This window comes from Lacerta agilis, chromosome 1 (assembly GCF_009819535.1).
Source record: "Lacerta agilis isolate rLacAgi1 chromosome 1, rLacAgi1.pri, whole genome shotgun sequence".
Lineage (NCBI taxonomy): Eukaryota > Metazoa > Chordata > Lepidosauria > Squamata > Lacertidae > Lacerta > Lacerta agilis.
In genome coordinates this window covers 95,776,086-95,848,174 of record NC_046312.1, presented here as the reverse complement: position 1 = coordinate 95,848,174, position 72,089 = coordinate 95,776,086, and the positions used below count along the sequence as shown (strand labels likewise).

The 72,089-nt window shown below is 42.0% G+C and overlaps 1 protein-coding gene across 1 annotated transcript; it reads left to right on the top strand.

Annotated features, from left to right (window-relative positions):
• Positions 1-45,493: 45,493 nt before the first annotated feature.
• Positions 45,494-71,435, top strand: NXPH2 (neurexophilin 2). Its single transcript, XM_033164154.1, has 2 exons — positions 45,494-45,783; positions 70,689-71,435. Exons 1-2 carry the CDS (start codon positions 45,724-45,726, stop codon positions 71,430-71,432), a joined length of 804 nt encoding a protein of 267 aa, XP_033020045.1. The 5' UTR covers positions 45,494-45,723; the 3' UTR covers positions 71,433-71,435.
• Positions 71,436-72,089: the final 654 nt, after the last annotated feature.

Sequence of the window (72,089 nt, the reverse complement as noted above, 5' to 3'; positions counted from 1 at the left end):
GTATTTTACAATTGGAATAAATGTAGTCTGCTGTTCTTTTTTTCTTTTTACCAGAAACAGTAGACTATTCCATTACAGTACACTTCATCTGCACTATCCTTTCATTAACAGGTAAATAGCATCTGATTTATAAGTGCTTCCCCCAATATAGATACCGGTAGATGATAGATAGATGATAGATAGATAGATAGATAGATAGATAGATAGATGATAGATAGATAGATAGATAGATAGATAGGCAGATAAATAGATAGATATATTAAGCTCAAGCTCGTCCACCCAGACTTTTTGATTCCCCCCTTTAATTACACTTATAATGTGATATATATATATATATAGTCCAAGTTTCCTTAAGTAACCAGCACATGAGCAGGGACCTAGAACTATGCACATAACTGTACAAAAATACTTAGCCATCATGAAATTATGCTGCAGAAATATAGTCCCACGTGGGACTTCAGTCCTTGAAATGCAATGTGGACATACATTTTGCAAATAATTTGGCTTTAAGAAAAAGCACGAGCAGCCTGGATGCTCAATATGGGCAAAGCTCAATTGGAATAGAACAGTCAAATTCTGTGTATAAATCCATTTAAAACAAAGTCGCCCTCTGCCCTAAATCCTAATATTTAAATAGCTCCTCCTGAACATTTGGGTGGTTTTACAGTTCTTTCTACTGGGCCCCTGCATGACTATTTATGCTGATAACTACTAACAGAAGTTAAGCGTTTGGTTTGTGAGATCATGAAAGTCTGAAATCAAATGAATATGACTCAAGGGATTACTATATCCTACAGTGTATAGCGAGGCAAGACTTTAATCTTCAAGTTGTTCTAGCTAAGGCTCCCGAGTCCATAAGCAGCTATGCTTCTGATACTTCCCCACACCAAGGCCTCTCCACGCAGCTGAGGGATGCAGCCAACCCTAAGCAGACCTAAAGTTCATTGCAAGCGCAGGAACTTTTTCTTAAGCAGCCATTTACCTTCTGCCAAGGTTGTTGCAACTTTGCATTGGCAAGACGTAAGTTATGCCACCGCATCTGCTTCTGGATCACACGCACAACTCCAGGATCCTTTACCCTTTGGGGATTTGGGGCTCTTTCAATGTTATTTTGGTGATAACTGGCCACGTACAGTTGGTTACAGCAATTTAGAGGTCAGGGTTTCCAAATACTAACCTTGAGACTCTGTGTCCACCATGGGATCTCTGAATTTGCAGTTCACTACCCCACTACCCCACTACTACTACGCGGGTGGCGCTGTGGGTTAAACCACAGAACCTAGGGCTTGCTGATCAGAAGGTTGGCGGTTTGAATCCCCACGATGGGGTGAGCTCCTATTGCTCAGTCCCAGCTCCTGCCCACCTAGCAGTTCGAAAGCACGTCAAAGTGCAAGTAGATAAATAGGTACCGCTCCAGTGGGAAGGTAAACGGCATTTCCGTGCGCTGCTCTGGTTCACCAGAAGCAGCTTTGTCATGCTGGCCACATGACCCGGGAGCTGCATGCCGGCTCCCTCAGCCAGTAACGCGAGATAAATGCCGCAACACCAGAGTCGGGCACAACTGGACCTAATGGTCAGGAGTCCCTTTACCTTTACCTTACCCCACACACTAACCTTGTAGCTGTGTTCCTATACGTGTGCACATACTATGCTGTCATAGTTTATGCATAATAATAATAATAATAATAATAATAATAATAATTGTACCCCGCCCATCTGGCTGAGTTTCCCCAGCCACTCTGGGTAGAAAGAAGAAGTGAGTACCATTTATCTGCTGCAAGCCAACTGCTTGTTCTGGACATGCAGGCTCCAACACACAGCTGGAACTCCCTCACCTGCATAATAAACCCCACTGTCATGAAGAGGGGCTGTGCAAAAGGGTATTCTTTGGAGCAGAATGTCCAGATGGACTATGCTGTAAAATGTTTCAGTTCACTTGGGTGCTATCTCTTGAATTTACATTTTTAAGATGCCTTGTATAGATCTATGAAAATAGAAGTAGAAAGCCTAGTTCTCTTGAAAATGTACATAACAAAGTATGTTGTATACTGATGTTGCTTAATGTGCTAATTTTCAGATCCAAGCATCTCTGTTTATTCCATGTACGGCTGCTATGTAAGGCAGTTAATGTCATTCTAAAGCACACCAGGGCCGGTTAAATCAGAATGCCCAGGAATAAAATATTACTGCGGTATCCTAGGCATTACTCAGTCTTACATTTTGCAACTTGTGTGGCAACAAGGAATGTCATGCAAGCCAAGGGCACAGAATTCCATGCAAGAGGTGGGTAGGTCTTGCCATTCCTCCTCAGCAGTCTGCTTGGTTTCTGTGCTGGGGTGGAGGAAAAGGAACCTATTCATCAGCTCTGTCCTTCCTCTTCCAACCTGTTAATAGTCCAATACCCTGCATTCCCATGCTGGCTTTGAAGTAAGAGAGTTGTGTGTCTCCATCACCAGCATGGAAACATAGTGTAATAGCCTCTTGTCAGAGTTGTAAAAAATAAATAAATATTGGTTACTAAACTTTACAAAGGCTGATGCTACTGATAGGAGGAAAATCATTAACATATTTTTAACAAAAGCTTTTAAGCATACTACCTAACTACTACTAATGGTTCAAAATGCCCATTTGTACTCTTATAAGAACAGCCACGTGTTTTTTATTATTATTATTATTACTGCCCTTTGGGCTGAACAGTAGTAACAATGCCTGTGTAAAAGAGAAAAGTTTGTTTATAAAAGCCTGAAAATTTCTTCTAAAATAAAGTGTATTTTTGTAAGACAGATTTAACATTAAAATAATTCTAAACATACATTTTCCTCTGTATTTTTATTTTGCTGTTGAAAAATATCTCTTAGATAAGACACCCAAGTAATGGGCGATGGATGGTTGCTTATGCTAAACATCGGGGAGTGGCTAGTGATGTAGCAGCTGTTTCTCACCTTCTACTCCTGATATTCAATAAAAGAAGGGGGGAGGACCATATCTGCTAGCTTGGCCCCCAATTTGCATGCACACCCAAAGAGTCGAACAAGTAGATATGTTTTTGGCAGAGAAAAGGAACCACTTTCAGCCCAAGGGCTGGATTTGAAATTGGGCTAGGCTTCCGATGGCTAGTTTAGGTCTAGAAGCAAAAAATAGGTGAGGCAGAAAAGTTACCATATTTTTGCATACATTTTACATTTAAATCCCCCTTAAAAAGGTAAAGGTAAAGGGACCCCTGACAGTTAAGTTCAGCCACGAACGATTCTGGGGTTGCGGCACTCATCTTGCTTTACTGGCCGAGGGAGCCAACGTTTGTCTGCAGACAGCTTCCAGGTCATTTGGCCAGCATGACTAAGCCGCTTCTGGCGAAACCAGAGCAGTGCACAGAAACGCTGTTTACCTTCCCACCGGAGCAGTACCTATTTATCTACTTGCACTTTGACGTGCTTTCGAACTGCTAGGTTGACAGGAGCAGGGACTGAACAACAGGAGCTCATCCCGTTAGGGATTCAAACTGCCAAATTTCAATACATTACACACACACACACACACACACAAGTTATGTAAAATTTTAAGCATAACCCAAGAAAAGCCATGGAAAGTAGTGGATCAACATGACTGACGGGAGACATCAAATGACATCACATGAATGACAAGTAGGGTAGAGTTCGCTAGAAATGGCATTGTGGGCCAAATCATGCCTTGAGCCTAGAGGTTCCCTAGCTCTGGTGTAGAGTTGAGAATGTCTAAACTCTGTGATGGCATTTTCCACACAGCACTGATGTTCAATGAAGTAGCCTTCTTCCATACTGGTAAATTTATACGGTAACATCTTCACTCAGCTTAGAGTGGCTAGTTTAAACAAATGAGAGATGTGATGTACCGGTAATTTTTTGGTGCCTTGTTTTGTTTTCATTTTTATTCTTATTTTTATTATGGCTAGGGGCCTCAAAAGTTGGAAGTGGCCCAGGCATCTCTGGATGTTTGAGTTGCAACTGATAGTAGAGGTCCTAAGTCTTGTTGTGGCATTGCTTTTTTGCATTTAAATGGAAGCACTGGGATGGGGGTGACCACTGCAGGGGGTTGGACTAGATGACCCTTTGGATTCCTTCCAACTTGACATGTCTATGTTTCTATTACCAAAATTGCTGCTGTACTTGTGAACAACACAAACATTCAACAAACACTATCCCTTCCAGCAAGAAACCATAGAACCAACAGATGTATGACGTGTGTGTGTGTGTGTGTGTGTGTGTGTGTGTGTGTGTGTGTGTGTGTTTGTGACTTTTCCCAACAATAGCCTTATGGTATTAAAGAAATACTGTATGTCCCAACGCAACAACAACAACAACAACAACAACAACAACAACAACAACAAATAGGTTTGTTGCTGATACAATTGCACATTGCTATGCTCATACATACCTGTTGAATTTGATGCATTCATCTGATGTGAATAAGACTACAGCCGTCAAACAGAAACACAAGCACAAAGCACAACTAGGGCCCATCAAGCACACATTATTTGCCAGTTCCATTGAAACGAGCAGGGCTTTCTGAAAGGTCTGAGAAATTATTTCACTGGCTAAAAATATTGCACAACAGACCTACGCTACATACTGTAAATCTTTCTGAATTAGTTCAGAAAATGTCCTGGGCAAGCACAGCCATTCAGAACATTTATTTCTAGGTTGAGAGACATCCATTTCCTTTACATGAAAACAAAAACAAAGCACTTTGATACATAATTAACATTTGCAAAGTTGAGTTTGCAGGAAAAGACAATTTTGAAAAGCTGATAGCTGGTATCCAAAGATTCTGCACCCCAAGCAAAACACACTTCACAGGTGCAACCTGTCCTTCTTCACACAAACTGCAGCTCTCTGCAACACCTGAAAAACTAATCTGAAAGGTGCCCTTACCCAGTAAAGCAAGGGTGGACAACCTGTGGTCTTCCCAGCATATCCCAGCTCCCATCAGCCCTGGCCAAGCATAGCCAATGATCAGGGACAATGAGAGCTGTAGTCCAGCAATATCTGGAAAGGCTACAGGTTCTCCACACCTGTACTAGGACTTGTTTTGATAGGGCATGAGAGGTGCAGGTGGGAAATGGAACTGGTTACCTCTCCTGTACTACTAGAAGGACCTTCTGCTCTCACAGCAGAATCCAAGCCACTGTTGCCTGTTAATGCATATTCTCTGTTTACAAACCAGGCGACATATCCTTCAAGGCACCCAGCGCCATCCTCCATCCAAACGTATGCAGTAGTTATTGAACCTGTCGACCAAAGAGCAACCATGCCAAAAGAAGAACTTCGCCTGAGGGAAAGGCCAGGCAGCTGTCAGGTTTAGATGGGATCAGGCAGCTGGGACTCCTCCACCTGAAAGAGGGCTTTGTACTTTGAAGCTGAGCCTTCCTAGGAAAGAAACAATATGTTCAGAATGAAGAACAGCAAACTCAAATGGGCTTTCGGCCAATTTTTTTTTTTAAACCCCCAAAGGGTTTCAATAAGCTATGCATTATGAAATACGTTCCAGTCAGACAGGTGTGCATGTGGCATCACGTATTGCCGATGAACATGAATACATCAGGGCAAATGTAAAAGTACATTTGTGAAAAATTTGAAAGCAAAGTAAATCTAGAAGAAGAAGAAGAAATATGGCTACGTTGGCTAGAAGTGACACTAAATATACATGTGTCATTTAAAATAGCCAGGTTTTAAGTTTCCCTGCGCCTAATAATTTAATTGAAACAAAATAATAATAATAATAATAATAATAATAATAATAATAATATCCTTTCAGTAGCACCTTAGAGACCAACTAAGTTTGTTCTTGGTATGAGCTTTCGTGTGCATGCACACTTCTTCAGATACCAATAAATACAGTGTGCATGCACACGAAAGCTCATACCAAGAACAAACTTAGTTGGTCTCTAAGGTGCTACTGGAAGGATTTTTATTATTTATTATTTTTTTTGACTATGGCAGACCAACACGGCTACCTACCTGTAATTTAATTGAAGTAACTCATATCAAATAGCACAGCATTCTGTGTTTCTTCCCCAGTTGGTATCAGCCAGTTACATGTGGCAGTGAAATGGTGATCATCATGGTGTCAGGAGACATGAAAACACATTATATCAGACATTAATGTTACCGTATTCTTGACTTTTCTAGGAGACCCAAAAATCTATCTGGATATATCCTTAATCTTCTCTTCTTCAAGCCACATTGCCGTGTTTCTCTTAGAGGAGAAATTAGTACAATTAGATCTGTGGAAGATAATCCACAAGTGGTGAGACAGTCCGTGGGCAGGTAGGGTCTCAGCCTAAGTACCAGATGGAGCTGGTAGACAGCTGCCCTGGACGCAGAATTAACCTGCGCCTCCATGGACAACTGTGAGTCCAAAATGACTCCCAGGCTGCGCGCCTGGTCCTTCAGGGGCACAGCTACCCCATTCAGGACCATGTTCTTCCAGCAGGGATTTAGCAGGTACCTTCAATATTGATTTAAATGTTTGCTGAAAACTTTCCTTTGCATATAAGCTTATGCAGACAAGTGAGATTAAACACTTTCTGTAATAGTAAGTTGGCAATCTGTTTAAATAAGAGTAACCTGTGCTTTTCATTGTGCATATATAATGGTTGTTAAACTGCTTTGATATTTTTGATGAAATTGCAGTATACACAGGGTGTGTGTGTGTGTGTGTGTGTGTGTGTGGATAGATGGGTGCGTTTCTCTCTCTCTCTCTCATATATACACACACACACACCAGCTTATATTAGTTTTAAATATGGTACAAACCAAAAAAATAAGCACTTTAACTCTGGTTGATATAAATGGAGGAAAATAAAACTCAACACCCCCACTGAACTCAGTCATATTTAGAGTTATAGAACTAGCATTCATTTATTTCCAGGTGCAACTACTGTATTTCTACCTCCCTCCATAACATATGGATTTACAATAAAATGAATAGCAGGAGATAGTTGGACCATTTCCTTGCCAGAATATAGTGTCAGCCTTCAGCCTTCAGGCATTTGAGCTAAAATCTGTAGGTACCTAACAATTAACTCCAATTAGCATCTGCAGGATCCTTTAATTCCTCTACTCCTGCATAGACAGAGCTTTCCAAAATGTGTGTTGTGAAGTTAGTGTGTTGGCTGCAGTGTTGTAGATGTGTCACGCAAAAGCTATCTATGCTCCTCCCAGGGCTGGAAAGGAGTTAGTTTAACCTCTGTTTTGCTAGTAAAACTGAATTGATGAGAAATTATGCATGTCTAAGAAGTGTGTCTGTTAGAGATTTCAAAGTGCCTATGTGCAGAAAGTCAGCTAATCACCTATAGCAATTAACAGTTGGCTGCAAGCCAAGATCTGCTCTCTCTCCAGACCCTTAGCAACGACCTGTGATTGGTCAAGGAGTTCCTAAAGAATGAGCTCTGTGTGAGAGCTGGTGGTGTGGTGTTTGTAGTTTGGTTACTGAAGGTTGAGAGAGAGAGAGAGAGAGACAGAGAGGAAAGGTTTTACTTTTGTTTCTTTTATTTCCAAAGTCTGTACATAGTAACTTATGGATACTAGTTGCTTCAATAAATACTGTATATAGTTATCCAAGTGAGTTGCTGAGTTCCTGCGTTGTGCTGTCCAGTCAATGCTCTACAGCCAGAAGCTTCCAGAAAACCTGCGTTCACTCTGCTGTGTCCAGGACTACGTTATTTCCTGACACTAAATCTTAAGAGTGTCACCAACATGAAAAGTTTTGAAAACTCTTTTAGGAAATATAGATGTCTAACTCATTAATTTGAATACTATTCTGACATTTAAAAATGCGAATGGAAGTGAATATTAAATTTATTCACACTGAAAACTGAAATGCTGCTTTGTTACTTATGCATTACATGGAGGTCCTCTGGTTCCATACTCGGGGTCCTGATAATCTATTTTCTTTGGTTCTATGCTTCTTAATATTGGGATTATATGTTTGGTCTTTCTGAAAGGTCAGGCTCTATTGGATTATAGCACCAAAGTGGATATTGCTCAGAGATCTACACAGGTGTGACCCAGCAAAGGTCAGTAGTAGTCCAATACTTTGTTCAAGTCTAGAGAGTTATAAATAGAGGGTGAAAATATAGTTCTATATAAACAGGTGATGTGTGCTAGCCTTCTAAGGTCATTACAAACAGTCCAGAGAAGACTTGTGCCTGATTCAACCAAAAGCTGATCAATATATGAGTAAAAGGAATCGAAAATTTCTGGATATTTGAACTTTACAAAAGTCCTGAATGATAATTTCCATTGGGAGCTCATATATTTAGTTCCTCTAAAAATTGCATTGTGCTGTGATTCAATAAATGTGTGGCTAAAGTTTTAATCAATTGTTGTCAAGCTTTCAACTGGGTAGCCTTACCTGAAAAAAATAAATCATGCTATTAAAAAAAATAAAACGCAGCACTTCAAATTATCATAGACGTATTCTAAAATTAAATTTTGTGTCATGTCTTATAGATAACGCTTTGAGTGAGATTATAAATTCAGGTTGCCAGGACAACATTTACGAAGGAAGGTTGCTCTTGGCCTGTAAAGATGCCTGAAGCAGGTTTATACCATCCCTTATTTGTAGCTGTTTGAGAAGGAAACTGCCTAAGCATTGTTCTAAGATGATTAGCATCTGTATGAAGCAGACCTTCTGCTACTCATATACTTGCAACCATGCCTATTTTATCTTTTAGGGTTTTTTCCAAAGGGCTTTAACTGATGCAGGCAGTTGAAATCCCAGGTGTATAGAGATCCAAAGGAGGACAATAGCCTATCTCTCTTTATCTTTACTACTTTATAGCCCCCGCAGACTTTCAAAGCAGCTTACAAAAGATTCCCACGTAAGTAAGTAAGTAAGTAAGTAACAGATTCAAATCTTTTTCCACTCGGGGATTTTCAAACAGAGAAATTCCATCTTTGGGTATACTGCCTCCCTCTTCTATTGTGGCAGGATTAGCTGGGTAGCATGTTGTGTTCTTCCCTGGTTTTGCCCTTTGGTGGCAGCATACTAAGCAGCAGAGCCTGCTGATAACCTCTGAGGGAAAGGTATGGGGCAAAGCAGCTGGAATTAGCTCAACTCAAAATGGAGGCAAGTTTTCCCTTGCTGATGGAGTTGGTGGACAACAGTTCCCATTGCTGTTCCCTGAAGCAAGGGAGTGGAGATGAGCAGCTGGGTCTTGCTCAGCCAATGATGGAGAAACAGAAGCAGAAATAATAAGACTTCAAAGCAGTGCTATTTTTCCAGAAAAAGAGGGTTTTTTGGGGGGGGGGGAGCCCTGCAGCAAAGTGATTCACCTGCATCATGTATGAACAGAGGATGAATAGGTTATATGACTCTGCTGTATTGGTGCCTTCCATCATCCATATCAACAGTCTCCAGCCTGAGATGACAGCAGAGACCAGTAATGTTAGCAACTCTTAGAATAAAGGTTGTGCCTGCTCCTCATATATCACGGAACCACTTGGAATTATAGGGGGCGTAGCTTAGATTTCACTTTTCTTTCCTGAAATAGTCCATTTTCTCTGAAAGAGAATGTGCTGTTCTATCAGGCAGAGCATACTTGAAAGAAAAATGATGATGAAAAACCCCCCATCCTTACTCAGATTGTGAATTTAAAGATGAGCCTACATTCCGCTGCCACCCCCAAGGTCCTGAGATGCATTATGGTCAGAAGAAAGTATGTCTTCAAATTTATTCTTGTGGGACAAATGAACCGAGATACAGCTCCCTTTTCCTCCTCTTGCTGCAGTTGACAAGAAATTGCTTAAGACCCTTTAAGATGAATAGGGAGAAAGAATGAGACATTCAAGAAAAGCTATATAGAGCTGGATGAAAGACTGGCAGGGGACAGGAGGGGAGGAATGTTACTGGGCAGAATGATGAACCTTTGGACAGTGAAATCTATCTCCTCATTTTGTAGTCCACTTTCTGATCAAGATTTTGCAGGCATGATGATCCTAAAAGTTTGTAAAGCATGCTCTGCTCCATCAGAAACTGTACTGTTCACCTGTCCAGTTGTGTTCATGCAATTCTGGGGCACCCTGGAGGCAAATATTAACTGCAACAGATCAACACAGGTTGTAGGATCTGAGTTGCTGTCTTAATATTGAATTCCCTGGCCAGCTCTCTACTTGCAGCAGCAAAGAGCGTGGGAGGAAATCAAACAGACGGAAACCGCTGCTTTCCATGCTTATCCAAAGCAGGAATGTATCCCAAGGGAAACAACACAAGAAAGCAAAAAGGCTTTATAAAAGATGCCCTTAGAAGGCCAAGTAAATCTAGTTGGGGGGGGGGGAGAAGATAATAAGCAATGAATTCTGAAACCCACTAGAATAGCCTTTATCGAACCAATCGTTCAGTGCATCTGAGAAGCTAAGACTTAACAGTCCAAATTTGTGGCTGACAGTATAACCTGGGAGCTTCAAGCCCACTTCTCTGAAGTTTGTATATCACTTTTATAATCAACTATATGGCTGTTCAGTAGATGCCAAATTATACTGACTGCTCATGAATTGGAATACAGAGCAAAACACTTCAGCATAAAACAAGCTTTCTTGAAAATAACAAGATAATTGCTACAGTTTAACCATAAGGAATGGGTTAATATTAGCGCTGTAAAGTTTAATCAATAGTTTAATCTGTTACGGAAATTACCGGGTCGAGAAGGCTCAGCTCCCGGTCCTACGGAGGAAGCCCGTGGTTCGCTGCGGAGGCAATGGAGACCAGCCGGAGATTGGAGCAAAAGCAAAGGAGTTTATTGCGCAACAAGGTTCAGGAGGATCCGAACCCCGAACAAAGGGTGTCCCGGACTTTTAAAACTTCCCGCCATTGCCCAGAATACACAGCGAAATACATCACAGAAACGTCAGAGATGGGGAGGGGAGAGAGGAGGTTACAGTAAAATTTACATAGGGGAAAAACAAGTTTTGCATATCAGGAAGGATGGCAGGAACCGGTGAATGGATCTAGGGTGGGTGTAATACACATTGAAGGTTTCCTCTGCGTCAGGACAATAGAACGCTCCTAGGAGGATGTCTGCTGCCATGGTAACTGATGGACGGGTGCTTGACTGGATTATCGGGAGGGGTGCATTTCCTCCTGCAGCTGGATGAGGACGTGACTCGCCGCCTAAGGGATTATGAAAGCTGCTGAGTTGAGAGTCCAAAAATAGTGCAATATCGAAATAATATACTTCCGATGATCGGAGGATGTCGGGAACCGAGGGGTTAGAAAGGTTATTTTATAAGGAGCAGATAGACACTTGAACCAGGCAAATCGGACACTGCGTTCAGGAGTTGTGGATTTTTACAATAATAAACATTTCGAGCTGTCAAAAACGGGCCACCCAGCGTCTAAATTGTCCATTTGATACATTGTTGCAAGTTATAATTAATAGTTTCCCCAACTGGTTACATTTTGGTTTCGATTCCATTGTTCTCCCAGCAGGGAGCCTGTCAAAACCCACTTAGCGTGCACTGAAGCGTGAAGGTGATGATTGAATCATAGTAGCTGAGCTGGACGTTCCATTTTGCAGGCTGAGCTGAATGCATGCTCCTGATTGGTGGGTTTCCCGTTCATTGAGAAAATGGAGGGTGAGCGGAGCGCTGTTTGACAGAAGCGCTTTTCCAGGGGCTTTTCGGAACGCAGAATGGGATTTTTGGGGAACCCTTTATCTCGAGGGTTTTATGTGGTGCTTGTGTGACTTATATGTGTGTGTGGGGTACCCGCTCATCGTCGGGGGGGGCAAAGAGAAGAAAGAGGCTTCCAGGTCCCGCATTTGGCAGCGCGGGAGTCCCGCGAGGAGGCTGCGCGGTGGGGAAGGTGGCGGCTGGAATTTTCCTTATCAGTCCCGCATTTGGAGATAAGATTTGTATCTGGTTCGCAGAACCACAAATCCTTTTCTCCACACCTACACCTTCGAGACTTGGTACTCACCTTCCCCACGCGCCTCGGCTGGTCGTACTCAGGGAGAGCGGGCCGGTCATGGTTGGATGCCAACATCGGGTGCAGGCACGGTGGGCTGTCAAAAGCCAGCTGATCGGAGAGTATGATGAGCTGTCACACGGCTGTCAAAGTGGCAGGTAGTCACACTGGCGAGCTGTCAAAGGTGGCCAACGAGGAGACAGGGTGTGCTGTCAAATAGCTGTCAAACGGCAAGCAGGTAGACCAAGGCAAGCTGTCAAAGTGGTAAGTCCGAAAATGTGGAGAACTGTCAAACAGCTGTCAAACGGCAAGCAGTCAGAATAAGGCAAACTGTCAAAGCGGTGAGTCCGAAAATGTGGAGAACTGTCAAAAAGCTGTCAAACGGCAAGCAGTCAGAATAGGGCAAGCTGTCAAAGCGGTAAGTCCGAAAATGTGGAGAACTGTCAAACAGCTGTCAAAAGCTGTCAATAGCGGCAAGTCCGAAAATGGTCGGTGGGAACGATGTACGGGGACTCGGGAATGGTGAAGCAGGAACTGGGGTGCGATGGACAGGAACTGGGGTGCGATGCTGGGGTGCGATGCTGGGGTGCGACGAACAGGAACTGGGGTGCGATGCTGGGGTGCGGTGATCAGGAACTGGGGTACGATGCTGGGGTGCGATGCTGGGGTACGAGGAACAGGAACTGGGGTGCGATGCTGGGGTGCGGTGCTGGGGTACGAGGAACAGGAACTGGGGTGCGATGCTGGGGTGCGGTGCTGGGGTACGAGGAACAGGAACTGGGGTGCGATGCTGGGGTGCGGTGCTGGGGTACGAGGAACAGGAACTGGGGTGCGATGCTGGGGTACGGTGGGCTGTACCCCCGGGTATACGAGGGGTGGGAATTGAGCGCAGTCCAAAGGGGAAGGGCTTCAAGGTCCTGTTGGGGCTCTCCTTATGTTCTCAAGTCGGAAGGAGGGGCTTGAACGAATTGCGGGTCAGTTTGAGCTGGCAGAGGGGCACGGAAAGGATTTGGAGGATGTGACTCTGCGGTTGGTTGGGCCACCGAGACCTGGGTGCCTTGGGGTGGCCAATTCCCTTGGGGGTAAGGTGGCACCATTTGCTGGTTCTCATAACCCTGGGCCCAAGGAGGGTGCGAAGGAAAGGTGGAGTATGGTGAGTTTCCTCCGGGGAATGGGTAAGAGTTGGCTTCAACCCATGGGCTCCCCGGGTATAAATATGGGCAGTTTCGTCTTAGGTGCCCTGGTTGAAAACACAGGTGACAAAGGCCAGTGGATGGGCCCCAGGGTCGTGGCATGGATGGGCTTGCATTCACTTCTCCCCCTTTTCCTCGCCCCCTGCCTCCTCCCCTGGCCGGGAACCCTGGAGCTGGGAAGCAAGGGGTTTCCATACTGAGGGCAAGCACTGCCTCTTCCTCTGCCCTGGTGTCCGTCCTTTTCTTTTCGTCTCGATTGTTAAAGACGGATTTTGCAATTGATAATATCTCACTAAAGGTTTTCCCGTTGTAACCCACTAGGAGATTCAAAGTTTTCCTTATGTCTGGCGTTGCTTGGTCCTTAAAGAAACCCTTTACTATTATCTCGTGGTGAGGATTTTCAGGGTCTATTCCACCCCACGTTTTTATGGCCGCCACCAACCGAGAATAATAGTCCGAAGGGTGTTCATTCGGTCCCTGTATTACAGTCTGAACCTTAGTCCAGTTTATTGAGCGCTGCCCTGAAGCCTTGATGCCATCTAGGATGGCCCTTTTAAACAAGTTCAGGCACCAGATGCCATTAGGGGTATTGTAGTCCCAGGCAGGGTTGGGTTCAATACGGAGATCTCTAGGTGTCAGGGCCCCCACCCCTTGAGGTCTTCCTTCCTGGTAGTTTTCCTGATTTAGGGCTTCTTCCGCCTTACTGAGGATGTCAGCCTTTTCAGCCTCATTGAATAGGGCATTTAAGAGTACGTGGACATCAGTCCAAGAGGGATGATGTGAGGAGAAGATAGTAGATATTTGCCTATGGCATTTGTCAGGATCGTCTCTTAGAGAGGGCATCGTGTTAGCCCAGTTAATCAGATCGGCCGTACGGAAGGGTTGATGGGCATAGATCATACGTGGGGCCCCATCCGGGTCTGTCGGTGGTATGGGGAAAGCCCTCAGTGGCATCTGGAAGGAGGCTGCTTGGTGATTATTTCCCTTTTTTCCTTTGGTACTTTCCTTGACAGACTGCCGGAGAGCGGATGGGGGAAAGGTGCCATGGTCGCTGACAGGAGTTGGAGTAGAGTCAGGACCCACAAGCACATCGGGCACCGCTAAAATCCCTCCCTGGCCGGCGGGATGAATCAGTAATTGGCCACCCTGAGCCACTACTTGGCTATTGGGACTAGCATCATGTTCAGGTCCCTGTGTCATGGCCCGATCCTCATAGGGGGGTGGCGCAGGACCTTCCTTTGGTCTCTTAGGATCCTTTCTAGGAGGTTTAATCACGGGCATCTGGAGCGTTGGGGACGGGTTTAGAGTCATAAGGACTTGGGATACAGCCTCGAAAGTCTCCAGATAATCAAGCTGACGAGGCTTTTCCTCCAATAAGAGCTTCTTTAAGGTTTTTAGTTGATCCTGATGGAAGGATCCCTCCGGTGGCCAGCGGAGTTCTGATGGCACTCTTTCAGTAAAAGACGGCCAGGAATTCCTACAAAGATCTTGCAGCTTCTGTCTAGACAAAATCTCATGGTCCGGAATTATCTTCCAATGCTTCATGACAATCGCGAGGGGAGAGTCGGGTTCCGGCTGGGTAAAAGAAGGCTTTCGAGAAGCCTTCTTCCCAGTGGAAGTACGACCATGCTTCGAAGCCTTGGCACCCATCGTTCCTTGGGGTTTAAGAGGAACCTGGGGTTTTTGGGAAAGGAGGGACGGGAAAGGTATCTTTGTAAGTCGGGGTTTCTCACTAAGGGAGTGGGACAGGGGGGTTTCTTAACATAAGCAAAGTACAGTACACAACGTTCCAATAATCTAGCCTGGTCCCTTGCGTTCACTAGTTCGGCTAGCGGGGCGGCTGACCAGGGGGATCTACTCTAAACTACCTATTCCTTTCCTTTTTCCTGGAGCTCCCTTTTCCTCTTCCTTTCTCTTCCATTTCTTCTCATCTATTCCTATTTCTCAACCCCCATTTCCACCCATTACAGGGTACCCCCACCTGGCAACCTCCTGCCTATCGTTAACAGCTAAGGAAGGGAACCCTACTGGACGCCTGCCACTGCAGTGCCAGATCGGGCAGCCCTTTAAATAGAGTTAAACGGTCCGGAAAAACCTCCCTTGCGTTCGGAAGCGGGCTCACGCACGACCAGCGTGTTTTACATGGCCCGACCGGGGCGGCTGAGGTTTAGGATAGTGCAGAGAAGTCCTTTGCCCCTTGGCAGCTGGCAAAGTAGAAAAAGAGCCCAGTCCCTTGCGTTCGTTAGACCAGCTAACGGGGCGGCTGACTGGGTATTGGAGAAAAAGAGATAGAGCTCAGGACTCCCCTTTCGAGTTGAGCAGCAGTCCACGGGACAGACTGAGAGACAGGCAAGAAATGATAGGCAAGAGAGCAGTAGATTGCGGTTGCCAGGCTTACCTCCCCCCTCCCCCCAATCACCAGTGCACTGGATTTATACTTACGCGTCTTCCACCGCGATCCGCTGGATCGTTGGAGACGAAGCCGGCTGAACTTTGCCTTTGCTCCCCGGTTGGCTCCCCTTGAGACCTGCAATTACCGCCCGGAGGATGGCCAGGGATCCGATGGGTCTCCACGGGAGAAGAGGGTCCCGATGCCGGCTGAAGACTCGATGGGGTCCCCGGCCACCACGGGAGAACGCAGGTCCCGGGTTTCGGCACCAAGACTGTTACGGAAATTACCGGGTCGAGAAGGCTCAGCTCCCGGTCCTACGGAGGAAGCCCGTGGTTCGCTGCGGAGGCAATGGAGACCAGCCGGAGATTGGAGCAAAAGCAAAGGAGTTTATTGCGCAACAAGGTTCAGGAGGATCCGAACCCCGAACAAAGGGTGTCCCGGACTTTTAAAACTTCCCGCCATTGCCCAGAATACACAGCGAAATACATCACAGAAACGTCAGAGATGGGGAGGGGAGAGAGGAGGTTACAGTAAAATTTACATAGGGGAAAAAACAAGTTTTGCATATCAGGAAGGATGGCAGGAACCGGTGAATGGATCTAGGGTGGGTGTAATACACATTGAAGGTTTCCTCTGCGTCAGGACAATAGAACGCTCCTAGGAGGATGTTTGCTGCCATGGTAACTGATGGACGGGTGCTTGACTGGATTATCGGGAGGGGTGCATTTCCTCCTGCAGCTGGATGAGGACGTGACTCGCCGCCTAAGGGATTATGAAAGCTGCTGAGTTGAGAGTCCAAAAATAGTGCAATATCGAAATAATATACTTCCAATGATCGGAGGATGTCGGGAACCGAGGGGTTAGAAAGGTTATTTTATAAGGAGCAGATAGACACTTGAACCAGGCAAATCGGACACTGCGTTCAGGAGTTGTGGATTTTTACAATAATAAACATTTCGAGCTGTCAAAAACGGGCCACCCAGCGTCTAAATTGTCCATTTGATACATTGTTGCAAGTTATAATTAATAGTTTCCCCAACTGGTTACATTTTGGTTTCGATTCCATTGTTCTCCCAGCAGGGAGCCTGTCAAAACCCACTTAGCGTGCACTGAAGCGTGAAGGTGATGATTGAATCATAGTAGCTGAGCTGGACGTTCCATTTTGCAGGCTGAGCTGAATGCATGCTCCTGATTGGTGGGTTTCCCGTTCATTGAGAAAATGGAGGGTGAGCGGAGCGCTGTTTGACAGAAGCGCTTTTCCAGGGGCTTTTCGGAACGCAGAATGGGATTTTTGGGGAACCCTTTATCTCGAGGGTTTTATGTGGTGCTTGTGTGACTTATATGTGTGTGTGGGGTACCCGCTCATCGTCGGGGGGGGCAAAGAGAAGAAAGAGGCTTCCAGGTCCCGCATTTGGCAGCGCGGGAGTCCCGCGAGGAGGCTGCGCGGTGGGGAAGGTGGCGGCTGGAATTTTCCTTATCAAATCATAGCTTTAGTTGATTACTCAGGGTTAATGTGAATTGGTGAGGGCAAATTTGAATTGATGGTGCTGTGAGTTAAATGCTTAAAAAAAATCGAGGCTACTTTGGTTTTGCCGTGTAATAAAAATGAAAATATTACAGGGAATGAAAAGGAAAATATTAAATATAGATTTTTGTCTGACAGTGAGTGGTAGGTTTTGTTTATTAAATTGTATGTTATCTTACACTTTCTTCAAGATTTCAGAAAGATGCCTATATGGAGGTTTTGTTTATATTCATATTTAATGAATTGATCAGGGGATAGCCATTGTTCATCGTACTCAAGTAGACTTGCTGAAATCAGTTGACTTAAGTAACTTACATTCATTAATTTCAATGGGCATGACTTAGCTGGACTCTTTCTGCACTGAAATGGATTATGAAATGATGGCTTTCAAATTTTGGAGGGAAACATGACAAAAAAAAAATCACTGTCTAGGGCTGAGCTCTGGTTGTTCTGATGGCCCAGCTTTCACTGCTCCTACCCTGTGGTTTTCCTCTACACAAATGAGTTAGTAATGACTATGTGACTTTTATAATGTTGTACAGTCTGAGTTACCTCAGAAAACTGCAAAGCCTTTCACATTGGACAGATTCCTTTAAGTTATTTGAATACAGAAGAACCTGTTTAAATGTTTAGGTAACCTCATTCTGTCCATTACCAACCCCACACAAAATAGCCTCTGTGGAAGCAAACTGTGGAAAATAGCATTCACAGTAGCATTTGAGAAACTTATTGTAAGATAAATGTAGATTTAAAAAGTTGATTGGGCAAGCAACAATCAATTCAACATGACAAAAATATCCATCAGAGTTGCAGCAGTTTGTATGAGTTAATACTTTGGTACCAGACCCGTGACACTTTTAAATCTCATAAAGTATGGAAAATGCAAATGTATGCAGGTAGGGTTTTAAAAGGCAAATCTTTAGGTAGCTGCACAAGTTCCTTTGATCTTTGCAGGGCTTTTAAATTGTAAATGAGAGGCATCAACTTGAATGGCACTTATGTTTTCAAATATTTGCAGGTAATTCTAATTCATTCTGCAGAAAGCAGGACTTTGCATTAGCAAGTGATTTGCGGTTCAGGAAACTGTCTTTTAATTTGTTTGCATAATCAGATAAATCATGACATTTTTAAAAACTCAGATTACTATTATTAGAATATTTGAGTTAATGATTCACTCTAAGAGGTGGATATTCCAGGGTACTTTGATCTCTGAACTCCGGCAAGTGATTATAGAGGCTTTCAGGGGGAAACTGAGCCCATTACAAGAATAAGATCCTTCATATTACATAAATGTTGCATTAGGTTTTTAAGAGAAGCAGAAGAATGTAATGGGTTCTATAAACAGGGGGTTGATTATACCACTTTGACATTGTGAGCGTAACAATCCAAATTAGAACCATATGTTTGCCAAGCTGCTGTCATGATTAGGTGTTGGAGAGCTCATCTTGCTTTCTCAAACAATGCTTCCCCAAATAAGACCTGCAACAAAATGTTGTAGTGTTAGCAGCCCCTGTTCAGAATTACAGCCATTATTATTATTATTATTATTATTATTATTATTATTATTATTATTAATTTGTATCCCACCCATCTGGCTGAGTTTCCCCAGCCACTCCATTCTATTCCTCTTACCCAGTTTTCTTTTCCTGACCAGGAATTGGGGATCTGGCAGACACCCCCTACTTTGTGGGTAGGAAGAGATGGTTATTGCCAGTGGAAATTGTCATCAGAATTTCTCAGTTTTCCTGCCAGAGAACATACTCTGTGCTTGTGGTATTCTGGAACTTGATTGAAGGACATGCCTGGCTCGCTTGGGCAAAATGGGAGAGCAAAAGAACAGAGTTTCACTCTGCCCCAGGAATCTTGGTCATTGTGGTTTATTTTGGCTGTAGCCAGTTTGGTACTAGGTTGATTACAGTACAGTAGCAAATTTGACCTGTGATGGTTGCCTCTGTGGCCTTAGGGTTGTGGGCCTGTGAAAGAAAAACAGGAGAGACAGATCACATACGATACTACTGTCATCCCCAGGATCACCCTGAAGAGGGTTCTAGCTGCTACACATATAACCAGAGCTGTGTGGAATGTAACTAAAGGCAATCATTAGGTATAATTATTGGGAAATATATGGATCAAGCCTTCAAACTACTTGAGTTTGACCTGTTCTACATGATGCTGTCCGTCTTCATGCAAAAAAGTAACACTTTCTACATTATTCCTTGCAAAACATAATTCGATATTAGTCTCAGTTTATTTATTTATCACATTTCCAACCAGTGTGGTGTAGTGGTTAAGAGCGGTAGACTCATAATCTGGTGAACTGGGTTCACGTCTCTGCTCCTCCACATGCAGCTGCTGGGTGACCTTGGGCTAGTCACACTTGTTTGAAGTCTCTCAGCCCCACTCACCTTACAGAGTGTTTGTTGTGGGGGAGGAAGGAAAAGGAGAATGTTAGCCGCTTTGAGACTCCTTCGGGTAGTGATAAAGCAGGATATCAAATCCAAACTCGCTTTCTTCTTCTTCTTCTTCTTCTTCTTCTTCTTCTTCTTCTTCTTCTTCTTTTCCTCCAAGGAGCTCAAGGGGGCATCATTATCCTAAAAGTTCCCCACATTTCATGCTCATAACAGCCCTGCCCTGCATGGGGGGGGGGAGAGAGAGAGAGAGAGAGAGAGGGAGAGGATGTCCCAATTTGAGCTTGGTGTTCTTTTTGGTCCTCATTCTACACACTAACCATTACCCGGTGCTCACTCTCTTAAATGCATGATGAGAAGAAGGAAAAGAGAAAATGGAAACTACCCCAAAATTGGGGAAAGGGCCTATCTGAGAGAATATAGGCCTCCTGTTTTTGACATTTTAAAGCAATCAGTTAGCAGCGCAGTGAAATCACACAAGGAATACACAGTTTTCTGCTTAGGAAGCCCTAAGAAACATTGAAAATGTTTTGCAAAAACCTCCAGTACACTGGAGTCCTGAAATGTATTTTACTTCAAGTGAAGTACGTTGTCTGAAAAAATATAATGTAAGTTCAGAATGTATTCTTAATAGCAAAGGGGGGGGGATAGAGTTCTGTTTTAGCCGAAGTGTTTTGCACACATGATGATTGGATGATGGGATGCACAGCAGCCCCTGTTCTAGTCTTCAGAGTCTGCTTCCAGCTACTTTGAGTGACAGAGTTATCAGCAACATTTTTCTTGCCTGCTTGGTGCACTCAAATAGTGCCCCAGAGATTTCAAGTGTAATTTCTTCCTTCATTCCTTTCTTCTCTAAGCATTGCTTATGGAACACTTTCCCCATTAACTGCGTACCTTTCGTTTCAGGTTTGTAAAACAGTTCTGCCTTCTAATGCCTTGCAAGGGGGAATACTGTTGAATGATTTTCAGTAGACTAAAAAAAAAAAAAAACCTCTACAAAACAAAACTCACAAAAAACCTACCAATTCTAGTATAACCATTTATGGCATTCTCTCCAGAGAAAGAGGATACAGTGATATCACTGCATTCAGTGGCGGAGTAAGGCTCCGCGGTACCCGGGGCGGCAAAGGAAATGCCCCGGGGGCGGGGCGTCATGACATCACATTGTGACGTCATGACGCTCTGCCCCCAGGGCGTTTCCGAGAGTGCCGGCGCCGCTTCTGCAGCCCTCTTTTAAGCCAAAGAGCTCGCTTTTAAGCTCTCCGGCTCAAAAGGAGGCTGTGGAAGCGGCGATCCGATGACAGAGTGCGCCTGCGACGCCCCTGACTGCATTGGTTGTATAGGCAGATACTGAGCCACACCATACTTGACATTTTTAAGGCTTGCCCGTATCATGCTTCAAACATCATGTGCAAATGGCATTACCACAAGCAAGTTGTTGTTGTTCAGTCGTTCAGTCTTGTCCGACTCTTCGTGACCCCATGGACCAGAGCACGCCAGGCACCCCTATCCTCCACTGCCTCTCGCAGTTTGGCCAAACTCATGCCAGTCACTTCGAGAACACTGTCCAACCATCTCATCCCCTGTCGTCCCCTTCTCCTTGTGCCCTCCATCTTTCTCAACATCAGGGTCTTTTCTAGGGAGTCTTCTCTTCTCATGAGGTGTCCAAAGTATTGGAGCCTCAACTTCAGGATCTGCCCTTCCAGTGAGCACTCAGGGCTGATTTCTTTAAGGATGGATAAGTTTGATCTTTTTGCAGTCCATGGGACTCTCAAGAGTCTCCTCCAGCACCATAATTCAAAAGCATCAATTCTTCGGCGATCAGCCTTCTTTATGGTCCAGCTCTCACTTCCATACATCACTACTGGGAAAACCATAGCTTTAACTATACAGACATTTGTCAGCAAGGTGATGTCTCTGCTTTTTAAGATGCTGTCTAGGTTTGTCATTGCTTTCCTCCCAAGAAGCAGGCGTCTTTTAATTTCGTGACTGCTGTCACCATCTGCAGTGATCATGGAGCCCAAGAAAGTAAAATATCTCACTGCCTCCATTTCTTCCCCTTCTATTTGCCAGGAGGTGATGGGACCAGTGGCCATGATCTTAGTTTTTTTTATGTTGAGCTTCAGACCATATTTTGCACTCTCCTCTTTCACCCTCATTAAAAGGTTCTTTAATTCCTCCTCACTTTCTCCCCACAAGCAGGTGCTTGCAGACAAATGTTATTCAGATACCCAGCCAGTTTGGTGGGGTATAAATAATAATAAATTATTATTATTATTATTATACACTTGTGAGGGACTACCTAGAATTATCAGAGTTGTTCGTCTACAACTCCCATCACAACACTCGTACCGTATTTTCCGGTGTATAAGACGACTGGGCGTATAAGACGACCCCCAACTTTTCCAGTTAAAATATAGAGTTTGAGATATACTCGACTGCAGATTCTCCACCCGGATTTTCCTGGATTAAAAAAATATATCAATCAATATTTATTTTATATTTTATAAAATATAATATAATAACAATAACAATAATATCTAAACAAAAGCAATTGTATAGATGTAATTTCCCTGTCTGCAAACTGCAAAAATGTTTTTTTCTAAATCAATGTACTTCCATTGTTTTCCATTCTTCATATGTGCAGAATAAAGTATGCGGTAAAGTTTTGCGGGGAAGGGGGGGTTATTAAAAAAAATGCACGAATTGTGATATAAAATACCAGGAGATGGCAGTATAAAGCCATTTAGCTGCTACTGTGCCCATGACAGACCAAATCCAGAGAGGAAACAAGTGAAAGAAACAGGTTTATGTTTTGCTTCAGTTTCACTTAGTGGACATTTTCTGAAAATAAGGACAAAATTGATTGGGAATGGGCCAGCAGGAAATGCTGTGGGGAAATGCGATGGTATTGGATATAAGTGGCATGAAACACACACAAAAGTAGTCATATATGTCTAAAGTCTTTCAGGTAGGTAGCTGTGTTGGTCTGCTGTAGTCGAAACAAAATAAAAAATTCCTTCCAGTAGCACCTTAGAGACCAACTAAGTTTGTTATTGGTATGAGCTTTCATGTGCATGCACACTTCTTCAGGTATCTGAAGACACGAAAGCTCATACCAATAACAAACTTAGTTGGTCTCTAAGGTGCTACTGGAAGGAATTTTTTTTATTTTTAATTTTGTTAAGGTCTTTCAGAATGCCTTTCTGTTTTCGTCTTGAACAATAAGCTGTGAGTTTACATTTTCAGCGAGCATTCTTGTACATTAGCATGGGATGAATAACTATTGCCAGACTTGCCGTTCATTTTATGCCAACTTTCAGAAGCACAATAAAAACTGTGGGAAAGTACCGGTATTAATGACATTATTTAATTACTCTTATTCATGGAGGATAGTGAGGTCACACTTGCACAGTCAAATTGGAACATGAGGTGTTTGGGGGTTGGTTTTTTTTTTTTTTTAAGTGTCTCTTAATTGCTTTTTCTTTTTTTCTAGTAATGAAATAAATGGGATCTGCAACAAAATATTGTAGTTTGGAATGCTTCTCTCCACGGTGCCTGCCAGCCAGCCATCGGGACATACCTTGGTAATATGCCATGCTGTGAGAGGCCATTTAATGCTCTCCCCACAGACCTCGTGGTGCCACCTTAAGCCAACCTTTGAGAAAGAAGTGTGATGCTCTGACAGGGTCCTAGAGCCCTCATATCTCCTTCCCAAAGCCTGGAAAGCACCTGCCTGGCCTTGGGAAGGAGAAAGGAGGACTCTAGTATCCTGTCAGAGCCCTCACACCTCCTTCCTGAGGCTGGGCAAGCACTTACCAGCCTTTGAGAAGGTGCCCTCCTCAGCTGTGCACCCAGCGCAACCACACCACTCACAATGCCCTAAATATGTCTCTGCGGCCATATCCTCTTCTAAGATTCTATGTTCTGTTATCTCCCTCTCTGCCATTTGTCTTTCCTCTTCCACCCACCAGCCTACTTAATAGTGAGCCAGCATTCCACGCCCACTGAGCAGGTTTAGTCTTCATTGGGCTATAGTAAAAGGTCCCCCCACAAGAAGTTTCTCCCCTTAAAGATTTCTTTATTACTCTTGCAAACCTTTTCCTAAACCTCCTGTTATCTCTTTTGTGTGTGGCTGGTACAGACAAAGCCATCACTTTCAGCATCACTCAAGTTCTCATTTTTTTTAAGTCTTAAATTCGGTTCTCCACATTTCTGCAGCAATTTGCATTTTATTTTAAAAAAAACCAATCCTCATGAAAATTCATCAGCATTTCATTGTGAGTGTCTTCTAATATATATCTTACATTTTTGTATTCAGTTTTTGAGTAATATACACATTTTTGCTAGCTGTTTTCCCTAATATAATGCATTTAATATGTCGTTTTCATGCATTTTTGTACACATGGTTTGTTTGGAGAAGTGTGTCGCAGAATTCAGAGCAGGGAGAATTTCGAAGGATAGTTGTTTCGGCTCACATATTATGTGCACATTCGGTATGAAATGGTGCAAATTAGGTAGTCTCTCATTAAAACACAAACAAAATTGAATTTATCCCTCATCCCTATCTTCAGTTCAACTACCCTATCCAGATTTCTTTCCTATTAGCCACACCTTCCTGTATACGTATTCACCTACTGCTGTCTTCTTCTGGTTTTTTCCCCCAATACTGAAAAAAGAAGGAAAAAAGAAGAGGAATATTTCCAAAAAACCCATTTAGCATTAGACAGGTAAAGGAGTGGCAGCAGGCACAGGAGTAATAATGTGTCTAACTGCTATTAACAGTCCAAAAGGAGGCATGCCAGACTCTACCAGCTGTTACAAAGAAGTATATGCCAGGTTTCTGTCACCACACGTCTTACCCCAGTGTAACCTTTGCAATGATGCAGCACATGATTTTTCTTTAAAATGGATCCCCAGTTCATCTCCTATTTTTAAAATATTTTCTGTTTCTTGGTCAGAGTTCAATAGATACAAGCCTCACTTTTAAAAAAAAATTGAATGCTTTCAAATGTAAAGGATGGCATTCTGCCTGAACAAATTTAGATATGAATGAACGTGAAGCTATAAAGCTGTGGTAAAACTTGGAGCTGAGTCCTACATATGAGACAGCAGAAGGAAGAGAAGCTGATTGCAGCACTAAGCTCAAAATGAACGAATGAATGAAATTGAAAGATGATTCATATTCTTTTTAGAAGAAAATTTATTATTAAATAATAAAATAGGTTATTATCCAAAGAAAAACAGAAAAGATTAAAGTACAAGCAAAAGCGTTCACAGGGAGAATACGAAGTTAAATTACCAAATTATTATAACAGTAATATGGTAATTGTTAGGACGCCAACAGGTTGGCGCGCTGAAGAGCAGCAGTCAGAGTCAGATAAAGCCAAGGTCCAACAGTACAGGTCAGGAGCCAGCCGAAGCCAGGTAACAGTACCGGGGTCAGGAAAAGCCAAAGTCAGTAAAAGTCCGAGTCAAGGCCAGCCAAGGACAGACAGTCGCATAGGGGGCAGGAGTGGCCGAAGTCGGTTGAGTCAGGAGTCAGGGAAGCCTAAGTCACGTATGAGCCAAGAATCAGGAAGCTACTGTCAGGAACAAGCCAGGAGTCAGGAAGCCGAAGTCACGAACACAGGAATCGGGAACAGAATGAGCAAGAACAACCACACACTCCAGCACAGCAGTTGCAGGTGCTGGTGAATGGAGCAGCTGGTCTTCCTTAAGTAGCCGGCTCATAAACATGTCTCTTACGAGCTGCAGCTGCCTCTAATTGTGCCCTACATCTCTCAGCTCTACGTTCTACAGCTGAGAAGGGAGGAGGGGAGGGGCCCCGCCAGTTCCTCTCCTCACAAGGACCTGATTCTGGCTCGACTTCTTCCTCCTCCTATTCTGGTCTTCCCACTTCCCTATCTGATTCTTCCTCTTCTGAGGAGTGCTGCCACCAGTCTTCTCCAGATATGAATTCCTCCATTTCCCCAGATTCTTCTGTGGGTACAGCCTTGCCGGGGGGGGGGGGCTTGCCACCACTCCTCCTCATCCGGCTCAACCCTGACAGTAACACACAATTGCCCAGTTTGCATGTATCACTAAGTCAAACCGCGACTAAGCATGAACATACAAGTGTGCGGGTACTCACAGCAACAATCGTGGCTTCTCTACTCCTTCCTCAATCATCCTGTTGCTGCACTACCTGGAGCTAAACCATGGTTTGGCTTAGGCTGGCGTCTCGTCTTCTTCCAGACAAACCATGAGCTGTAGTCAAGGTTTGTTCTTGGCTTATTGCTTGTTGTTTGTCTGGCGGATGCAAACCATGATTTCCAGTTCACATGTAATGGGAACCCAATCTATGACTGGGTAGTGCAGCAACAGCAGGAGAACTGAAGCACGTGTTATTTTTGCTGTGCCTTCTCACACATTCACACTTAGCCACTTTGATGTGTACATGGTACAACCTGATCTGCAAGGGTTCTCATAGTCACTTCAGTGCTGGGAGTAGCTCTGGGTATGCATTCTCAGTGTATGTAATATAGCAATGACAGGGGAAACCAATGGGCAGCAGATGAGCATGTGAAAGTTGCCTCTGAGCTTTGAATGAATCTTCAAAACTCCTCCCTAACAGAAACTAATAGGATCAGACTTTGAGCAAAATCTCAAAGTCACTGCTTAATTTTGAAAACTGTTTTTAAAATCTAGGCTGACCACAATTTGTGTTCCTGTTACACAGTTCACAAGACCAGGAGAAAACATACATACATAATCAAAGCTGATGTGGGGGGGGGGATCTACTTGGTTGTACAATAGGGATGGGCATTCAGAACATTGGAACAATTGCAAATGGGGCTCATGAGGTTCCATTTTAATTTGTTCCAAAATGCACAGAGCTGTGAAGGGATAGAAGAACCTAAGAAGAACCCTCCTGGGTCAGAGTTATCTAGATAGACTAGAATGCTATCTAGTCTAACATTCTGTTCTTATAGTCACCAACCAGATGCCTATGGGAAGCTCACAAACAGGAGGTGGCACTGTTTTGTTGCTCCCATACCATTCATGGGTGGGCAATCTACTGGTCTCCACTGGCATGAGCTGGGTTCCATGGTCACTACTGCTGCTGGCCATTTCCTCCTCCCCAGATTGCCACAGCAATCACAGTATTTCAGAAAAAAAGGAGAGGTTTTTTTTAGTAGTGACACCCAACCCCCTGACATGAAATGAAATGAAATGTCTGGAGAAGAAGAAGAAAGATATATTTTTTAGTAGCTGCCAAAGTTGTTTCTATTGATGGCAGTGCTATAGGTGGTGACAAAACAGTAATGAAAAAAAGTGAAGGTGGGGGAGACCCAAAGCAAACAACTGCAAATCACAAATAGAATATAAGTCAAACAAATGATCAATAAAATGAATATAATTTGTATGGTGTGATAATCAAACAAGTGTACCCACTAATGAAGAAAATGAATGGTGATAAAGAACGGAAAAAATACTTACACATCCCTGTCATACAATACCTGAAAATAGAATAATGTTCAATGCATTTGTTTTAACATTTATAGCCCGCCTTTCTTCCATATTGGGAATTTGAATTCACAGCAGGTTAAAACAATTGTACATGGGTTTTCAGACAAAGTCAACCATCTGACATAACCTCAGCTGAAATGCAGCAATACATATTCATTGTAAATGGCTAGGATTTATTTATGCAGCTGAGAGAGACAAGGCAAGAGAAAAATAGGTTGTGCAAGTGAGCACTTAGCAGATGGAACTCACTCTGATTCAGAAAGAGCGTATACTCTTAAAGGACTCTAGGACTGATTTATAGCTATGTACGTACCTGACTATACAGTTCTTCCTGTTTTGACTTTGTCCCTTCAATCCATCAAAAAAGGAAAACATTTTTTACATGGCCAGAGATGTACTTCATACTCTAGCAAAACGATGATCATTAAAATGGAAAGGGCCCATGGATTACAGCAACCCTTGGCAGGTGTGGGCAGGGGTGGAATGAATCTTTCTCTTTCCTGACACATGCAGCCTCCCTAATAGCCTCTCAATGTATGTTGCTTTGCTCCACAGAAGTGAACAGCAACTACTCATACTCTCAACTGGGAAAAATAAAACTTTGCAATAGCAAGCACCATTGACTTCTGAGCCACCTGGCCCCTGCTCCCTCTTTCACATTATGAAGCATTTCACGTCAAAACACTGGCCAGCTGATTAATATTCCCTATGAAGCTGGGTTTTCCTCTTCATATCCCACACTAGGCAATAGTCTAATGAATAGGCCAGTCTCCTCCCCATCACTGACTTTTACACCATTCAACAGTCCAATCTGAGGCATGCCTACTTTGAAACATTACTCGTTAAGTTCAGAATGCCCTACAAGGCCACCTAGTTTGTTTCTTTTTCTTCTTCTTCTTCTTCTTCTTCTTCTTCTTCTTCTTCTTCTTCTTCTTTTCAGTGCTTAGCATTTTAAAAAGCTGCCAATGAGCCTGGGAAGGTATGTTGCCTCCACCAGGTACTCCCAACTTCTGATGTAATTAGGAATAACTAATGTGTGTGTGTGTGTCCCTTATATAGGCACCACACACGCAGCTCCAACTTCTCTACTAGATCAGAGAGAAGACCCCAACAAATGTCAATTTGCCTGCCTTTATTGGGCACACAATGTAAAATGCAAGTTATTCTTGAAGATGTAAAATCAAATGCAACCCTCTTATTAGAACAATTAAGAGATTTTAAATGGCTCATTCTTAACTTGCCAGGTCGCCTGAAACGATAATGTTCGCTTTCGACATTTTGAGTGCAGCTAAACTTTGTTCTGTCATGTGAGAAGAAATCAATTGGAAAACATCTACATCACTCTGGGAGTGACTGGCTAGAATCCTTAATAGCTGCTGACAAATTTAGCCTCTGCAAGCCTGCGTTATTGGCTATAATTCTTTCATCTTATATATTTAGCATTAAATATAGGAAATCACTAGAGCACATTGCACCAACTATATCATGGTGTTCTAGTGACTATCCAACAAAGCTGCCCAACAAAGATTTTTTTTTTTTTTTTTTACTGTAGCTCAAGTTTCCACTAAGAGCTCACAGGAGTAATAACAAGCCAGTTACTGTGTTGTCCTCGCAGCAAGCTATGATTTTGCAGTGAAGCTTTGCTCCTCTTTTCTTGCTAGGATAAGACATTGCTGTAGTTCAGCAGAACGGCAGTAGAAGAAAGTAAAAGGAATTGTTACAGAGCTGAAAACAGGCACACACTGCAAGTAAAATAAGGGCTGTATACAGCTCAATTGTAAAGCATCTGCTTTGCAAGGAAAATGTCCCTGGCCTAATCACTGGTATCTCCAGGTGGGGCTGGGAATTTCTCATCTGAAGCTCCAGAGAAGTCCCTGTCCATGTAGAGAATATTGGCTAGCTGCACTAATGTGAATATCAGCTCACTGTGTTTCTGTGTTCCTATGCTTTGCATGCAGAAGGTCCCAGGTTCAGAACTGTGTCTGAAACCTGGAGGGCCACTGCCTGTCAATGTAGACCAAGCATAGGCAACCTTCAGCCCTCCAGATGTTTTGGCCTACAACTCCCATGATCCCTAGCTAACAGGACCAGTGGTCAGGGACGATGGGAATTGTAGTCCAAAACATCCAGAGGGTGTTGCCTATGCCTGATGTAGACATTACTGAGCTAGATGAACCAATAGTCTGACTTGGTATATAGCAGCTTCCTAATAACTTTGTGCCAGAAATCCATATGGAGCTTCAAAAAATAGAACGATCACTTTGGTACTATTTGAACATCCCACAAAAACATTTGCAAAAAGACAAAAAAAATGGGGGAAATGATATTAGGCAAACTTGTTTGCAAATGTATGAATATTAGGAGAAATTCACATTAAAATTGTGATGATTTTTCTTTTTAGCTTAAAAACATATGCAGTTTGATGTGGAAATGTGGAGGGCATAACTTAAGACTGGAAAGACGCGTAACTGAGAGAAACAAAAACTGACAGATTTGTCCATCCGTATCTTATACCCATCTGTTTATGCCCATACCCCTATTATACCCATTTACAAACACATGCAAAGATTATTTGTCATATAAATTCCTATTATAAGTTTATGCATATTATCTTTTTCTAGAGCCACTTCATACAGCACATTTAAAAAAAAAAAAGTCCAGAAAATATCAGTGTAGGAAAATATGTGTGCCTTCAAATTCATTTAATAAATAAATTCAACTATTAAATTCATAAAAAGTGGAGCACACGGGTCTGATTTCTGGTGAGCACACAGATCCAGCTGCCCCAATAACCACAACTTAAGCTTCATTTTAAAAATAAAGAAACAGGCAGAATCTGTGATCAGAATGTGCTTTGTGCTGGGTTTTCTCACCAGGTTGTTTCTGTAAAGAATCTTTTGTAATGAAGCATTTCCCAAAAGTGTTAAGACTCAGTAAATTTTTAAAAGAAGTTTCTCCTACATTGGCATAATTTGGAGAAAACTTAGTGTGAGTGTGTGTGTGAGTATGAGAAACATCTGAAGGCCTTCGTACTTAACTCATGCAGCTGCATAAGCAGTGATGTGAGTTAGCAGTAGGGTATCAGTGTACCTTTCAAGTACTTTAATTAAGCCAGTTTGCCTGTTAACTTTTCTATAAATTAATTTTCTCCATTTAATAGTATCAAAGCACTTACATTTAGTTTTGATGAACGATGTAGAGAGGGGGAAATGTAAGCCCAGCAGGGACCAGTAACGAGCATGCCAGTTTAGGATATCTCCTGCATTTCTATAGTCAAGCCAAACTGGTAATTTGTTACTTCCCTGCTGATAAACTGCATCTCACAAGCTTGTCTGCTCCTAGTGTGAATGAAAACTTAATTGGCTCCAGTATTGCAGCAGAGGGAGGAGTAGGATGAAGGCTTTGTCTTTTATGAGGAGAGAAGAATGACTTCTTATTTCAGTGTGCAAAAAGAGAACATACGGAAGACCTAAGATGGTGAGTGAAACAAAAATAGGCATATTCCACAGGAGATGAAGGTTTAGTTCTGCCAGAAGTCATCCCAGAACTTCATTTGGGCCTATGGGAAGCAATACATGGAGGAAGACAACTATGGTGGTACTTTTGCATCTCAAATGTGGCAAAATCTGCACATGCAATCCCACAGTAACCCTGGCTGAGTCTGAACCTTTCAGGAGGAAATCGATGTCACACTAATATGATTGCTCTGTCAGCACAATAATTTCTACTTGTCTGGTGCAGCAGCGGAGGAAGCCTTTGGGCTGCCCGGGGCGGCAGCGGGGCGGCACCCCCCTGGGGTGGGGGTGTCGTGACGTCACAGTGTTGGATGGACTGCGCATGCGCGGAAATCTGGGCATACGCAGTTCATTCGGGCTGGCGCTGCTGCTCCCGTGGCGACCAGGCGAGCCGCCAAGTGAGCAGCGGCTTGTGGGGCTGCCCTGCCTGTGCTGCTTTACAGATGGAGCAGCCCCACAAGCCGCTGAGTGAGCGGCGGGTTGTGGGGCTCCCCCATCCGCCCATAAAGCAGTACGGACGGGTGCCAGGCGGCGGGGCTCAGTTTTGGGGGGGGCACCGAGCATCACCCCCCTCCCCTGGAACACGGGGTGCCCCGCTCCCTACGCCCCGCCTTTCCTACGCCACTGGTCTGGTGCAACAATCTCCCCTCTTCTCCCCCCATGCACTGATCTGGGGGTTCTCCTGATTCCCCCTGAGCAGATTTGGGGGTGCATGGGGTAGGAGAGAAAGCCCCGTTATGCTAGCGGGATTCCTTGTGCTTTCTCCTATAGTCGTGTGACTATTCAGTTCAATACAGCCCTTTAGTTTTTGGAAGATTATTGTTCAGAGGTTCAGCTCATGCTCTGCAAGCCTAGGGATCGATGTGCCTCCATCTTGCTGCACTGAGGAACGCTTCAGTCTGAAACCATGCAAAGTCTGTTTTGCCAGTTGAGGTTTGCAACACTGTATTAGGCAAAATTAGCCTTCTTCAACCTGGTGTCGTCCAGATGTTGTTCAACTCCAGCTTCCATCAGCCACAAAGAGAATAGCCAGTGATCAGTGGTGATAGCAGTAGTCGTTCAGCAACATGGGAAGAGCAGAAGGTTTGGAGAGGCCATTGAAGTGTTCACACAGCTCCACCCCACATGCCCGGAGAATAGGTGAGGTGGGATCATGACCTCCGGCCATGCCTCTGTCAGTGCTAAATGTACCTGCTGGCCACAGCATTATTGGCTGTGCACTAGGAATTAGTAAAAAAGAAGAAGAAAAGAACCAGAACAAATACTGCTATAGATGCATAGAGATTTCTCTTGTAATTGAGAAGCCTGAGCAAATCTGGTTTACTGGTAGCGCAGAAAAACAAGCCTGATGGTGTACCTGCATGCATGAAGATCCCTTTCTCATTGATAACAGACATGCATCTATCAGGAGTCTGGCCAGCAGGCATGATTATGCTCCAGCCCCCTTACATGAGCATCTGCTTCACATATATAAGTAGAAGGGACTTTCATATGTTCACGAGTCATCCCCATGCCAGCAATTTGGACAGAAAACGGTCCAGCAGCTGCAGTATCAACACACAGTATGTATGTAGGCACTTCCGTATGTGTGCGTATGCACTGAAGGTAAAGAAAAACTTACAGAGAAACCCAGCCTCCCTTTTTGTTACTAAATAAAATGAAATGTTATTTATTCATTTAATTAAAATACAGTCATACCTTGGGTTATGGCCGCTTCAGGCTGTGCATTTTCGGGTTGCGCACTGCACAGAACCCGGAAGTACCAGAACGGGTTACTTCTGGGTTTCGGCGCTCGCACATGCGCAGAAACACTAAATCACGCTTTGCGGAAGCGCCGAATCACAACCCGCACATGCACAGACACGGCGCTGTGGGTTACGGATGCTGCGGGTTGCGAACGCACAGATCACGTTCACAACCCGAGCGTCCACTGTACTTCTTTAACCACCTTCCCTCAGATTCTGGTGCAGTATACAAAATTGTGACTAAAACTAATTCACCACACATCAAAGCATTTTAAAACCAACAAATAAACGTAACAAAATTTAACCGAACAAAGATCAGATAGAACCTGAAAAACTGCAAATACAGGTGGTGCAACACTTTCCTTTGTCAACCTCTGATTCTACATGGGATCTGTGGAATATGCCTAAATAACGTGAACAATGTTACCCTGTTGAGTTAGGCTCTCTGACCCTGTTGATTAGTCTTAAAGGAGGTTGGTAGTTCTTACTGATGTATTCTATTCCTTTGAAACCAAGTCTGCATGTTGGTCATCAGATGGTCCTAAAATACTCCCAAGATCAATCAATTTCTTTATTATTTGCTCAGGTAGTTTCCCCAATACTTCAGCTGACTGGTCATTACCTTTCCTATATTTCCCTTTTTATTCTCTTTTCATGCTCATAGAAAGGCTTTGAATGCATTGATTACCATTATTGCATCCATTTCACTTTTAATTAGGAGCGTATTCTGAGCACTCTGTTCAAAGCTGGGTCAGCATATCTGGTAGGAAGCCTGTGTTTTCAAAGGGTTTTATTTGCTAATAAAGTTTTGTCTGCTCACATCTTTGATTTGCCTCCAAGTCTCTCATCTCACAGGCTCACTTCACCTAAAGGTCTTCTTAGGAGCATTATAAAGTTTCATCAGTTGTTAAAATACCAGCTACTACACAGGCAATGTACCACTAGGTGTTACCAAGGAAAAGCAGTTCCCCCTTGGAAACAGAATTCTGCACTGTTTTAATTGGATGCTTTTGATGTTTTAAAGCAAACACGTTTCTACGTGTAACAGATGTCTACACTCAAAGGAAAATGAACTCAGTTTCGAACAAGTGGGAACTGGTTTGGCTTCCTGCCAACCTCACTTGACTTATACCTCAAGCTCCACTTGGAGCTATCCATGGTGCTATCCACCTTTCTTTGTTGCTTGTTCATCTTTGACCTCTGCTTTGCCTCACCTGGATTGCCTCTCTGTTTCATCTGCCCTTGTCTTGCTGGCACTTGACCTTGGCTTGATGTGGCTCTGCTTCTTGGGCACACAGCTGTTATTCACATGGGATAAAGAATGGGAGACAATGGAAGAGAGCCATTTTAAGTATTGCATGTGCAATTATTTATTCAGTCAACAGAATGAGGAAATATAAAGTACAGTTGAAATACCATGGCCCTGATCCTTTTGTGAATGTTACATTTTATATCACATGTAACATCCACCTTTGCACCTTCCTCATATAACTAGCTCCCTGAGTACCAATGCTTACTATAACTTGGGGCTATTGGTTATAATGGTATAACCAGTTCTGTGCCCTTCCTTCACCTGCCTGTGCCTTTCTCCACACTTGAATCCACTTTCATGCTATACAATACCATACAGACTTCTGCTCCTGCATTCTTCCTTATGGAAAACCACAAGGACAGTATAGCCATATAACTTTTACATGGGAAATGGGAAAGCGCTGCACTTCAAATGTAGTAAATTGAGATCCATGCATTATACTATGTGACTTATGGCCACTGTTGATGGAGAAAGAGGTGTTAGGACTGGCTTGATTTGCATGGTATTATTTATGTGGCTTGTGTGGGTGAAGGTGGGCCTGTGTTCCAGTGTTTCAATGCCTTTGTTAAAGGGTGACAGGCTCCATGAATGGCTGTCCCAATGGTAGGGAATTACTATGTTTAAAATGTTTAGGCTGCATTCCTATACCCACATGCCCGAGAGTAAGTCCTGTTGCATTCAGTGAGGCTTACTTCTAAGTAGTTATGTACTGGATTGCACTGCACGTCTTTTCCTGATACACTGTTTAGGGTCAATAGAAATAGCAAGAATACCGTCTGCTCATAATGCTTTCCCCTTATATCTCCAAAGGGTTTATACGAACATTATATTTTAGTTAATCTCAGAAAGTATGATTTTAGGCCAAATTTTGATCACTACTGTGTGACAAATCTAATGCTATTTAAATTGGGTATGATCATGTGTAATAGGATATAACTAGTTTAAACCCCATTGTTCCTCTAAAAGGCAATGGAGGCAATTCATTTTTCCTTTAAATTATGGCATATGAGATTAGCATTTTTAAAAACTCTGTCTTAATGCAGCATCTGAACGTAGCTTTTGTAATCTCTCTCCCCTTTCTAATTGCGTTTCAGCCTGCTTCCTGTCTTAGCTGTTCCTTGGAAATAAAGCCCGCTCTACAATAGGCTAGTGATTTCTTTCCCCTCTGTCTTCCCAGGTAATACCGCCTTTGCGCAGCAGATAGCGCTCAAGATGTTTGTATTTATCAAACAGGGAAAGGAACAGTATCACTGCGGTTGTGATGAATCTCACCAGGCACATTCATCTCTATTTGTACTTATCAATGATCCAAGGATGCAGCACCTCACCAAACTGCTTTGTTACAAATCATTTTCATGTATTCAAATATTATTTTGCTACAGCAAAATCAACAATCATGTATGCTTGAAATACATAGGAAAGTTATTGCAAATTCCCTATGTGAAGTTAACGGATGCAGTCTGGAATCCAAAGAGATGCAGTTTGGAAGGAAGTTTCATTCTTTCAGTAAAACAAACTGCTTCAGTAACCTCCCTTTTTTTCAAAAATAGTTTACCTATTTTACGGGGAAGGGGGGGGAAGCTACAATTTAAATACCAACCCCCCTTATTACATTTTCATCCCACCTTTAATCCAAACAACTGAATCCAACACCTCTTTCTCCATCAACAGTGGCCATACATGTTTCCTGCCCCACTTTTTCTTATGACAACAACTCTGTGTGGTAGATCAGGCTGAGAAATAGTGACTGGTTTCAAAGTCATCTACTGAGTTTCATTGTTTGGTGAGGATTTGAACCCGGGTCTCTCTAGTCCTGTGCTCTAACCACCATACCACACTAACCCTTGGGTCACCTGCTGTTTCTGGTGGTGGGAAAACAAATATTTATTGATCTCACAAAGCCAGGGTTGTTGTTCTTTGAAGTGATAGCTCAGGCCGGTAGAGCATGAGACTCTTAATCTCAGTTTTGTGGGTTTGAGCCCCACAATGGGCAAAAGATTCCTGCATTGCAAGAGGTTCGACTAGATGACTCTTGTGGTCCCTCCCAATTCTATGATTCTATGATCCTGACTAGGCCATTTCACTTGCATTAACTATTGTTCCTGATTCATCACATGCTGCTAATATATTTCTTTTTCAGATTATATACTAATTTATTTCAGTATCAAAAAGGAGACAGTGCTTCTTCTTCCTATTATTATTATTATTATGGGTTAAGTATAATTATTTCCTGTTTTGCAAAAATGTTCAACCCTCACCACATTTCGAGATTATCACTGGAAAGTTATTCTGTTTTGTAACAGCATTCTGGTGCAATAGTTTTTATATTTTAGCTTTGAACCAAGTCTTTATTTAATTAAATATTCCTATATTTCAATAAGGTCTCATACTATTATGAGTCTCAATATGCTAGTAGCTAGCAATAAGCTCACACAAACTGTAGAGCTTTCTGAAAATGTAAAATTATTTTTTAAAAAATATATAAATTGGCATGAGAGATTACTATTCTTGCAGGTGTCGTTGCTATTCTTTTAGCCACCCATCATATTTTTGTGTGAACCTCCCTCCAAAAACAGGATGTATCAGGAACCAAGTATGTGGGCTAGACAGTTAGCAAGAACAACAGCAGCCACCAAGCCCCAGCAACATAGACAGCAATAGTGGTGACAGCTCCATCCCTGGTGTAGGGATCTGTCCCTCTGGGATTTTCAACTACTGGCAGATCGAGTAACATAATTAATTTCCAAACATGAAGGCAAGAAATGAAAAATAACTCCACAATGCAATAATAGTAGTAGCCATCAAGTACCAGATTGGTTATCTCATCGTAGGTAATGCTGGGATTAAGAAAAGATGACTCTTCCCAGTTCCAATGGAGCAGCATCAATTAAGCACATGTGCGTGCCAACTAAAACAGTGTATGTTTATGCAAATGATGAAATGGCTATATTCTGCCCTGGATGCACCCTCAGACTTTCAGTGAACAAAACTTCCAGTGAGTACATGCACAGCTTCTCAACATTCTTACTTCTCTTTCTCAAATATGGAATTTTTGTAAACTCCTGATTTAAATCCAGCATTCTTTAAGTCAATGGTGACATACCAAAACTGTAGCTGTAATCACCTACTTGAAAAACACCAGTGCAGGTTTCAAAAGAAATACAAAAGAAAAAGCATTGCCTCCCAAACGATCAGAGAAAATAGTTTGTTATACAGTGGTACCTCGGGTTACGTAATTAATTGGTTCCGGGTTGCCATTCGTAACCTGAAAAGTACGTAACCCGAAAATCGTGCTTTGCGCATGCGCAAACTGTGCAGAATGCCTCTGCGCATGCACAGACCATGCAGAACGCTTCTGCACATGCATGGATGTTTTCGCGCCCCGAAAAACACGGGAGTACGTAACCCGAAAAGTACGTAACCCGAAGCGGACGTAACCCGAAGTACGACTGTAGGCGTTCCTCATTTGCTGTGGTTGCTAGGGAAATTACTGTATCTCAGTTTTAAACACTTTTATCTTCGTTCTAGCTCTCTAGCTGTGCTGCTGTGTCAGGTGATCGGCCATTTACTCTTGTACCCCTTTACCTGCTGATTGGTTAAGTATTTGTTCTCTCCTATAACAACATGAGCAATTCTCCTCATGTCTTCCCGGCGATCCAAGACTCCATAACATCTCCCCTGAACCAAAACTTCCCTCCTTCTTACAACTCAGAAATTGATTAATAGTGTTTTGTGGACTCCAGTTTATGGAGAAATGCATTTATGTTCCAGGGTTATGGTGATGTTACCCACCATGTGATGAAACAGCTGGTGATGCCACCTGTCTTCAAATTTCTCCATCCTAAGGATCAGTAGAATCACAGTCTTGGACTGTCAGGTGGGCAGCACGTTGAAGAGGGTGAAGCCAGCCTTTCCTTGGATGGCATAATTTTTAGCCAAGTAAACATTCACTCAGTTTGGTGTGATGATGCTTGCACAGTGTGAATGCTTAACACAAAGCTTCATGGGTCAATTTGGTCAATTTATTGTTCACCCGTAGAAAATACAAAAAAGACAAAAAAATGTATAAGTTCTGCAACAATCTATTTCAAATAAGTACATTAATACTCCCACACTGCATTACATCATGTAATGTATCAGTTACAGGTAGGTAGCCGGTTGGTCTGCCAGTCAAAACAAAATAAAAAATAAAAATAAATTCCTTCCAGTAGCACCTTGGAGACCAACTAAGTTTGTTCTTGGTATGAGTTTTCGTGTGCATGCACACTTCTTCAGATACACTGAAACAGAAGTCACCAGACCCTTATATATAGTGAGAGAGTGGGTCTGGTGACTTCTGTTTCAGTGTATCTGAAGAAGTGTGCATGCACACGAAAGCTCATACCAAGAACAAACTTAGTTGGTCTCTAAGGTGCTACTGGAAGGATTTTATTTTATTTTATTTTATTTTATTTTTTGTTTTGTAATATATCAGTGAGCTATTTAAAAGAAAAAGAAAAACAGGTTAAATGTGCACATGCAATAAAACTGTTCTCCCTCTAGAATAATGTGGAAGAAAAAAAGGGGGATTTTGGTAGTATTGCACATTTATAAATTTAACAATTTCAGTTACGCTGTTGAAATGACGCCTAAAGTATTGTCTGGTCAGTACTCCTGTCCTACAGTGTATTGAAACACAGGAAAAGAAATTACACCGTGAAGTTTTATCCAGTTCCAGAATTAATAGCTTCCCCAAATACCTTTATATAGTATTCTATATAGTAGATAGTAAGCCTGAGGGTAGGGACTATCTTAATGCTAAGGCTTGTAAGCCACTCTAGGAGCCTTTTTTGGCTGAAGTATGGGAACAAAACATAAGAAATACTTTAAATGCCTTGCATATCCTGTCACTTTATTTTCAGTTCAGAAACATTGTTTTGACACGTCAGAGGCATAAAGAGGGACATACTTTGCTATGCATTGGAATCACCATATGGGTTCAGATATCCCAGAATGACAACAGGGCTGGAATCCATCTGGAGGGAAGAAACAGTTGGCACCATCCAAGGAAGAAACGGGCATGGTTAGTACAGGGGTGGGGAATCTGTGATGCTCTACCTGTTGTTCGACTGCCAACTCCCATAATCACCAGTGTGGTCAATGGTCAGGCATGATTGGAGCTGTAGCCCAGCAGCATGGTCATACTTAGTTTAGTACTTGAATCTCTTCATATTCTGCTTCAGTCTTGATGAAATGGCCCATAAAATAGTGATCCCCTTCTGCTATGGGGAAGCTGAAATGACATATTGTCCTCTTCCATTATTTCCCACCTCCTTGTGCAACTTTTTATTTTAATTAAAAAAAACAAAAACAAAAAACCTGCAACGCTCTTGAGAGAAATGGAGTTACGTGAAAGGGTATAGGTATCTCATTGATGTATATGTAACACATTATTACTATTTTCCTTTGCAATGAAAACAACAATGTAGGGAAATACCAGTTGAATATAAAAATGAAATTCAGTCTTAGTGTTTTCTCTGTTTAAGAAAGAAAACAGTACTTGTGTGGTGTGTTCCTCAGCTCAGTGACATGAAGCCTGTGGAGTAATTAAGTTTTCCTGTTGGAGATGGACATTCTTATTGCAGTCCTGCAATTTGTGGTGTTTGCAAGACAGATGTAGCTCTCAAGAATTCACTGGTATTTAAACAAATAAAAATAAATCGAGGAACTACATTTAAATTTGTTTCATATAGGATCCCTGTCTTCTTCAATTTGGAAGTTTGCTGGGAAATGAAAGGGGAGAAATTATGCTACATTATGCCAAGTTAATAACTACCTGTTTCACATCCTTCCCATATACCGGTATGTGGAGACCATGAGCATGCCTTCCCATCTGTGCTTTCAGTGCACTTGAGCAAACTCCAACATCCCCAACATTTGATTAGGGTCTACATGTATAAAATAAATCAGGGAACTTGAATTTCACGTTGCCATTAATAGCTCAGGTAAAAGTCAGAAATCAACCTTGCAGTCAAGGCCTGTAGGCACATAGGTTGGCCCAAAGTGAATTAGATTCCTCACCCCATGTTCCAAACATACAGATTCAGACTCCCTAAGGAGTGTTCTGTAGCTTTAGGATGAAAGGCGAGTGGCTTCCAAAACCATTGGAAATTGCTACTAAAAATGGCAGATCAATATTTCAAATATAAGGTTCATGCTGGACCTATGATATTTGTTCAGTGGAGTGCTGTGAAAATAATGTGCCCTGAAAGAATGTATTGTGTTGGGCTATAGGTATATCTCTTTTAATGCCTGACATAATAGCAGTGAAGGAGGCACATGAACAGGGGGACGTATCAATATAGGAGAAAGGACCTAAAGATGCAATTTCTGACATCACTGGGTGTAGGAAAGATCCTGGGCATGCTTTGAAGCCTTGCTCCTGGCTATATTCAAGAATAAAGTGAAAGACAACGCTGTATTTTAACAATAATTTGTTATGGCCTTCTTTTGCATGTGTCAAAACAATTACAGCATCTTAGGTCAAACAAATGCTGTTGTTCTTGTTATATTAGTTTATATGCTGTTTACTTGCTGAAATGACTCCTAAGCAGTTTACAAATGTGAAATAAATTCTAAAAATATATCAACACATAATTAAGATATGTATGCAATGAAATAATTTCATCGAAACATTAAAAACATCTGTAATGAATATGTACGATTAAAAACTTTTTTAAAAAATGAAAGATAAAACATCCTTTGGAATGCCGAGGCATTCCAACACATAGGCCTAGCTGTTTATAACAATAAGGTAAAAGTAAAGAGACCCCTGACCATTAGGTCCAGTCGCGGACGACTCTGGGGCTGCGGCGCTCATCTCGCTTTACTGGCCGAGGGAGCCGGCCGTATAGCTTCCGGGTCATGTGGCCAGCATGACTAAGCCACTTCTGGCAAACCAGAGCAGCGCATGGAAATGCTGTTTACCTTCCCGCTGGAGTGGTACCTATTTATCTACTAGCACTTTGACGTGATTTTGAACTGCTAGGTTGGCAGGAATTGGGACCAAACAACGGGAGCTCACCCCATCACGGGGATTCGAACCGCCAACCTTCTGATCGGCAAGCCCTAGGCTCTCTCTCCACTAAACAGAATTAGTAACAGATACAGTTATACTTAAGACTTATTAATCATATGATTCAGATCACAAGAAAGGTGAAGGTTCTCTTGACTACCCATGGTCAAGGTCCCTCATAAATTCCTTTACTTGCCACACACCTATGTATATGCACTATCATCACTGTCTTTTTCCAACTGCATCTATTTACAACTATCCTAACCTAAATCAGTATACCATGATTAGGGTCTGTTTCCCCTGGATGCACAGGGATTATGCACATAATCTAACATCATCAATTGAAAGAGAATTGTAGATGCTGCCATTTCTCTATTCTTGCAAGCACCAAGTTACTCTTCTGTTTTCAGATTTGACGAGATTGCCATTTGAAGCTATAAGAGTTGCCACTAATTATGGAGCTAAAATGGTGGCAATTAGGGTTGATCGCTGAGCCAGCACTCAGGTACACAGTTTCTTTGGTCAGAGGCACTTTCCAATGTACAAAACCAATTAACGTGCTCCCAGGATTTGCTAAGCTGTGGTAGATAGTTATATGTTGCTGGTTTTGACTTAAATGTTTTCCAGGCACATGTGGAAGCATGCATACAGGTGAAACTCGAAAAATTAGGATATCGTGGAAAGGTTCATTTCTTTCAGCAATTCAACTTAAAAGGTGAAACTAATACCGGTACAGTGGTGCCTCGCAAGACGAAATTAATTCGTTCTGCGAGTGCTGTCGTATAGCGAAAATTTCGTCTTGTGAAGCACCAATGGGGGAAGAGCGGTTTGACCGGGGGGGGGGGAATCGTGAAATTTTTTATAAAGAAAGTATTGTTTATTTATTTATTTATTATTACTATGATTATTATTATTATTAAAATGGTAGTTTGACCTTTAAAGCTCTTCACAGCTCGTGGCCAGGTTACCTGAAGCAGCCCCTCTGTCTACATGCCTCTCATATACAGCTAAGGACTTCAGCAGAGGCCATCCTCTGGGATTTGAAATACATTGGCTGGCTACTAAGAAAGTGATCTTCTTAGCAGGGCTGTACTGCGGAAAACATATACAGAGACTTGCCTAGTGCCTACCTTGATGTCATTTTCTTCCCCCAAGCAAAGATACACACACACACACACACACACACACACACACACATTTCCATGCATTTTAACTTTTAATTTAGGCTGCAATCCAATATATACTTACTTGGGAGTAAGCACCATTGATCAGAATGGGCATTTCTTCTAACCAAACAATCCTAAACATACGATTGCAATGTTAATTAATTTTAGCTCTGGTGAAGATGTTATGCTTCTCTGTTACTTTTGGAATGAGATGCCTTTTATGTTTTGATTACTGCTTGTTAAAAATGTTGGTCTTGCATTGTAAGCAGTAATTGAAATTATTTGAATGGCGGATTAAACATTCCTCTAGATAAATAAGTTTCCCAGAAGCAGCTGGCTGTCCAAAGTTGGGGGGAAATGCTGCCCTAGATGGATTACGGTGCAATCCGGGAAGGGTATTAAATGTTAAGTGTGAAGCTTTATTTTCTGCACCAGTGCAACATCAGTAATATGTATTCTTTTGGACAATTATTCCTACGCTCCATAAACATTCTAAATGAGGAAAAACTCATTGATGCATTTATTACTAGTACTTAATAAATGCATTAATGGTTACATGGTAAAGAAAGTAAACTAGGACTTAGGAGGAAGAAATATGTACAATTGGTTTTAGGCAATGCAGCCACCAGACTAGACACAAGTAATAAAGTTGGCAAGACGTAACATTGATCTATTTAAAGAAGGTCCTGTCCAAATGAATGTTCTGCACAGTTACATCAGACTCACTCATATTCTTTGCCCATCATTCCCTGTCTCTGATGTGATGACAGGTGGGCTGCACACCACAATGCAAACTTACAGATTCCGTTTTTCTTTAAAGATTCTGTTCAGGATTGTCTTCCCTTCTTGTTTTATTAATGTACCTGCACATACTTCTTAAGGCAAAACTAACTCTTGCTTAATGTAGTCCCATATTAATTCACTTGTCTTCTATTGAGGTGATACGTTTCCTTGCAGAAACGATTTGTGCATATGATTCTTTCTGATTTTCTTCTTGTCTGCGCCAACAGTGGAAAGGTATTTAAGTGTTCTTGAAAAAAAATGCTTTAGAGACCAAAAATACATTCTTGATTAGAGAGAACACAAATAATTTACCTTAGGTGACAGCTATTTTTTGTTTAGAATATCTCCAGAGTCTAATTTAAGGAGGGCAACTTGTGAACTGCCCTGGTCTAGGAATATTTTTAATTCTACATAACAGAGTTAAAATAAAGAAGGTATATGTGAAAGCACATGATAAGATACTGGTCCAATTCACTTGCCCTATACAGATATATGTATATTTAAAATGATTCCTCTGAGGAACAGATGTAGAAAAGGTTAGATTCTAATTGAAAATCCACAAGGATGCTGAGCTTAGATAGGAGTTGGCAAATATGCTGTTCATGAAGCTTTTCTAGAAAATCTATGCAGATTCTGGATTGCACCCAACTCATTCATTCTCAGAGTAGACCCACTGAAATCAATAGATTGAAGTTAGTCATGCCCATTTATTCCAGTGTGTTTACTCTAAGTAATGTCTCAAGCTCCACAGAGAAACTTAGCTTCTTCTGCAGAGCAACAGCAGTAGGACATGCCTCCACTTTCTCACTGGGCCAGTAATGATGTTGTCTGGGTTTATGTGGCAGCAAAGTTGGCATCTGGGTTTATTGCAGGCTCTGGTACCAGTGTCCATGTTGAGTCCTGTTGTTATATTATTGTGGGTGAGGAGTTGTTTAAGATTGGGTGGCTGTCTGTAGGCGATGAAAGGTCTTCCTCCCAGAGCTTGAGAAAGAGAACTGTCATTGTCTAGGAGAGGTTGTAGATCTCTGATGATGCATTGTACTGTTTTAACTTGGGAGCTGTATGTGATTACTAGTGGTGTTCTGTTATTTTCTTTTTTGGGTCTGTCTTGCAGCAAGTTCTCTCTGGGTATCAGTCTGGCTCTGTTGATCTGTTGTTTAACTTCATCAGGCGGATATTTTAGTTCTAAAAAGGTTTGCTGTAGATCTCTTAGGTGAGAGTCTCTGTCTGTAGAGTTGGAACAGATGCAGCTGTAATCTGTTCTATTTAATTGCTCATCTTCTAACATTGTGTATATATGCCATCAAATACCAACAGTGCCCTTCAGCTCTCTATATTGGACAAATAGGCCAAACCCTACGCCAAAGAATAAATGGACATAAATCCATATCAGGAATCACAAGACAGTGAAACCAGTAGGAGAACACTTCAATCTCCCAGGATATTCTATACAAGATCTCAAAGTAGCTGTCTTAATACAAAGGAATTTCAGAAATAGACTGGAAAGAGAAGTTGCTGAATTGCAACTAATTATCAAACTTAAAACCATGGAGAGACCTGGTCTGAACAAAGACATTGGATTCTTATCTCATTATACACGACAAAGCTATTTTTAGCCACCTCACCCTTTGCTTTTTCCTGTAAGACCAATTGCAGTCGTTAACAGTCGTCAACAGGTTTTCCACACCTATCCGCCAATCACCCATTCCCACCACCCTTCTGAGTAACACCCCTCCCCACTCCCTCACTATATATAAGGGTCTGATGACTTCTGTTTCAGTGTATCTGAAGACGTGTGCATGCACAAGCTCATACCAAGAACAAACTTACACGTAGTTGGTCTCTAAGGTGCTACTGGAAGGAATTTTTTATTTTTTATTTTGTTTTGACTATGGCAGACCAACACAGTTACCTACCTGTATCTGTTCCCTTGTTGATCATCCGCCCCTTCTCAAGCTGGTACATTCAGCTACCACCAGCACAGTGCCCAAAGGGAAAAATGGAGGTGTATAAAGGGAAGCGGATACATCCTCTTGCTCACTAGCACTGCCTCTGCCTGGAAGGAGCAGTGGTGAGAACTGCATCTAATTCACCCTAACTTTGTTGCCCAAGAAGAGTCAGAGAGAGCCAGCAGGCAGACCATCCCAGAGCCAGAGAGGCTGGCAGGTTGGTGATGAGAAGAAGCAGCAATACCTGAACACCGGAAGCTGTCTTATACTCAGTTAGCACCATTGGTTCATTATTGCCTACTGACCCTCCCTGGGCTAGCAAATGGGCAGAGTTGGCTGCCCCCTTCTTTCTCTGGGCAGCGCCCTTCTCCTCCTTCCTAGGTGGAGACGAGGTGGGACTACCCACCTGGCACACCTAAGGCATCCCTTTGCCCCTTGCTGTGAAGGTTTTCTTCCGTCTGCAAGGGAGCTCGTCCAAAGGCGTTACCACAAGGGGTCCCCATAAGTACCAAGAACCGCCGCCCCTCCCACCCCCCGGCCGCCTCACACACTTCCCATCCCTGCCCCCAACTGCGTTCATTAATATGCCCCGGGATGAGCCACGCCCCTCCCAGCTCCATCGCCTCAGAGCGCTTCCCGCCAAGAGCGAACAAAGCGCCCTCCTCCTTCTCCCTCGCCCGCTCCATGCAACCGGGGAGGCGCCGCCGAGTTGCTTGACGCACGCGGCTGGCATAGCGTTGCGCCGCCGCCGCCGCCTCCTGATTTCTTCACGGGGCGTGTGTGAAAATGCCCTCACTCTCGCCCGTCCCTCCCACCTCTCCCAGGGACCACTCGACACTCCGCCGTTGATTCCGGCAATTTGCGCGGCTCTCGCCGTCTCTTTCCCGCCTTGCTGCCAGCCAGCAGCCATGACCGGCGCCCCCTGCGCAAAAGTGAACCCCAAGCGGCGCCTGCGCGAGTGAGCGCCGGAGGATTTGCCTCGGACAGTCTTCGCGGGGGCTCTTCTTCTTCTTCTGTGCCCGTCCACTCTGACGGGCGCGCGCCTCTCGGCGAGCGCGTGTATGTCTGTCGTGTGGCAGTTTCTGGAGGCAGAAGAAGACGGCGACGAAGCAACCGCCGCCGCCGCGCCGCGCCGTGCTATGTCCCTGGACTCAGTCCTGCCCCCTAAAGTGGAGATGAGCCAGACCCGAGGAAAGGAGAGCATCTCTTAAGACTCCCGAGCCAGGATGGCGCACCTGCGGCAGCCCCTGCCTCTCCTGGTGGTGATGCACAGCTTCCTCCCGCTTGTAAGTCTCCCGCTTTGCCTGGGCGCAAACGGAGTGCGCTCTTTGCCTTCCTATTTCTGTGCAAGCTTTAGAAACGCTGGGATAAGTTCGTAATGAACCGGGGTGGCTTTAGCATGAGGTCTTTCCTTGCCCTTTTCCGTGTTTTCTCCCCTTCTCCATCTCTTCTCCCACCCACCCTTGTTCCTTTCTTTGGGGGGGGGGGGAGTGGACCATCCATCTCAGCGATGCCAGGGAATGAATGGGGCGCGCACCTGCCTCTGCCGCCAACATTTCGTGCGGCTCGATGGCGAGATCTCTCACTAGGTAGCCGCGCCTGGTGTGTCTTTGGTTTGCGAAGGAGGAGGGTGAGCGTTTCAATTCGATCGCTTGGGCTCGGATGCTTGGTGGAAACTTTTTCCTTTTCTAAGCAGCCAAAGAAACCTAACGAGCTCCTGGGCGCACCTTGCGTTTTTTTCCGACTGCTGTCGTTTCAACAGGGAATACGCAACTGTTCGCTTTCGGAGGGGAAAGAATTCGGTTGAGTTAGAACAGCCCAGTAAAGCCAAAGGAGGGATTGCTTAACAATATCGTCTTGTTTTTTCAGTTTTCAACTGGGATTCCCGAAAGGCCTGTGTCCAACATGTTGAATATTGTCGGCTTTGGACTAAGGTTTTCGGATCTTTCATTTATGTGCTCTTAGTGTAACCAAAGTAAGGCTGCCACTCTAAACACAGCTACGCAGGAGTAGGTGCCCCTGGACTCAGAGGGACTTTCCTCTGAGAAGACATGCCTAGGGTTGCACTGCAATAAGCACTTTGGAAATCTTGGGTAATTAAGAACTGGCTTTTTACAATCATCTCCATATCTGGTGCCTCCAGAGAAAGTTAGTTACACTGTTGCTTGCTACAGTTTTCTAATTTACAAGAAATCATGTGTCTGTTGAGCAGATTTGTTTTTTGGTAGCTCATATATTTGCAGGCTTTGTTTCCTCAATAGTAAGAATCTGAAGCGATGTTATTAAACAGGATGTTTTGCGATGTGACTATGAAGCAACTTTTTACTTAAAAGTCTTACATGCTTATTTAATACATCGATACACCACCATCACAAGACTAACAGATGTGTTATGGCACAATCTTTCGTGGACTAGAGTCCACTTTGGTTGATCCTAAGCAATTTGCATATAAGTTTATTTCAATTTATTAATACTTTGTTTTGTTTTATCTGAGAATATTTACCTGTAAATAAGAATCTTGTATTGTTGACAGCCACTCACTCTAACAATAAACTACTTATGCAATTATCTGGTGCTCATGCAGCTGGACCCTGTGCATGTTTGCCCTGGAGCAACTCTTTTCACTGGTACTTTATTTTCCTGTAACTGCATAGGATTGGAGCTTAAATTAATTTTCTTTGCTTTTCATAGTTTCAAAATTAGTTTTACATATCCAATAGAGATGTAAAAGTACAGTACTGGTGTCTATTCTCTTGTGGTATCTTATGGCTTTGGGGTGGACTACGGCTCAGTTGTAAATACCCTTTACTGTACTTAGTAGTAAACCCTGCAGAATATAATGGGAGTAAACTGAAGATTGCAGTCAGAAGCAAATGGCAAAAGCTGGTTTGCTGAAGTTGTAGAGAACTCCAAGTGAGACACTGCTACTAATCAGAGTATAGAGAATACAGTTGTAAATAGTTGTAACAAACTTACATGAATAACTTACTTGGGGAATTAAATATATGGAGTAACACAGCAAAAGGAGCAAAATCAAACAAAAATAGCATTGCAATCATATTTCATCATACTCCCTTTCAGGAAGATGTTAATTGTTTGCACACAACAGGATGCAAAGTTTTGTTTTTCTCCTCATGGCTGCATTCTGGCTGAAACTTTTGTGTGTGTGTGTGTGTGTGACTACAGTCAATAAGGGGATGTGTAATAAACCTTGAAGGGATTAGACAGCCTCCTTAAGAGCTGGATTCTAATATTACAGCATGAGTTGATTGATTAGTTTTTGAGGAAGCTTATGTCAAATTCTAATCCGGTTTTGGATTGTGCTTGTCTTGTAATGTTGTGGGGCTGTTTTCCTTTTTCCCTTTCCCCCTTTTTTTTTTTGGCTGTGGCACTTTATCATAGCAATGAAGTACGGAGCTGCAGCTCTGCGATAAGACACTCATATTTGCTTTCACACTGCTTTGCTTTTTTGAACAATAAAAGGCTGTTTATATTCTTAGAGCAGATTTTCCAGCTAAACACCACACAGGGGTTAGGGATGTGAATGGAAAGCAGTTAATGGATTACAAAGTTGCTGGTCAGGAAAGAGGTAAATTGAAATACCCCTACCCATTGTTATTTTTGTTTTATTTTAAATCAACCAGATAATCAAAGGAACTGATTAAAACTTCTGACGGACATCGGTTTTACTCCACATTTTATTGGATGATGTCAACTTTTTTGCTGTGGCTTTACAACAATTGCTTTGTGTTGATTACTTTAAAGAATCAAAAGCTGTTTCCTTGTAAGGGGAGGGAAACGCACACAAGGGAGTACCTGTTCGCAGCTGATAGACTAACAATTCCATGGGGAGCAGCTCATTTTCTATGCTTTTAGATAAATCTCCATCAGTGGTGTAATGAAACACTTTTATCATATAATTCTTAAGAGGGAAGTAGTCCTAAAGTTAAAAAATAATAATCCAAGTAACCCTGCAACCCTACACATTTTATTTATTTAGATTTCTATCACGATCCCCCTTCCCATAGAAGCCCTTGGGATGGGAGTAAGCCCTATGAGACTCAATAACATATGCTAATTACAAATACAAAGCTGTGCTTAACATTTTGTTGCTTACCATAGACACAGTATTACCATGTTGTCTACTATTTAGTTGTGCACATGGACTTTTAAAGGACCAGTGCCTTCCAGGTGTACAATTTGTAGAGTCACAGCCAGATGACATGGACAATCAAAGATAGACATGGAAAATATCCTTAAACAGTAACAATCATTTTTGCCAATGAGAGAAAGAAACATTTTTTTTAAAAAAAGGAACCAGAACTTCTTTTTTTATGTGGTGAAATTTACTGTAGAGTACAAAACTTTTAAAACACAAACATTAGGGGCGGTATCTTATGACAACTATAATGAATTGGCAAGTCTGTGCAGAGAAATTCAAAAGGCCTATTTAATTTTGTTGTACCCATTTTGATTCCTTGTATTTTAAGTTGAAGTTTTAGAAAATCATCCTCTTGTTAATGATTCAATGAGTTTTCCTTCACTGCAAATAAATTAGTCTCTCTGTTGTTGAAAAACATTTACTACAACTTATAGGATGTCCTTGTAGGTTATACCTATTCCCCCCCCCCCCCAAGGCTGCAGCCTCCGCAAACACTTACTTGGAAGGAAGCCCCATTGAACACAGTGTAGCTTACCTTTGTGTAGATATGTCTACAATTAAACGTTTAGTTATTAATTTTTGCCTACACTAAGGCTGCAGTCGTATATACACTTACCTGAGAGTGAGCCCAGTTAAATACAGTGGGACTTACTTTTGAGTTTGTTTATACACACATTGTTAGTAAATACAGGTTGTGTAGACAGTAAAAAGTGCTGTTGGTGGTAAAAAAAAAAATGCACATCATCCATTTCCCCTGCAAACTAGATAGTAGCTAATCAAAGATAATTAAAGTCACCATAATTCACCATTTGTTTAACATTATGGTAGTCAATATATGTAAAACAATATTGCTGTTCCCAGTCAATAATGCAGGTAATCTGGGTAGTTATTGGCTAAATAGTAAAAAGAAAAAAAAATGCTTTGTCCAGTATTAAGGTCACAGCATACCATTTCTTTAAATCCTATGTTAATGGCCATTCAGCTGTTTTGTTGCTACAAATTATTCAGTGTCATGTTAATAATTAGGTTAGAGGAGCCTTGCAATCTTAGGCACTAGCAGTAGAAAAGTGCCTTGTATAAGAGGATTTTACAGCCCATTCCCTAAGGCACTGATGTTAACACTGAATCAAGCCTATTTAACGGATTCCAGCAAACAAATCCTGGCATATTATTTTTGTGATATCTATTACAGTTTTCATTGGTGGTGCTTGCAAATAAAAAATAGAAAATAGAACTAAGCGAAAGGTGCCAAATATATATTTCAAAACAGTCTTTTAAGAATCGGCTCCCAAATGAACAAAATTTAAGGTTAAAAAAAACAACAACAGAAATTTAAATTAAAAATTGTATGGTGTCGCTGTCAAAACATAGCTACAGCGCTTTGCTGTTTTATACTCCATATTTTAAATCCATGCAAGAAATGAATCACAGCGCAGGCTTATAATACTGTAAAAGGGAAGTTCTCAGACTATGAACTGGTTCTGCAAATGGTGCTTTAAGCTTTGCATTGCCTATGGATACAGAAAAGGGTTTCAAAAGCACTTGATGATGTTTATAGCTAACAGAAGTGCTGGTGTATCTTTAATACTTATTTGTAACTTGATCAAATGTGCTGCTATTTTGTTAAAAAGTCTTTTCCAGGATATGAGGGAAGGGGTTTTCCTTAAATTCAAATGGTGAGACAAAACAAAAACAAAAAAAACCTCTTGCAATATTGTCTGGCAATAAAGTTTTCTGTTTTAACTTGTTAAGTATTGAGTTTGTTGCGTATCGAGGACCTCAATCCACCCCCCATTGACTTGACACAGGAGACAGATTTTTGGTTTGGGTTTTTGGCAAATAATTTAGGGCCACAACTTTATTTAAATACAAATTCGGTGAGTGGTTGCGTAGGCATTGGTTCAGACTACTGTCACACCGGGACAGAGGCTGGCCTAGAACCAGCGATTGGGAGAATGCGACTGAGGAGAGTTAAGGACGGGGGGGCAGCAACGCGTCCCTCTTCCTCAATGGTCCCGGGGACTCGGCTTATGGCCCTAACCCCTACCGGGGGCATCGGACAAAGCACAAGAGTCGCCGGATTCCTTTACCGGAATTCCCAGCATCAACATGATTCTGGATGGGCAGCGCCCAATCCAGCAATCCACACAGGAACCAATGCCTAACCGCCAACCTTACAAGTTGTGACAAGTTGCTACTGCAGTAGGCAAAACCAAAAGGCACAGCCAATCGGCCAGATGGACAAATTCCTACTGGGCCCCTGCTACAACGCAGACGACCCCATGACAGGCAGAGCAAAGTCAACGCAGAGGCCTAAGAAAAAAGGGTGGGCGGGACGGGTGATCAGCAGCCGAAGCCAAGAGAAGGAACGCCCTACGTGCTGAGGCTTAAATAGGACGCTAAGCTGTCCATCACAAGTTGCAACATTAACTTTTGCCCAGCAACTCCTAACTGACCATTAGCTACTAAGGCCGGCTACCGGCCCCACCCCCACAGGAAGGGAATGTGTCTTGCCAGGTCCCGATCGCAACACGTGCTCTTACTCATGGTAGAACCCGATTTGCTCTCTATTATTTATATTTAATTTGATATCTTTTGGTTAAAACTTATCTGTGTTTTAGCTTTTGGGTGGGTGTGGGTGTGTATTATAGAGATAGCTGCCTTGATGTTTTCTTTTTTAAAAATAGAATTATTTTTTCATTATAGATTAAGAATAAACTTCTTGATGTTTGAGGTGCTTCTCATACAAGCATGGACTATACAGTAAAACAAGTATTTTTTAAAAAGTAAATTAAGTGTCTTGCATAAAATAGTTTTTTTCCTATAGTCAACCAAAGTTGTTGTTGTTGTTTTAAGTGTGAGATTCATACTGCTCCCCTCCATCCTGGGATAACCTGCTTTAAATATGTGCAAAATCATGTCACAATGCTAGGCACCTTTGCGATGTACCATTTTTGGTAAAATGTTGAAGGTACGGGATGTGAAAATAGACCAGACTTCTACATAAAAACCCAGATTGTGGTTATCCACCTCCTGCTCCTCCCTCCTGAGCCCACGCCCATCTCCCTGTTACCACACGCAGCTCCTCTCCTCACAATTCACCTTTCACTATCATTCTACCCTGGTGTCCCAGATAACAAGAGAGAAACCAGGAGGGCAGAAGCCATCAGCATTGCACAGTGCTTTTCCCGCAGTGCTAGCAAACGTGATTCTCCATCTTGTATGCAAACATCGAAACATTTAAACAGGCTGCATTCTAGATACTGCACATAGAGCTTTTTTCTGTCATTCTTCCTTCAGGTTCTGGAATCTGAAGGAAGGAAAGAGAATACATTGTACAAAACACAGTCTCGTGTTAAAACAGGGTTGCTTTGTGTCTTACCTAAGCTGCCTTTGTGTCTTACCTAAGCAAGGAGATAGGAGCTCTAGAAAGACAGAGATCCCCCTTAAAAAAAAACAACAACCAACTAGAGTTGGACATTGGACTAGGCAAGGCTTATCAAATAATGATCCATTATTTAAAGCATGAATTTATTAGTACTGTACCAGAACAAAAAAGAGGGAGACATTACAAAAATAAAGGAATGGCAATAAGTGAGGGCAGTGACATTAAATTCAGGTCAGCTGTATTATTTATTACTAATAATGAACTATGTGGAAGGTGGCGATCAATGAGACCTTTCTCCCATGGGATATCTCCTCAACACCTTGAGGCAAAAAAAAAAAAAAAAAAAAAAGTTAGCTGCATTTTTGCCTTGCCCTTTATGACATGTCATTCCTCGTGGAAGTTTGAGCCGTATTTTAGCACAGGCACATAATAGGCAGTCAATTGACCGATGTCACAACCCTGCACAATGGACTATTTTTTTATTTGCTATTGCCACTTATGAACAAGTGGATCACTGTGAGTCTGGTTAAAAATGTGGAAGTAGATAGAGCAAAAACATTCCTATGATTTCCAAGATGAAGTAGTCAGTTAAAGTGATGCTAGAAGTCTACAGTATGAGGAGAGTCATACACTTTAAATGTATGGTGTGTACATAAGAACATAGTAAGAGGCTGCTGAATCAGGCCACTGGCCCATCCAGGCCAGCATCCTGTTCTCTCAATGGCTGACTAGATGCCTGTGAGAAAACTACAAGCAGGATTTGAGCACAAAAGCACTCTCCCCTCCTGTGGTTACAAGCAACCCTGGGCTGTTTAATATCTACATGAAAGTGTTCAATGGGGTTATCTGGAATTTTGGAGTCCATTGTCAGCAATATGCTGATGACACACAGCTCTACTTCTCCTTTACATCTGCAGGTATGGCAGTGGATGTGCTGGACCATTGTCTTGCCTTGGTAGTGGACTGGATGAAAGCCAACAAACTGAAGCTCAGTCTGGATAAGACTGAAGCACTGTTAGTTCCCTAGACTGGATGGATGGGAGATGGTCTGCTCTTGATGGAGTCACACTCCCTCTGAAGGAGCAGGTTCATAGTTTGGTGATACTGCTGGATCCTGGCTATCATTTGAGGCTCAGTAGCCTCAGTGTTGCAGAGTGTCTAGTTGCACCCCTATCTGGACAGGGATAGCCTAATTTCTGTTGTTTATTCTCTGGTAACCACTAGGTTAGAATACTGCAATGTATGCAGTGTTTTAGGACACTTGGAAAGCTGATTCTATAAATAATTTCCAGATTTGGAGAGAGATTAATCCTTTGAATCTTGTGCAATAGTTAGTTGTGAGAAGTACATTTTAGTTCATAAGTGCTTCAGTTCCTTATATCAGCCATTGCCTACTCTTTAAAGACTTTAGGCAGTTTGCAATCTGTATATAGTTTATTTAAAGCAGAAGTAAAATTGTTATTGAACATTTTCTTCCTACAGAGATTATTCTTCATTTTATTGGCTTATTTCATTATTGAAAGGAGGAATCTCAGATTCTATATAAAATGCTTGTTTTAAATCTTTATATTTTCCCTTATGATAAATTTATAGTCAGTTGTACTGATGTACTTTTACTGTAATTTTAGCATAAGGATGTTTTGTTTTGTTTTTGTTTATAAAAATGTGATTGTGTAACAAGAGGAATGTGCTAAATTGTATGTGTTTATCAGGATTGCTATGTTAATTGAGGTGGGATGGATTGAGTTGTCTATAATTCAGCAAAGGGACTTGATTTTTAATTGGAGTTAATAAAGCTGATTAATGCTCATGCATTTTTAAACATGTTTAAAAAATTTAAATGTAGCTATAGTGTTTAGTTTCTTTGTTGAAGGAGATCATGTGTAATACAGCATAAAATTTAACTAGACTTTTGAGGTGTGATATAAGCTCTCTCTCTGTTTATAGACAAAGTATAGTTAGTGTCACAGGAAATAATAATAATACTGGTAAAATAGCTACTGGTAAGGCTCTAGTGGTGACAGGAATTTTTATATCTGGGTATAACAGTGATAAATGTCTAAGCTCATATCACTGGAAGACAGTCAAGAACACAAACAAGAATTGATATGCAGCATTTATAACTGAATTAACATATATGAATTCCCCTCACTCTTAAAAGGCTTAGAATTTTACAGTTCCATAGGTGAGTGTAGCTCTAGGGACCCTACACCTAGATTGTGTTCAGACAAGAGCTATCAGAAAGGCTGAGGGGTTGACTATCCAATTCCTATGCCTGGAGAATATTATAGGGAAGCATGGGAGCTGCTTTCAGATACCTGAAAGGCTGTCACAAAGAAGATCAGGTGAACCTGTTCTCTGTTACTTCAGAAGACAAGACTAGAACTGATGTGCAGAGATGGTAAAGAAACTCATTTCAGCTAAACATTAGGAAAAACTTCATAAAGAATCTTCTGGTCCAACAGTTTGTTACCCTGGGACAGTAGAACTAAAGGAAAGCATGTTCTGGCTCCACCCACCAGTCAACAGCTTGAAGCTGTGTGTGCATACGTGAGCTATTTTGGGTATGTGTGTGTGCTATTATAACCTATTGTGTTGTTAGCCGCCTTGAGATTAATTCAGGTAGGGTATAAATCTTTAAAATAAGTAAGTAAATAATATGACACCACCCACATGCAAAATGTGTCAGCAGATCTGGGATGACTCCAAGGTTTGCATAAGTATGAAATTTGTTTAGGGGAAACCCCCTCCCAAAAAAAAACCCCACTCAGGACTGAGCGCGCTCATTAGGCATGACCAACAGTGGGAGGAGGAGGAGGAGGAGGAGGAGGAGGAGGAGGAGGAGGAGGAGGAGGAAAATAAAGAAGGGGAAGTGGAATAGAGTATCCTGTAAATGTATGACTGGCTAGAACCCTGATCAGGAGCACTCCATACTGCAACATTTTGTTTCAGGTCACACTTATAGTGGTACCTCGGGTTAAGAACTTAATTCATTCTGGAGGTCCGTTCTTAACCTGAAACTGTTCTTAACCTGAGGTACCACTTTAGCTAATGGGGCCTCCCGCTGCCGCCGCACAATTTCTGTTCTCATCATGAGGTAAAGTTCTTAACCCGAGGTACTACTTCTGGGTTAGCAGAGTCTGTAACCTGAAGTATCTTTAACCTGAAGCATTTGTAACCCGAGGTACCACTCTACTTTGTAGTTGGAGTTACCGTATTTTTCGCTCCATAGAACGCACCGGACCATAGGGCGCACCTCATTTTTAGAGGAGGAAACAAGGAAAAAAAATATTTTTCTGGTTTTCCTCCTCTAAAAGCCCCTTTTGTGTTTTGTTTTGTTTTTTGAGGATCAGCTAAAAGTTTTGCAGCTTTTTTGCAAAGGGAAAAGCCCTGGCTTTTTTGAGGATCAGCTAAAAGTTTTGCAGCTGTTTTTGCAAAGGCAAAAGGCTTTTTTTAGGATCAGCTAAAAGTTTTGCAGCTTTTTTTGCAAAGGGGGAAAAGCAAAGCTCCTTTTGCAAAGGGGGAAAAGCAAAGAGGAAAAGCCCCATTTTTATGAGGTTTAACTCACATTTCTGAAAAATCTTAAGGGAGTCTTTTCTACAGTTTCCAGACAGATAATCTAATCAGCCAGTCACATGTCGCTGGGGAAACAAACAACCTCCCTCTGCAGCACATTCAACAATGGAGGGCGGGGCTGAAAGGGAGCCGGGACTCTTATCTCTCTCCAGATCTCTTGCTGATCAGCTGCTGAGCGGGGTCCTTTCAACACTCCCCTTTCTCTTTGTAAAATAAAAAGCATGATCCTCTTTTGGCACCTGGGCAATTCAGCTCCAGGGACCACCATTCGCTCCATAAGACGCACAGGCATTTCCCCTTACTTTTCAGGAGGAAAAAAGTGCGTCTTATGGAGCAAAAAATACGGTACATACCTGTATGTCATGAGGCAGAGCTGCCAAGTTGCCCCTGATGTTGAGGGGGCCTGGCTTTCATTGTGTGTGAGAGAGACGTGACACTTGATCCAATGTTGTGTTGTCTGAAGGAGGCCAAGCATTCTGGAGGAGCTGGCCACTGAAGCTGCACCACGCTCGGCCTCCTCAGCCCCCTCAACATTTAGGGGGGCGAAAATGCCTCAGCTCCCTATAGTTGGTGTGCCAGAATCTCACTGTTGCCATCAGAACAGGTTTCTTTAAAACCTAGATGTTCACTGCTGTAGCTTGTTAGCATTTTAGCATACAAATAATTTTTTTCATTTCCTTCATTGCCCCAAGCCAGACAGCAAACCATCCTACACACAACATTTGATGAAGGCATGTGAAGAGCAGGTAGGCTCTTCTGCAGTAAGAACCACCTAGATGAATGTAAATATTGTTGAATTATATAAATACTAGCATTATACAACCTCTAGATCCTTTTAGAGCTGGGGTAACCAATGTGAGGCCCTCCACGTTGTTGGACTACAATTCCCACCAGCCCAAATCAGCATGCCCAGCATGCCCAGGGATGATGGGAGTTGTAGTCCAGAAACATCTGGAGAGCACTGTGTTGGCCTCCTCTGTTTTTGGACTATTGAAAAGTCCCAAGGCCCACAAGTGTAAGAGATTCGAATTTATGCTTCTCTATGGACTTATTGGAAGATCTAACTGCCAGTTACATCTTGCCCAGAGCACGCTGCCAAAATGTCACTACGTTTGTGTCCTTTTACTTCTAAAAATAATGTTGCTTGATCCATAAAATTGCACTCTAAAAGAACAGTCCTGTGCTGTTAGTCTTTGGCGTGCAAGTTATTTACCATAATACAGAAAGCCCCAGATATGCACATTTATGTGCTCCAAAACATTCTGGCTGACTTCTGAAATCATCTGAAGTGCTTGTGCATCCCCGTTAAAATGGTTACACAACTACCTAGCATATATTACGTTTTCCCACTTACTGTGTGACTTCTTGCTAGTTTTTAAGGACCCATGTTTTGACAGATGGTAGTTCTTCCCCAGTCTTGACATTCTGGTGCTTATTCAGGCAGAGGAGTCACAGCTGACAGAGAACGTTGCCCTCCCTCTAAACCAAAGTGCAATTACTATTTGTGCTGTGATATTCCAAGCCTAACAACTGCAAGCTCAGAAGTGAACCCTGTTCAGCTTGCAAGACCAACTTCTTCAGAATACTTTTGAATTCTAGTTTTTACTGCTGTGTTTTTTTGGAGTGGAATTTATTGTGTCAGGTTTCTCTTCGTGCTCAGGCAGTGTTTGCTATAATAGTTTTATAGCATAAGAAGTCTTTAGGATGCAGTCATGTGCATACGTACCTGGGAGTAAGTTCCACTGAGCTAAATGGGCCTGACTTCTGATGAGACATTTACAGGACTGGGTTGTTAACTTATTGTGTGTGCATAATTATATATATAGTGATAATAAATAGACAGGGAACTGAGCGAGAGCAGGATATAGCTACTTTATTCTCTCTACTTTTTATGCATCTGAGTTATATTACATTGAAATAAGAATTAACTTATTTGGTTTTATAAAAAAAAACCTATCACACATGAATGGGTTGTTTCTTTGAAATTTTTTTTAGATGAAATAAATTAAAGCTTTTGCTTTAGAGCATCTGGCGGCCTTAGAACCTAGTACATGTAATTACTACTGTTTATTAGGAAAAAAATTATGTAACTGTATGGTTGATTTACTCTGATGTGACTGGCTTAGCAACTTAATTGGACTATACAACAAACCAGAGCAAACTAGAAAAAAATTAATTAGCAGATTCATTTGAGGATGACTACAAGCCCTCTGTGTTACGCTTCACTTAACTGAAGGTGTACAATTGCAGGGTTCTGCAATGCGAATTCACACTGAAATCACCAGATTTGGGGAACTGCCAACACCAGATGAAATGGAAACCTAGGAATAAACAGCCAAGGTTGCAATCCTATAGATACTTACTTCAGACTTAATGGAACTCATTTCTGACTATATTTGTATAGCAGTACAGTCCTACCTTGGATCTAAAACGTCTTGGCTCCCGGACAATTGAAACCCGGAAGTGAGTGTCCCGGTTTTCTAATGATTTTCAGAAGCCAAACGTCCAGCGTGACTTCCGCGGCTTCTGATCGGCTGCAGGACACTTCTGCAGCCAATCAGAAGCCGCGCCTTGGTTTTCAAGCGGTTCTGGGAGTCGAACCAACTCCCGGAACACATTCTGTTCAAGAACCAAGGTACAAGTCTACACTGTAAACCATGTTAAGAGTTAAATGGAGAAAAATATGTTTATCAGTGGAATTAGTAAGTGAATCAAATAGGGTTAACAGTACCTTTACTTCCTTAGAAGAAAGAAGCTATCTTTAAAAGAGGGCACTCGTATCTCAATTGTTGTTCCATTAATGGCTTGATCATCACATTGTTTCAAACTCTGCCGCAAAGTCTCCACACCTTGAGTTGCAATAGGAATAGAAGCAGAATTTGTTTGGATTTGATATCCCGCTTTATCACTACCCGAAGGAGTCTCAAAGCGGCTAACATTCTCCTTTCCCTTCCTCCCCCACAACAAACACTCTGTGAGGTGAGTGGGGCTGAGTGACTTCAAAGAAGTGTGACTAGCCCAAGGTCACCCAGCAGCTGCATGTGGAGGAGCGGAGACGCGAACCCGGTTCCCCAGATTATAAGTCTACCGCTCTTAACCACTACACCACACTGGCTCTCTGGAGACATGGCTTCCCAGGTGAGGTAGAGCTGCTATTTTAGGTTCCTGGAAGGGAGAGTGGTGTGGTGGTTCAAATACACAAGCAGGAGATTGGCTCCACTGGTAGGCCTATGCTAGTGCACACCCCTGACCTCACCTCTCCCTGCCATTAAGCAACAGTGACCTACCATCTGGGAAGCTAGCATAGCAGCTCCACCCCACCTAGTGACCTGTTTCTGAAGGGAGAAAGATTTTGTTCAAATCCACCTTTTTAAGTGAATCAACCTAATTCACACTTCCTAGATTCATAAACAGATCAGGATTTTTTTAATTTTTTTTTGCACTTCTCTGAATGTTATGAAATGGGTCTCAGCTCAAAACACACACACATCAAAACACATTTTAACATGTGGGCAAAAGACATATTTAAAAAATAAACATTTTGCACTAAAATATGTATTTAAGTAAATATTTAATATTGAATTCCCATACATTTTCTGGTGAGGGTAGAGAATTGTAGATTAATGCAGAAATACTATTGGTTATGGAGGAGCACATGGATGGGAAATCTCCTGATCCGTCTATTTGTGAACATCCCAGACTGCATCGGGATGAACTTCGTAAAGCAATGTTGAATCTTGATCTTTCTGTAGCTGGAACATTGCAAATATTATAATATTGGAGCTTTGACAAGCATTGCTGACTTGCTGATCCAATCTACAGAGAAGCCAGTTCATGGTGACTCAAGGACAAGACTAGGTGTCATGTAATTCCTGAAATTTGGAGGGGAGAGATAACTAATTTGTTGTTGTTGTTCAGTCGTTCAGTCATGTCCGACTCTTCGTGACCCCATGGACCAGAGCACGCCAGGCACGCCTATCCTTCACTGCCTCTCGCAGTTTGGCCAAACTCATGTTAGTAGCTTTGAGAACACTGTCCAACCATCTCATCCTCTGTCGTCCCCTTCTCCTTGTGCCCTCCATCTTTCCCAACATCAGGGTCTTTTCCAGGGAGTCTTTCCTTCTCATGAGGTGGCCAAAGTACTGGAGCCTCAACTTCAGGATCTGCCCTTCCAGTGAGCACTCAGGGCTGATTTCTTTAAGAATGGATAGGTTTGATCTTCTTGCAGTCCATGGGACTCTCAAGAGTCTCCTCCAGCACCATAATTCAAAAGCATCAATTCTTCGGCGATCAGCCTTCTTTATGGTCCAGCTCTCACTTCCGTACATCACTTCCGTACATTACTAACGTACTTAACTAATTTACATGAGGCCAAAGTTCTGTGGTTGGAGCTTCCAACATAATTTTGCTTTTTAAAGAAATTTATTGGTAAAAGAAATAGGTTGGACAATATATATATACAGAAGCAAAAAGTGCAACAGCTAAAGCAAGCCTACGTTGCACCCAGTCAGGACTGTATTTCAGTATCCACTGGGATGTCATGGACACAGTGCTCTGCATGGTGTCAGCACTGTCAGCCCGCCTGTCATATCTGACATTGTCATTGACATGCCTGACCGAAAGGTTCCCTAGGTGCCACTTCTGCTACTTTTTGACTCTCTTGCCCATCTCACTTGGCACATAGAGCATTGGAGTGAATGGGTTCTCAGCACACCAATCATTTTTAAGCAATGTGTTATGAGATTGCCCCCCACCCATTTTTATTTTTACAAAGAAAATGAAATAACATATACCCTGTTTCAGTAATGATATTCATTGCATTTTAAAACAACTGCCCAACTTAAAACAGGCTTAATTAAAATGTGTATGGGAAATGAAGTGCACTTACTTCATGTATCCATAGCACCAGAAATGAAATTCAGTGATTTCTTTCCAACTACCATTTGTGCTTTGCAAACCAATTTGATCTGCATTCTAACAGAATCCAGGGAACCTAGAAGTAGTCTGGTACAACACCTTTGTCTTTTAGAGGTCTTCTGGGGCTTGTTATTTTAATCCTTGTGTAGACTGATTTATCACTTCAAGCATCTGTCAGCTGCGCTTTGTCTAGAAATTGATAGTGATAGTGTTGCTGATTTTTCAGGAGCAGCTGTTAAAGGTTCATTAGTTACACTCTCAAAGGGTGCAGATAACTGTAATATTTTCCTTTGTTAATTATCTCTTATGTGTTACAATAATAGAGGTTCTGGAATTCACTCAGCTTCCTGCCTACCAGAGCTATAAGGTATACCTTTAGCTTTAATTAAATAGTTCTAAACTCTTATTCCCTAGTTTAAAACATTAATTATTATACTGGAGTTGTCTCAAATTATTGGAAGTATTTAGTGAAGAAGGAGCAGAAAAGATATCAGACAACCCCATTTATTTATTTATTTATTTATTTATTTATTTATACACTTGTTCTGTACACATATAAAGCAAAGATTGAAATTATTATTATTTTACATGAGATGTGCACAGGAGGGGGGAGATGTAAATCTCCAGTAAAGAAGTGGTCTCAAACTAGAGTAATTGATATTTTAAATGCCTATTCCAGCAGAACTCTGGCAAACCCTGTAGGCTCTATGGGTAAAGGGCTCCCTCTGAACTTCAGTACTATAATGTCAGCTGACTCCCACAGACAAATCAGGATTCCCTAGGTCCTATAATACCTGAGCCTCCTTTGGCTAGGCAAGAGCTTAAGGTTCACTGACTCCTCTGGCCGTGCCACACTTTGACCCTCATTGTGTGCTTGCCCTGGAACCACCAGCCCATCTTAGACCGTGTCATCTACCTCTCTGACCCAACTGGCCCTAGCCCTGGATCCCGTGCCTCACATGAGTGAAATCTTTCCTCCTCCTCTGCCTTTGCTCGATAGCTCTAACCAATTTCCTCCCAGTCTGGAACCAAGCCAGACAGGGAATGTTTTTAAAACAAACAAACAAACACTGACACACAGCAAGGCAAAGAATTTGACTTCCCCTTTTTTGTTTTGTTTAGTTGTTTAGTTGTGTCCGACTCTTCATGACCCCATGGACCAGAGCATGCCAGGCACTCCCACTGCCTCTTGCAGTTTGGTCACTCATGTTGGTAGCTTCGAGAACACTGTGCAACCATCTCGTCCTCTGTCGTCCCCTTCTCCTTGTGCCCTCAAATCTTTCCCAACATCAGGGTCTTTCCCAGGGAGTCTTCTCTTCTGGTGGCCAAAGTATTGGAGCCTCAGCTTCAGGATCTGTCCTCCCAGTGAGCACTCAGGGCTGATTTCCTTAAGAATTGATAGGTTTGATCTTCTTGCAGTCCATGGGACTCTCAAGAGTCTCCTCCAGTACCATAATTCAAAAGCATAATTTTTTCGGCGATCAGTCTTCTTTATGGTCCAGCTCTCACTTTCATACATCACTACTGGGAAAACTTTAACTATACAGACTTTGGTCGGCAAGGTGATGTCTCTGCTTTTTAAGATGCTGTCTAGGTATGTCATGGCTTTTCTCCCAAGAAGCAGGTGTCTTTTAATTTCGTGACTGCTGTCACCATCTGCAGTGATCATGGAGCCCAAGAAAGTAAAATCTTCCCCTGCACATGCAAAAAAAATTGGGACTGTCACATATTGTTTGGATCTAAGAAAAAATGTACTCTGTTGCTGTCTTTTCTTATCAGCCAGTATTGGATGTGGCAGCACGCCCCTTGAAAAAAAGATAGGGGTTGGAGTTTCTTCTGGACCTTACCTTAAAAACACAAGAATAGATCCCTGCTGGATCAGGACAAGTGCCCATCTCATCCTGCACTCTGTTCTCGCAGTTGCTAGCCAGATTCCCATGAAAAGCCTGCAAAGCAGAACTTGAGCACAGTAGCATACTTCCTGTTTGCAATTCCCAGCAACTACCTTCAATGGTGGAGGTGAATCAGGAGGACCACCCAAACTGGGCGCCCCTTGCTGCCTTTTGTGGAAGTGAATTCTTTAATTTAGTTATGCACTGAGTGAAGAAGTTTTGGGATTTTTAAAAAATCTGTCCTAAACTTAGACATACAAATGCAAAGCACCCATTTCAGTATTTTGAACAGGTGAGTTATTACCTTTTTCTGCAAAGGAACATGTCTCCCAAATGAAGTATATCTGCAGAACTTTGTAGACAGCCAAGAGAAGAAGCTGCATACTACAATTAGCATCACACAGCCAGAGTAGGACATGACTGGACCTGATGGTCAGGGGGTCCCTTTACCTTTTTATGCTAATAAAATATATACCCTATTGTAACCTTTGGATTGTTTCTAAGGAGCCAACACCACCACCAAGTTTGAGTTTCTTTAAGCAGATGGAACTGGTGGGAGCTGGTAGGATAGAGGGGTGCTGATACCTTATTTGAAACTCATAAATGTTCTATTTTAACTCTCTGTAGCAACACATTGACCAAAGCGTTTAAGTTATCAACAGGGTCCTTTTTGATCAGTAGTGTTACCTGTTGTTTAGCCAGATGGTCAGGATTTATGAACCTCTCAAAGTCTTGAAGGAGATGCAAGGACAGTTTGTTCAGACTTTCTGCTTTTTAAAATTTTTAAAGGGTTTGTTGTGCATAAAGGAAAACGAGGTGGCATTTTCGTAAGAGGACAGTTTATTAAGATCACACTGACTTTTGTTACTGTATCTCTCCCACTGCCTACCCCCCTGACTCTTCCTGATATATTCACTTGGGGTGCAAATGCTTGACTCTTAAAAGCACATTTCCTAAATCTCTTTCAAGACTGTCTCTGAGCACAGTGGAGCCTCCTGGGGACTGGAACATCTGTGAACTTTTCTGCAGTTGGGAGTATATCAGCACTATAGCTTGTTCAACCAGCAGAGCTAACCAACAGATAATTACAGTTTGAAATTAGTATTTTAATGAACTGATTTTAGCAAAGGTAAAATGAAATCTCCCAGGCATTTATAAAAAAAGTATGCAGGAGGGGAGAATCATTAAACTCTTAAAGTTCAGCAGATGGGTGGTCAGCAGGTGCTGGTTGAAAATGAGTGCTAACTGTGCTTGTTTCAATCAGCAACCCACAAAAAACTAATTTGGGTGCTGTCCAGAGAGGTGTTGGAGCATCTGCATGTGCATTGTAATTTCTTGGGGAAATGGGAATCATTTATGCTTCTTGGGGAGCAAGTATTTAAATGGTAAATTGAAAATGTTCTCTAACATGCAGTCAACTAAGGGTTGATGCACATCAAAAATGATGTTCCCATTTTTGGGGAACACAGGTATAATAATCCTCGATCACCATTTTTACCTATAGAGCAGAGCTGAGGAACCTCTGGCCCTCCAAATATTGCAGAACTACAGTTCCCATAATCCCTGACAATTGACTGTGTTGATTAGGGCTGACGGACGCCGTAACAGCTGGAGGGCACAGGTTCTCCAACCCTGCTGTAGAAGAATGAAGCAGATGCCCTGGTAATGTAAAGATAGGAAGCAGCAGCTGGGGAGCCCCTTTCCTGAATTGCATTGCATTTTTATCGCATCTGCCATACTAGGAGTTCAGGGCAACATATAAGAGCAAGCTCTCCCCCAGTTTCCATGCACATAAATCTACTATGTATATTTGCTTGCATTTAGCTGGGAGGTGACTAATCTTTGGCCGTTGCTGGACTATTTATTTATTTCATAAAGTTTATATACCCCTCGATTGCAAACAAACAAACCTCAAAGTGGTTCTACAGCTCATATTATCGCTGACCATTGCCATGCTGGCTAGGGCTGATGGGAGTTCAGACCACAAGTTAGCTACCCCTTGATTTAAGTTTTTTTTAAAAAAAACAACCCTGAAAATAGATTCCCCAACTAAAACTTTCAATTGTGCTTTTGCTGCTCATGCATGCACACATAGTTATGACACTATTTAGCCAGGTGGCTGCAATATTAAGTAGAGAATCTAGAATGTGGAGACGGCAAGCAGGTGGACGATTACTGCTGGAAATAATAATAAATAATAATAATAATAATAATAATAATAATAATAATAATAATAATAATAATAATTTTTTATTTCTACCCTGCCCATCCGGCTGGGTTTCCCCACCAACTCTGGGCAGCTTTCAACAGAACATTAAAAACAGAATAAAACTTCAAACATTAAAAACTTCCCTAAAGAGGGCTGCCTTCAGATGTCTTCTAAAAGTCTGGTAGTTGTTTTTCTCTTTGACATCTGGTGGGAGGGCATTCCACAGGGCGGGTGCCAGTACCGAGAAGGCCCTCTGCCTGGTTCCCTGTAACTTGGCTTCTCGCAGTGAGGGAACTGCCAGAAGGCCCTCAGCACTGGACCTCAATGTCTGAACAGAACGATGGGGGGGATAGAGGCCCAGGTATACTGGGCCAAGGCTGTTTAGGACTTTAAAGGTCAGCACCAACACTTTAAATTGTGCTCGGAAACGTACTGGGAGCCAATGTAGGTCTTTCAAGACCTAAAGGTCTTTGCATACAGGGCTGCACTACCGAAACACCTTGTTCATGCCTGCTGTGTCTTGGCAAATGTGCCCCCAAAGAAACCACTATCATCGGCTGGAAAGCCCTGATAGTGGAAGACATGTAAAGCAACTAATCAGAGGTCCAGCATTCCTTCAGGAGCCCAGACAGTTTCAGACCACTGTACTGTACGAATTTCCTTCCTAAGTGAGGCTCTTTGTGCCTCACAGTTAGTTGATTCCATGAAGTGGCATTGCGCCTCCAGCTCATGATAAACACACACACACAGCTTTATTGTGGTCCATAAACCCAAAATACACAGTACAACAATAGTATATATCAACAGTTGTTAAGATCAGCCTTGCTAGCCAACAGAGGAGCTTTAACCTATACATACTAATTTCTGATAATGATAAATTGTCTGTTCCAAAAACAAGATGGCAGCAGTTACTGCTGCTTTCTTACCCAACATATTACTGTAGCATGAGTTGCTAGTTCATCACTTAACTATTTAGAATGTGGAGATGTGAACTTAATATTTTTCCTATGTTTTCAGCTTTTTCCATTTTATCTGTTAGCCACCTTGAGTCTCAGTCTGGGGAGAAGGTGGGATATAAACGAATAAATATAATAACAACAACAAAATAAGATTGTTCAAGCAATGCTAGATAACAGGGACAAAACTACAACTGAGTTAAAATGGATGCAGTTGGATATGAACCATGCTCAGGCAAGACCAATTAGTTTCAAAGGTTCTACTCTTAAGTATGATTTAGTTGGATATCGCTCTTTGCAAGGCAAAGAGCTTCCTTGCTGAATGTGGCAAGTTTCCCCCCTCTGTCAATTGGAACAAGTTTTGGGTGGTATTTTCTAAAAAGTTTTTTAAAAAGAAAAAAGTTAAACCTTTGGGCAAGCCAAGCAAAGTTTGCAATTATCTCCCTTCTCCCTTTGTTGAGTTTTGTTCCAGGCTTGTATTAGTATTTATCAGCACTAGCAGCTTTTCAGAAAATGATATATTACACGGGAAAATATTAATATCTTCAATTAGTATTCTGATATATAGTTCACTTCTGTCATTCCTCATCTACTTTCTGTCATTTTCCTATTATGCTTCTCTGACAATTCCCTAAAGATTCAGAAGAGATATGGCTTTGGGGGAAGTTGCACCACTAATCATTGATAGCCGTGTTTTGTGCGGCTGGATCTGCTTTCCAGTTTTGTCAGCAGAGACGTTGGTGTGCTTGTACCTCTACAGGGAGGATAGTTCTTTATAAGATTCATTTACAAGCAGAAAATTTAATGGGCTGCAAGATTTGATCATGAGAGGGTTTTTTTTTAAAAAAAAAATCATCATCATCATTATTTCCTGCTGAAGCAGCTTGTCATTTTAGTTAACTACAGGAGACAGGACAGAATTGTTAAAGCAATCCAATTATATATGTTATTGAACAAGGGAATTCTGGCCACTTTTCATTAGCATAGTAAAACTGTAATAACAGAAGGTGCTTTACCAGTTGCCGGGTGGGAAACAGAATTTGTACATTCCTAATGTGATAGCAACTCGAGCTGATCTCCCATTCCACCCCAGAACTGTTTGTGAAAGCCTGTTTTCCACTCAACCCTATGATATACTACTGGGGACTGGGGACAGACAGGGGATCAGACATTGTTTGGCCTTCAATTGCTTTCTTTGTAAGCTGCATCTTTGCTGATCTGACTCAATGGATGGCTACACAAATGATATTTTAAAACTGCAAACACAGAAATTCACTCTTCAATTATTCTATGAAGGGGGGGAGGGATAGGTACAGTCACATTTAAAAAGATCCAAGTGTAAAGATGAAATCCACAGTTAACATTGGACTACAATGTGGATACTCAAAAACCCCCAAACAAGTCTCCAAATACAGTGTGGGAGGAACCATTCTGCAGTGGAAGATGGTGATGGGGGGGGGGTTGTTTCAGTTTGCATTTAATGGCAAACCTATCTCATTCACCCCTTCTGAAACAATATGCAAACCAAGGGCAGGATCCAGCTAATGAGTCCTGCTAGCGGGACTTAACTCTGTTCCTATTCTGTAAAACATATTAACTGTTCTGCTGCATAAGACTGAATACAGTGGTACCTCGGTTTACGAACGATTTACAAACTCCGCAAAACTAGAAATAGTGTCCAGTTTGAGAGCTTTACCTTGGTCTAAGAACAGAATCCGAACAGTGGAAGGACACTGGTGGTGGGAGGCCTCATTAGGGAAAGCGTGCCTCGGTTTAAGAACGGTTTTGGTTTAAGAATGGACTTCTGGAATGGATTAAGTTCGTAAACCAAGGTACCACTGTACTGCAGTTTCAAGACAGGGATAAGGGATTAGCATCACAAAAGTTCCACGTGAAGGGCAGTTTTGGAGCCGCCACTCACAGCTCCTTATGCAGCAGCCCATTTCCTCCTTCCTCATAGCACCAATGCAAATGTAACAGGAGCAAAAGGCTTTAGCAACAGGGGGTGGGGGAATTAGGGGGTTATTCAGAGGCATAGGAAGGTCAGGTGGTACCCGGTGTGGAAAATTTCTTGACAACCCCCCCTCCCGTGATCCCCCCCCCCCCGCAAAAATGGTTTTACGTTATTTCAGATTTTCTTACAAAGGAATAATAACAAGTAATAATAATATAAAACTTTTATTTATATCCCGCCCTCCCCGGCCGAAGTCGGGCTCAGGGTGGCTAACATCAGATACATAACATTGGTATAAAATCAAACAATAATTAAATCACCTCCTAAAAACATCTCAAAATCAAATTAAAGTCTAATTAGATGGCTTTCCACAGGGTTAGGGTTGGGAACAGTTAAGTACTCCACTGAACTGAAATTTCAGCCTTCACGACATAGGAAAACAGCCAAGTAAACAGCTATTTTGGTGGAGGAGGGTCAAGATATTAACCGATATGCATGAAATTTCATATATAGCTATATAAGACCTTTGGAGCAGGCATTTTTTTTTTATAAAAAAAAGGTTTTTTATGAACTGCCCTAGTAGGGCAGTAATTGTTCCTTGATAATTTGTCACCCCCTCCATTATGGAACATGCGGTGGTCCGCCCCCTACACCCCTCCTTGCTACGCCCCTGGGGGTATTAGAACTGTAGGTTAGTACCACCAGCATAGGTACAAAATACATTCCAGAAAATGAATATGGTATGGATTTTCAGTATAGTGTAGCTAATAAGTACATGCTACTTAAATCCTTAATGCCTTACAGCAATCACATATGCTGCTACAAAGCCTATCACAGCCTTTGCCTTTAGGAAAAGCACATTTAATTATCAGTAAGGTCCTGGCTCTGCTTATTATGTTGAATTATTAGTCTGTTATAATTTTCTTACAATAGGAGGATTGTAATGGAATACAATGGTATCAGTTTAGGATTGCATTATTATTATTATTTTAGTGTAATTGACAACAGTTGGAGACTCCATTATTCTTGCCAGGTTTGAGTGTAAGATGCTGAAAACTTGTATGATACTGCACAAATCTAATGTGCATGCACTTGCAGAATTGGTAAGCTTTGTCAAGTCATGAATTATGTAAACGTTGACTTTGTTCTAGCATCCAAGTTAGTTTGTATTGTTAAAGCAATATATTCAGCAAAAAAATAATAATAATAAAAGGAAAGGAAAGAAGTCTAGACCATGGAGTAGTTAACCAATTTGAGGCTGCATAAGAGATTTTCCTTTTGTTGTGATTTAAATGGTTTCTTTACAGCTCTTTCTTAACATTAATGCCTGAGATCCTATTTAAACCACTACCTGGGCCCTTCTGCGTGTGAAGGCATGTGCCCTGCCACTAAGGAATAGCCATTTCCAGGGAATATATTGTTGCTCGCCACCAGTATCTCCATGAGCGGTGCGAGATTCCAGGGGTGCACCAGGGTCTATGGAGACGATTAGCCAGAGCTCAGGGTGGGGGGCATGTTCAATTCCTGGATTCTTCATGTAGGATAGGGGTAAATCTGTGTCAGAAACCCTGGAGGGCCACTGCCTTTCATTGTAGACAATACCAAGCTAGATGAACAGGTGATTGCCTTAGTATAAGGCAGATGAAAACCTTTAACTAGGATATAAGCCTGATATCCACATAACAGAGAAAGCAATGAATGTTCCGTGAAAGCTTCTGCCCCATATCTTGGAGAACATTAGGGTTAATCTCTCCCTGCACCATTAATTTAGTATTAAGAAAATGCAATATTTGTTGTTGTTGTTACTCATGATTGTTGCACTGTTGTATTTGTGCAACTGTTATAATTATGCTTTATGTATGTTGCTGAACATTTTAAATGCTTTTTTTTAAAAAAGGCCTAGATCTTGTATAATGTATTTTACATTGTAATGTAGCCAAAGCAAATTCCGAGTATATTGAAAAATGTACTTGGCCAATAAATTATTATTCTATTCTATCTCACACACCATTTGAGAAGATGTTTGTACTTTACATTGTGGGATTTTGTTGACCACAATAACTTATGGACAACTATTTTGTTTTACTGGAAAGGAGGAGGTCTAAGTAAAGACATGTTTTGCTTTAAATGCAAATAGTGTCATGCTTACTAACTTCTATCAGATATTTAATTTGGATTGCTTTGTTGGGGTACATTTGCTGGTGGGGGGTTAAGTAGAAGGATATAGACTTCATAGGTCACACATTTGATTTGTATTAAAAGTATATTTTCTAAAATACAGAAATAAATATCTTATAATGCTAAACCATTATCACAAAATGAGTTTTCTGCCCAAGGTCCAGTATGTATCAGTTTCTATTTTAAGCAAATACAATCTTCTTTAAAAAAAGAGAGAGAGAATTAAATATGATTTTTCAAACTGATTTATATTAAGAGGAAGATTAGCAAAGAACTGCAATGCACTTTCCGCATAAAACTGGTATTTAAGAATAAGATTTTAATCTTTTTATATTGATGTATGAATACTTCAAAAAGGTTACTGCTCATTAACTACTTGCAACCTAGTTATTAACTAATTTTATTTTACCATTCATTTAAGTACAGTACTTAGAATGTAGTGTGTTGTTGTTTTAAAAAATACACATTTCTCTGTGGCTCCTTATAGATAAAAAGGGAGGGGAATGACCAAAAGAATCCTTTGCTCTACTGAAACCATTTCTGTGAGAGAAAAGGATGCTGGTAGTGATTATTTTGAGGACCAGAGAGATGGGCATAAGCATCTAGGAAACCTCTCATTAATAGTAACTGAGGATGGCAGGAGAAAGATTGGGCTACGGCATTGGAGAATTTAGGAGGTTCAGAATCTTGCCCAACAGAGGAGTCTCCACTCTCTCTTCAGATGCAGTCAGGTGTGATCACCACTCATTCAGGCACATCTAAAAGGGCAGAGCATGTATCTAGAGCCTAGCAGAACTGAGCCCAGTTAACAAAACAGTCACTCAGTATTACAATACAGATATAAGCTGTTTTGAGTGTTTTTACAGTACAGTCAGGGCAAGAATCTTTTAACTTAATTTAATATCACATGTTAGTTTTTAATATTTATCTTCTTCCCCCCTCTCTCTCTTTTGAAACAGATCTTTTGTGATGCTAAGCAGATCATCCATGCCACAGACTTACTAAACTGGGAAGACAAAGATCCTGCAGACACACTAGTTGATAATGTAGTCAATTCGAGGATCATCAACCCTTTACGCCTCTTTGTTAAGCCATCCCGAGCACTGAAACATGGACAGATGTCATATTCAGACAGCATAGACAACTTTTGGGATTGGTTATCCAACATCACTGAGGTTCAGGAATCTCTTGCACGAACTAAACGCAGACCAATTGTAAAAACTGGGAAATTCAAGAAAATGTTTGGGTGGGGTGACTTCCATTCTAACATCAAAACTGTGAAGCTGAATCTTCTCATAACAGGGAAAATTGTTGACCATGGCAATGGAACCTTCAGTGTTTATTTCCGGCACAATTCCACAGGCCTCGGAAATGTTTCTGTGAGCTTGGTGCCACCTTCCAAGGTGGTGGAGTTTGAATCCTCACCACAGTCAACGCTAGAGACCAAGGAGTCCAAGTCTTTCAACTGTCGAATTGAATACGAGAAAACGGATAGAGCTAAGAAAACTGCATTGTGTAATTTTGACCCTTCGAAGATCTGCTACCAAGAGCAGACACAAAGCCATGTGTCCTGGCTGTGTTCTAAACCATTTAAAGTCATCTGTATTTACATTGCTTTTTACAGCGTTGATTACAAACTGGTGCAAAAAGTCTGTCCTGATTACAACTACCACAGTGAAACACCGTATTTGTCATCTGGATGATACAACCCACCCCCACCCCCCATTGACTGATAAATCAGTGTATTGATAAGCTGTCTAAAATTCCACTTTAAGCTTCTTTTGGACAGGGCTTCCTAATCAGGTTATAGCAACAAAAATCTCTCCCAAGAGAAAATAATCCTCTCTCGATGGGCTGGTTCACCTGTGCATGTTCTTCACTTGATGGCTACAACATCAAGTGGCAGTTTGCATGTGTCAGTGAACACCCTCAAAGATCAAACACCATAAATGGCACTTTCATAGCACTTGGAAGTCTTTCAGTGAAATCAATTCACCATTTCTGCTGCAAGTTCAACATAATGTCTAAGCAAGTGATGTTCATGAATATGTGAACTGGCCCCTAAGTCTAAGCTGTTGCCACACATATTTAGGCATTCAGATACCAAAACGTCATTTCTAAAAATGAATAATGATTTGTTATTGTGTCTGTTCCCATCAGTTGTAGAGGAAATACCAGACACTACCACTATATGGACAAGCAGAAACAACAGGCCCCCATGCAAGCAATGTACACATTATCTGTCTTCTCTAGGAGTTGCTGCAACAGCAGATTAATATTTAGAATTTGATTGGTGTTAGAGGAAAGTCGTAACACTACTGCCAATAAACACGTCAGGGTAAATATTTAGATTCAAGTAG

What these genes read in the sequence shown, in the direction of transcription:
- NXPH2 (XM_033164154.1), top strand. Translation starts at nt 45,724, where the DNA reads ATGGCGCACCTGCGGCAGCCCCTGCCTCTCCTGGTGGTGATGCACAGC. An exon ending in TGCACAGCTTCCTCCCGCTT is followed by an intron (nt 45,784 to 70,688) that starts GTAAGTCTCCCG and finishes CTTTTGAAACAG; the next exon opens with ATCTTTTGTGATGCTAAGCA.